At 36.1% G+C, this 60,948-nt stretch overlaps 6 protein-coding genes, 3 non-coding genes and 1 pseudogene across 9 annotated transcripts; 5 read left to right on the top strand and 5 right to left on the bottom strand.

Moving 5' to 3' along the window:
* The first annotated feature begins 11,168 nt into the window (after nucleotides 1–11,168).
* Nucleotides 11,169–13,608, top strand: LOC116133850 (annotated as a pseudogene).
* A 2,022-nt stretch (nucleotides 13,609–15,630) lies between these two features.
* LOC116133849 (clathrin coat assembly protein AP180-like) lies at nucleotides 15,631–17,349 on the bottom strand. Its single transcript, XM_031419529.1, has one exon. The coding sequence runs from the start codon at nucleotides 17,347–17,349 to the stop codon at nucleotides 15,631–15,633; it is 1,719 nt and encodes a 572-aa protein (XP_031275389.1).
* A 5,470-nt stretch (nucleotides 17,350–22,819) lies between these two features.
* On the bottom strand, nucleotides 22,820–25,040 carry LOC116133795 (glucan endo-1,3-beta-glucosidase 12-like). Its single transcript, XM_031419480.1, has 3 exons — nucleotides 24,897–25,040; nucleotides 23,483–24,802; nucleotides 22,820–23,075 (listed from the first exon to the last, which is right to left on the bottom strand). Exons 1-3 carry the CDS (start codon nucleotides 24,979–24,981, stop codon nucleotides 23,041–23,043), a joined length of 1,440 nt encoding a protein of 479 aa, XP_031275340.1. The 5' UTR covers nucleotides 24,982–25,040; the 3' UTR covers nucleotides 22,820–23,040.
* Nucleotides 25,041–27,867: 2,827 nt separating this feature from the next.
* On the top strand, nucleotides 27,868–29,947 carry LOC116133796 (small ubiquitin-related modifier 1-like). The gene is made up of 3 exons (XM_031419481.1): nucleotides 27,868–27,989; nucleotides 29,345–29,494; nucleotides 29,640–29,947. The coding sequence occupies exons 1-3, from the start codon at nucleotides 27,903–27,905 to the stop codon at nucleotides 29,712–29,714; spliced, it is 312 nt and encodes a 103-aa protein (XP_031275341.1). The 5' UTR covers nucleotides 27,868–27,902; the 3' UTR covers nucleotides 29,715–29,947.
* Nucleotides 29,948–30,240: 293 nt separating this feature from the next.
* LOC116133797 lies at nucleotides 30,241–35,775 on the bottom strand. The gene is given in 11 exon segments (XM_031419482.1): nucleotides 30,241–30,575; nucleotides 30,700–30,812; nucleotides 31,298–31,340; nucleotides 31,342–31,361; nucleotides 31,450–31,688; nucleotides 31,969–32,901; nucleotides 33,526–33,673; nucleotides 33,755–34,036; nucleotides 34,117–34,258; nucleotides 34,993–35,084; nucleotides 35,241–35,775. Coding segments are annotated over 9 exon segments (1,944 nt in total). The 5' UTR covers nucleotides 35,049–35,084; nucleotides 35,241–35,775; the 3' UTR covers nucleotides 30,241–30,575; nucleotides 30,700–30,731.
* A 4,826-nt stretch (nucleotides 35,776–40,601) lies between these two features.
* Nucleotides 40,602–44,126, bottom strand: LOC116133821 (AUGMIN subunit 2). The gene is made up of 6 exons (XM_031419504.1): nucleotides 43,873–44,126; nucleotides 43,552–43,677; nucleotides 43,339–43,443; nucleotides 42,772–42,840; nucleotides 42,015–42,128; nucleotides 40,602–41,284 (listed from the first exon to the last, which is right to left on the bottom strand). Exons 1-6 carry the CDS (start codon nucleotides 43,999–44,001, stop codon nucleotides 40,913–40,915), a joined length of 915 nt encoding a protein of 304 aa, XP_031275364.1. The 5' UTR covers nucleotides 44,002–44,126; the 3' UTR covers nucleotides 40,602–40,912.
* Nucleotides 44,127–44,820: 694 nt separating this feature from the next.
* On the top strand, nucleotides 44,821–44,887 carry LOC116133878. Its single transcript, XR_004128616.1, has one exon. It is a non-coding gene; the product is annotated as a small nucleolar RNA U49 (small nucleolar RNA).
* Nucleotides 44,888–45,076: 189 nt separating this feature from the next.
* LOC116133876 lies at nucleotides 45,077–45,222 on the top strand. Its single transcript, XR_004128615.1, has one exon. It is a non-coding gene; the product is annotated as a small nucleolar RNA snoR2/U65 (small nucleolar RNA).
* Nucleotides 45,223–45,268: 46 nt separating this feature from the next.
* Nucleotides 45,269–45,355, top strand: LOC116133875. The gene has a single exon (XR_004128614.1). It is a non-coding gene; the product is annotated as a small nucleolar RNA snoR77Y (small nucleolar RNA).
* Nucleotides 45,356–45,641: 286 nt separating this feature from the next.
* Nucleotides 45,642–50,835, bottom strand: LOC116133806 (nucleobase-ascorbate transporter 1). The gene is made up of 14 exons (XM_031419488.1): nucleotides 50,730–50,835; nucleotides 49,193–49,290; nucleotides 48,648–48,824; nucleotides 48,444–48,544; nucleotides 48,285–48,360; nucleotides 47,739–47,798; nucleotides 47,462–47,649; nucleotides 47,280–47,376; nucleotides 46,988–47,074; nucleotides 46,789–46,847; nucleotides 46,610–46,701; nucleotides 46,386–46,463; nucleotides 46,140–46,300; nucleotides 45,642–46,059 (listed from the first exon to the last, which is right to left on the bottom strand). The coding sequence occupies exons 1-14, from the start codon at nucleotides 50,803–50,805 to the stop codon at nucleotides 45,847–45,849; spliced, it is 1,563 nt and encodes a 520-aa protein (XP_031275348.1). The 5' UTR covers nucleotides 50,806–50,835; the 3' UTR covers nucleotides 45,642–45,846.
* Nucleotides 50,836–60,948: the final 10,113 nt, after the last annotated feature.

The raw sequence follows: 60,948 nt of genomic DNA, 5'->3' as shown, positions 1-60,948 counted from the left end.
TAGATTTTCTAGCGTCTACATTTCCAGCATAATCAGCATCCACACACCCTACAATAAGATTCACCTGATTTTGCCCTCCGCTGCAAACAATACCAGTGGACAGTGTACCCCTTACATAATTGAGCACCCATTTTACAGCTTTCCAATGACTCTTTCCAGGGTTACTCATAAACCTACTTACAGAACTGACTACAAAGCCAGATCTGGTCTGGTACAGACCATTAGATACATCAAGCTCTCTATTGCATTTGCATATGGAATGCAGGCCATTTCCCTCTTTTCTTCTTCTGTTTCTGGGCACTGAATTGTACTAAATTTAAAATGCTGACCTAAAGGTGTTTTGACAGGTTTACAATCATACATGTTAAACTTCTTTATGATTTTTTTAGCATATTCTTTCTGTGACAACACAAGTCTTCCAGTTTTCCCATCCCTTTCAATATTCATACCTAGTATCTTTCTAGCTTGCCCTAAATCTTTCATTTCAAATCGTCTACTCATTTCTTCTTTGAATCTAGCAATTTCAGAAAGATCTTTACAAGCTAGAAGCATATCATCCACATACAAAGTCAGGTAGATGTAGCATTAACCATACAAAAACACTTAAAATAAAAACAACCATAAAAGCTATTTCGAATAAAACCAGCCTTCACCATAAAGCTATCAAATTTCCTATACCACTACCTAGGTGATTGCTTTAACCCATACAAGGATTTTTTTCAAGAGACAAACTTGGTTTTTAGACCCCATTTCAAACAACTCAGGCTGCTCCATCAAAATTTTTTCTTCTAAATCCCCATTTAAGAAAGCTTCTTTTGATATCTAATTGCTTTAGTTCTAAACCAAACTGAGCTACCAAAGATAAAAGGATTCTAATAGTGGTGTGTCTCACAACTGTTGAGAATATCTCTTTATAGTCTACGCCTTCAACCTATGTGAAGCCTTTTGCCACTAACCTTGCTTTAAACGTAGGTTCTTCTACCCCTGGTATACCCTCCTTCCTTTTGAAAACCCATTTTCATTTAACAACCCTACTGCATTTAGGTTTGTTAATAAGAATCCAGGTCTGATTTTTAATTAAGGAATCATACTCTTCCTAGGCCAATTTCCACTGCCTAGAATCTCTACTATTTATGGCTTCCTTAACTGTTCTAGGTTCCTCATCAATTTCTTCAGCAACTTGAAGGGCAAAAGCTACCATATCAGCATGTGAATATCTACTAGGTAGTCTAGTTTGCCTTCTTTCTCTATCTCTAGCTAATTGATAATTTTGCAAGTCATTTTCATCACCATTGTTATCGTCTAGGCTAGGTTCATCCACTTGAGGGTTTTCTTGTGGAAACTCTGAGTGAGAATTGTTGAGGTTTGAAACTTCTCCACCTAGGTCTAGGTTAAACACCTTTGTCCTATCTGTATTGACACTCACTTCCTAACTCAAACCACCTAGCTCACCCTCATTAAACCTAACATCTCTGCTGACAATGCACCTTTTCCCTACAATATCCCAACATTTGTACCCTTTTATGCCATTAGGATACCCTAAGAAAATGCATCTAATAGCCCTTGGTTGTAACTTATCAGATTTCTCATGAACAAACATAGTGCAGCCAAAAACTCTAAGGTTACTATAATTTGTAGGATGTCCAGACCATTTCTCTATGGGTGTTTTGAAATTAATGGCTGAGGAAGGTATTCTGTTTATTAGATAAACAGCAGTGTGGGCAGCCTCTGCCCAAAACCTGGTGGGTAATTTAGAACAGGATAATAGGCTTTTAACGTTTTCTAGAATGGTCCTATTCATCATTTCTGCCAAACCATTTTACTGGGGTGTGTATCTTACTATTCTATGCCTCAGAATTCCACTTTCCCTGCACAAAGTATTAAACTCTTCATTAACAAATTCTAACCTATTATCAGGTCTAAGTTTCCTGATTTTCTTCCCAGATTGATTTTCTATCTTAACCTTCCATTCTTTGAATTTCCTAAAGGTCTCTCCCTTAGTTTTCAAGAAGTAAATCCAGACTTTCCTAGAAAATCATCTATTATATTGATGAAAAATCTGCAGCCTCCCAAAGAGGGATACTTGGTAGGTCCCCACACATCAGAGTGAATATAATCCATAATAGAATTTGAACAATGTTTTCCAACATCAAATTTAATTATACTCATTTTTCCATAAATGTAGTGTCACAAAAAGACAGTTTCTCTACTGTATCCCCTCTTAAAGCATTTTGCTTACTTAGCTCTATCAATCCTCTCTCACTAATGTGTCCCAATCTTTTGTGTCATATAGAAGTCTTATTAGGTTTCTGTGAGGTCACTGTTGCTGTTCCAGTAACAGTTGACCCATTTAGAACATATAAGCCATTTTTTTTTTTCTCTCATTTCATTACTACTAAAGAACATTTAGTAACTTAAGGCCTCCACATGGAGCCTTGTAGCTAAAACCATTTGAGTCTAAGCTGCCTAAGGAGATTAAGTTCCTTTTCAACTCAGGTATGTAGCTAACTTTTGTAAGGACTTTAGAACTGCCATCATGAAGACTTAACTTGACATCTCCAATGCCTAAGACATTATACACTGCATTATTCCCATTAGAACCTTGCGTGATTCTATCTTCTTAAAATTCATCAAAAAACTCCTATTTGGAGTCATGTGGAAAGTACATCCAGAATCTAAAATCCACTCAGATTCAGATTCTCTATCAGAAACTACTAGGACATCAGAACTTTCATATCCATCAGAGGTTATATCTACACTGTCATTAGCCTCTTTCTCTCTTAATATTTTCTTTCTATTTGGGCAATCTCTCTTAAAATGCCCTTCCTTATGACAGTGAAAACACTTCCTCACAAACTTGGATTTGGACTTAGATCTACCCCTAAAATGACCTTTCTTTGACATCTTTTTCTCAGACCTACCTGTGATATTAAGCCCTTCTCCATCTAGCTTACCCTCCTTTTTAAATTCAGCATCCTTAGCAGTAATGGTTACTACTACTTCATCTAGTTTAAGGGTTTGTCTACCATACTTAAGGGTGTCAACAAAATTTGAAAACATTTTGGGAAGAGAATTAATAAGTATCATAGCTTGATCTTCATCCTCAACTTTAACACTAAGACCTTCTAAATCCTGTACTAATTTTATGAAGTCATTCATATTTTCTCCTAATATTGTTTTCATCCATTTTAAAACTGAAAAATTTCTGTTTTAAGACTAATCTATTAAGAGAAGACTTTGACAGATATAAAGAGTCTAGTTTTTCCCAAACCCCTACTGGTGTGGTCATTTTCTTAAACCCTCTTAAGACTTTATCCCCCAAACCTAGGATTAAAGTACTGTAAGTTTTATCTAACAGATCTTTCTTCTTCTTCTTCTTAGATAGAGACTTTGGTAAGCTATCCTTACCCTCTAAAGTAGCAGACAATCCATCTTTAACTAAAACAGCCCTCATCTTCATCTTCCATAACCCGTAATCATTATCCCCTGTGAATTTTTCTACCTCAAACTTAGACATTTCTAGGTTTCTAACCTTCACAGTTACTCAAAGTGCAAAAGCCCCAATTTACCCGAGACTAAGAGAAATCCTAAGTTAAAGAAAATTGCAACTGTGAAAAACAGATCTGACCATAGACTACTGCAGATTCGAAAAAGATCTCACAACCTAGAATAAAACCTAGGTGCTCGAATGAAACCTAGCTCTAATACCACTTGTTAAACATGAGACCAATTTCCAAAACAAGAGTGCAGTATTCAATCCAAGTAAACAGAATCACAAGTAATAACAATAAAGTAAAAGCAGTAAAGAAAATAAAGAACACCAGAATTTATAGTGGTTCGGTAATCTATTAGATTACATACATCCACTTTTCAGGACAGTAAGAAAGATTCACTATGAGAAATAAGAAAAACCTTACAGAGATTTCAGCTCACTCTTTTACACATATCAAAACCGCGAAAGGACCCTCTGTAATACACCTGAAACCCAGATGTTTCCTCTCCTCTCATGCATCCCAAGAACAACCAGAAATCAATGACAAATTTATACACAAAGAGAAGGCAAAACAGAAAATACAGCCAAGACCTACCACCATCGTTTGATTCCATCAACGATCTTCAAGTTTCCAGCACATTCAGATTCATAACAAACTTTCTCTCTCTGTAACCAAGAGAGAAAGATCGAGAATGAGAACTGATTGAGCAAGACCTAATTTACATTACGTTTATTGAAGAATGGAAAAGCCAGAATTGCCTCTAGCCTTTAACAAATAACTTTGACCACCCAAGTTATAAGCTGACTTCCACGTGTGCATAGGTCAATTGCCACATCACAACAGTCCCAAACAACTTTAGATAAATATTTTATTTCATCTTAAACGTTTAATGTAATATAACATATATTTTTTGGTAATACACAGATAATTATTACTATGTGGAGGCAACTTTCCTTAAGACAGGAATTAGAAAAATTATAACTTATTACAATGTGTAGTTTATTCTTATTTATAACTGTCTTAAATTGAGACTATAATTTTTTATGACTATGTAGAGTTTATTCTTATATAGAGTATCACTATAGAGAGGTTTTACTGTATATGGTATTGTATATATTTCGCAATATATTGTTAATTGTTAACATTGATTCTTTGACTATGGATGTTGGTTTGAGTTGGTATTATAGATTTGATATTCCTTATGAGTTATCTTTTTTCCACTATCAAATCAGTTTTGATTGGCTTTGAAGTCATGACATTGATGAGAAGAACACCTAAGGCTATTACAACAACCCATCAAAGAGAAAAGGTGAATTGGATGATTAGGACTCTTTGTAGTTATAAGTTTGAACCACATGGATGTGAACCCGAGTTAGTCCAATTAGTGTATCATTTTATTCATGTGAATGAAAAGATACATGATATTGTCTGGGAAGGAGGATTGATTAAACATGAGTTGAAGATCGATGTCCTTAAGGAGACTCTTAATTACCATTGTCTCATTGGTTTGCTTGATTTTTTTAGGAAAAAGCTGAAAGATCAAAGCTCTAAAGTCGTTAATAATGTTTAGTTATCCAATTCATCAAGAAGTACATAAATTGGGGTGCCAAGAAGACGGCTGGTGTATCTATTGGAGTCTCAACTCATAAAGGTCATCACAAGAGTTTTGGTGTTCTCTTGCCTATGATAGATTACAAATTAGATAATGACCTTAGAATAAGACTTATTAGATCCTTACCAATTCATGGGAAGTGGCATTTCGATTGATGATATCTATGATAGTGGGATATTAGAATTTTTGGATAGTGTTATAAAACTACGAATTTTTTTTTTTTTTTTTTTTTTTTTTGGTTAGTAGCCTTGTTCTTTTAGTTTTATAGATTCAATTTACTGTAAGCTGAATAAGGATAATTTGTTGAAATTGAAATCCTTGAATAAAATGGTGTATTTTTGTTTGAAGGAAGGTTATTTGCAGTGTCTAATTTATTATCTCTTCCTTGATGCAAATATATAGTTGAATATCCTCCTTGACTACCTTGTATTTGTTCAAGAAAATATGAATTTTCCTCTCCTTTTTTTTTTTTTTTCTTGGCTTGGTCATTGAAAGATGAAGATTTTCTTCATGCTTGTTTTAGTAATTTTGAAACCATGTTTTAATGAAGTTAAAAATTGTCAAGATTGAAAAGTTTCTGCATATAAAAGTTTTCTTTTTCTAAAACTTTAGTTTATTCTTGACAATTATTTATCTCATTTAAGGGGAAAGTATTTGCTATATATATATAAGTCTTGAAAAGTTTCAAAAGATTTGTTTAAAGCATTAATTGAAGATTTTAAAATTTGTAAAGAAATTTTTAGGTAACAAGTATTGTGACGTACATGGAACTCTTTTTTATATAGTTGGTTGCAAAAGGTTTTGTTATGCCTTATACACCTAAACAGAATGGGATGGCTGAGAGTCATAGTTGCACTATTAAAGGTATGATGAAATATTGTTGATATGTATTCTATGAAATGTAATTATTCGTGATAGCTTGTGTTTTCTCTTATTAAAGTTATACTCATTGGTTATAGATGAGTGTTTAAGCTAAAAGAGATTAAAAAACATATTAAATTGTTTTATAGCTAGGTTACTAGCTATGAGCTTCACATAAGGAGTATATATTTCTCGTAGAAATGTTTGTCCTCTAATGAATTATGCTCTCATATTTTTTTAGGTCATTGGGAGTATTTTTAATTTCTTTTGGATGACTATATTGGATAGATTTTCTTTAATCTAGATATAAATCAATGAATGGTATTAAATAAAATTATGAGTTATTATTATTATTATTATTATTATTATTATTAAAGACCATTTGTTTTATGCTCACATGTGGTATTTCTAATCTCTTGAGAGATAAATAGAAATGGTGAGCTCACTGAATCAAATGTCTTATTGTTTAATGAGTTTTGGTATATGTTTTAAATGGCTTATAGGGCTGTTTCAGATAAATTCTTGAAGTGTTGTATATATTTTATGTCCTTAAAAAAAAAATATATATGGTCAAGATTTATGATTATGGTTGAATACATGCTACAGTGGTTGTTGTGGATGGTAAAATCTATGGTCACAAATACGGGGTCGAATCTAGTGATGCGGGCCACTGACAGCCTGATGGACCTGCGAGGAAAATAGCGAAGGTTGTGGAGACTTGGGACGGAATAATGCTAGGGTTTTACAGTGGAATGCTAGGGCTTAAGGGACCCCTTATGAGAGAGTTTGCCACTGTTTATATAGTGAACCTCGAGGGTTCCCATCCCAAAAAGATCCCGAGTCATGTTTTTGAAGGAGTTCTCTTTCAGGAAGAGATATGATTCCTCACCTTTATTGGATTAGGCTCACCAATTTCAACATGAATCTAGGTCTTACTAGAAGAGGAAGCAGAATTGGATTCTGATTCTCTGTTTATCGGACTGTTGTGGGCTGATGGACCGAAACCCAGTCAAGCTTAATTTGCAAGGTAACCCAACTCGTGGAGAGGGTAGTTCGCAAAGTAGATTTAAGCGTGGGCCCAACCAGAATTGGGCTAAGGCCTTGGGTCATAACATGTTTATTTTGTTATTGGGCCTTGTCAGGTACAATACGATTTTTGGCCCATACAGTTGTTATGGCTGATTCATTAACCAAAGTGTTAAACTTGTTAAGTACTATATACATGTGATAACATGTGTTTTGAGTTTTGATGCATTTGGTTAGTGGGAGTTTTTATTCAGTCTATTAGATGATATCATTTGTATTTGTAATAAACTGGATATGATATTTGTTTTTGTTTTTGTATTGTTATTATATAATGTCACATGCATGTGAAAGATATTTTACATTGTGACAAGTTGAACTAAAGATTGTTGACCTCATTGTTTATATGAGTAGTTAGCTTGTTTTCCTATATGGAAGTGTTTTGTTGTCACTTTAGATACATATGGTTTTGTTTTCATAATAAGTGACCATGACAGTTTAATATTAACATTTGAGGATTGTTGTAGAGTACACTAGTACTGGATTTATGTTGACTGGTCCCTTAACTAGAGGACTAAGACTTGTTTTTCTTTTAAACATTATGTATTGAACATGGTTGCTATAGAGTCTTTTGATGTGCCAGGTTAGTGGGACTTTGTTGTAAAGTAGTTAACTAATGACATTTATTTTCAATTAAGTTATAGTATTATGATCATGATCATTGTGTCTAGTATACTTATTTGTATATATACATATGTACATATGGTATGGTGGACAACATAATATAGCATTGTGTCTCAAGAATAAGGTTTTACTTGAGAATGACAATTGTATGAGTATGTTTCATATTTATATCTGGAGATAATTGTTGAAACATACTAGCTTCATTGGAAGTTGTGAGGCTTCGTTGGAAGCTGTAGATCTAGCTTTTTTAAGAAGCATAAAGATTGTAGAGAGATCATAAAGAGTACTAACAGGGGAATAGCACATGTTTTGTTCTAATCACTTGTTGAGTGCTATCCCTGCCACACTCCCAGATTACTAATCCATGTGATCTGGTTATTAGTAATTGTAATCATGGATTGATTTTATGTCGATATAAAATGTAAAGATTGTCTTGTTTCATTATTGATAATCATATTGACAAGATTATTGGTCGAAGTGTTATCTCTAGACTATTTGTTTTCTTAAAATAGTGACCACTTTAAAATAAAATGTTTGTTTGCCCAGGAGTCAAAAATCATTTTCTTTTATTAAAACAAACCAAAAATAATTCATGTTGCCCAAGTGGGAGAATGTTAGAAAATTTCCTAATTATGGGCTAACATGAATTATATTTTGATTTAATCAAACCAGACAAATATATAGTCCAATGAGATGTCCTAATGGGCTTATGTGATCATTCCAGAATTTGCCCAAAACACTTGATTTTGAATAATTAGGGTTTTACAATTAGTGTGAGCTTGAGGCTGTAATGAGCTTCAAGGTTTAGTAGGCTTTTAATGGGCGGGCCTACTAGACTAATATAAATTGGCTAGGTCCTCTTTCCAAACGTAATTTGCACAGCTTAACCCATTTATTAGTCATCATTAAGCGTGCGTTATGGGGAAGGAAGACCTACACTCTCTGTGCCAAAAGGAAAAACTGCCGCTTCTTAAGATTCAGAGACAATAATCAAATCAGGTTTGTTTTAGACTCTTTATGATTAATTGAGTATTATATAATCTATGTGTTGATCTTTTGGGATATCGATAATAAATATTGATTTCTGTCTTAAGTCTTAAGGTTGATTTATTATTGATTAACTGATTTTCTTACAATTAAGGCATAATATGTGTTAGGGCCAAAAAATGTCCTCGGCCCAAAGACGAAGACACCTTCAACCAAGCTAGAGCTCAGGCCCAATTCCGATGGGCCCAAATCAGAGTTCTGTAGATGAGGCCTATTCAGTGTGCTTTCCCAACTCCTCACCATCTGGACCCAGGCCTCCTAACCCTGGCACACCTTCTAGTCTTACAGTCAACTCGAAACCCATAGTCGCCTACGAACTACACTCCTACTTGAACTCTGCTAAGGAAGTTAATTGCTATCCCAACTCCTCCAAGGTCTGTATCCGAGACATGTTCAAACTCCCTTTCCTGCTGAGATAAGGGATCCAAAGGCTACACCCTTTGAGAGGACTACCACTACAAGGACTCCTAGTCCCACCAGGATTCGAAAATCGTACAGTCACTATTTAAACAGAGGTCAGCCCTCTCATAAGGGACAGAGACATTACACCCTCAGACCCTAAAGTCCCTACTCTAGAGAACTTCGCATTACAGTTGTAGTCACAGTCCCTGACTTGACTCCTGGTAACTTTTCTTCTCCCTAGCCCTCACTAAATTAGCCTCATTCAGCCTTGCTAACTTGAGTGTCGGAGTGCCTACGGCAAACACCATCTTGGTGTTTTCCGTCGCTTCACGTTTGTTTCCTTACGTGTGTAGGTGTAGCAGATCGCTAGTAGTCTCAACCTCATGGGATCAGTCCCTCTTTCTGTACAAGTAGATTTTTACGTCTACAATATGTGATTGCCTTTGAGATATTACATTTGTATAAATAGCCCCTCTTCTTCTTTAGCTTTTGACATTATCTTCCATGCTTTCTTCACCATTTGTTTTGGTTTGAAGATAGTTGTAATGAATGGGAATCGTGAATGTCAGTGTTGTTGCACTTTCTTGCGCGCGTGCGCGCTCGAGGGGGGGTTGGGTTGTCGGTTGTTTTGGAGAGTGGACATCCAAATTATAGGGGTTTAGGGTGAACCAATGACGATGGTTTTTTGTGAGGGAGAGAGGTTGGGTTCATTTATTTTATTTACAAGCCAACTTACTTAGATAAGTAGCCAATTAAATTCAAGACTCAATTTGTTAAACAGTGTCTTTTAGGAATGTATCTTTTTTAACTCTTCCGTGTTTCAACATCATAACTGTAGTGTTTGTTAAGTTATTTAAGAGACAAAATCTACTCTATTTCATAATGGGACCATAAATGTCGCCTTAAATTCCAAAGGCTATTAACTGTGCATTCAAGCTGTAATGACTTGAAAATTTAACTCAAAAAAATTAATAATAATAAATAAAATTGTGAAATGAAGAATCAGGTCCATTTCTTATCTGCCTTTGGGCCTCTGTGACGGAAACGGCCCAGTGAAGTCCAATCCAACAAAGTATAAACTGGGTTTGTTTTTGTAGTCGAACTTAAGGCCCATGACAAGTTTATCTTTTATCTGGACTAATATAATTAATATTTTGTCATAAATAAAATATTTCTTTACAATAATTATAAATCATAAGTACAAAGGATCAAGATTAATAATATTCAGAACCCACATAATTTTTTTTTTTTTTTGGGAGGGGGGAGGGTATGGTAATTGGTGGTCAACCCTTACACTTACTACAACTTAAACTCAAGATCTTTTTGTCTCTTAACTCTTCGATTCATCCTTCGCTTCTCAGGTTATAAGGTGTTTAATCCACGTAATATTTGGCACAATAAAGTAAAAATAAAGATACTAAATAACAGTGATGTTAAAGAGCTGGCAGCATTTTGTTTGTGTCGTGACCTGACCTAAAACTTTAATTAGTACACATTAATATTGAAGGAAGGCACCTCCAAATTTAAGTTGATCACTTTGATTGATTTTGAATCAAACATTGAATTATGAAGGGGCAAACTAGGTTCGAGCAACTCCCACATACGGCCACCAATTTTATTTATTATTTGTAGTAAGTTGGATCCTATCCTCCAATATTAATTATGATGTTAAGTGACAATCATGAGCTTTGACAACATTTTCAGCAAAAAAATAATATATAATTCCTTAATTTTATTCTGATATATACTATACTTATACATTATTAATCCATATAAGCCCGTTTTAAAACAAACTAAAAAACTGTATAGAATTGCAATAATTTAATATATATATATTTTTTTAAAATGACGTGGCAGAAAGTCCGTGAAAAGTGGATGAAGCTGACTAGGTGCGGTGGGGGTTTGAGCCACACTTTGACATTTCCCTGAGTATTTCATACCAATTCATTCCAACTGTCACGACTCTTCTCATTGCTCTCGTTTTTCCTTCCCTCGATACCTCGCTTTTCTTTCATTCCTTTCTCTCTAAGCAACTCTTCTCTCACATGCTTCTCATTCTATTCTTAACATTGAAATCATTACTTACCTCCGTCCTAGCTCAGCCCGCCCGGTCCGAGCTCATCAATGCATACACTCACCACCCCTACTATTGCCACACAAGCCGACGCCGCCGCAGTCCTCCGCTTCAGTCCCTTCTTGACATAATCACAAACCTTGTCTCTCCCTCCTCCTGTCATCTCTCAGCGTCCATCGTTCGTCGGACGTGGCAGATCCTCCGTACCAAACTCATTTCTCTCAGTCTTCTCTCTCCTCCATTTCCGACTCCCCTCACTGGATGTGAGAACCCGCTCCTTCACACTCTCCTCCCTTCACTTCTCTCAACTCTCCAGCGCCTCAAGCCCTCTCCGACCAATGTACTCTCAGTTCCTTCACCGCGGGAAGCTATTAATGCAGAGCGACCTCGACATCGCTTCCACTTCACTCTCTAAACATCTCGTGATATTGATTGTTACTCAGATCTGGAGTCCTCTACCAATCAAATGCTATTGTTCTCTCGCAGCCAGGTCCCGCCTCTGATAAAGAAGACTTAGTGCTGTTTATCAAAAGATCTTTTCACAGATTGCAAATCGGTGGTGTCGATTTCAAAAGAAAGCTCTAGAATCACTGTTGCAGCTACTAATTGATGATGAGAAATCAGCGTGTTTGGTTTGCTAAAGAAGGGAACATCGGATACTTGATTACTTTACTTGATTTTCACCATCAGGGTTCGATTCGAGAACAGGCGGTTTTTGGGTCTATCAATTGTGGTCTCAGCGAGTGATGGTCCAGAAAGATGTGTTTTGAGGAAGGAGGACTCGGTCCTTTGTTAAGAGTTCTTGAAACAGGGTCTATGATCCTGAAAGAAAAAGCTGCGATTGCTATTGAGCTATAACCATCGATCCTGAAAACGCCTGGCTGTTTTCAGCATACGGCGGCGTTTCGGTCTTGATGGAACGTGCCGATCTGGATCGGTCGCTACTCAGACATGCAGTGGGGCGATTAGGATATTTGTGGCCGTGGAAGATATTCAAACTACTCTAGCTGAAGAAGGCGCTGTACCGGTACTGGTCGAGTTAATGGCTTCAATTCTAATAGTGCAAAAGAAAATGCCGCTCATTGTTATGCAACACTCGCTTCTTCAGGTGAGTACTTCCGCGTTTTGATTATTCGAGAACGAGGGTTACAAAGACTGATGCATTTGATTCAAGATTCTTCGTCAAGTTTAGCTACAGCCGAAAACTCTTTGCGTGCAATCAGTTCACTTTCTTTATCGATTTCCGCGGCAAGAATCTTGTCATCTTCAACCTCATTTATAATCCAACTGGGGGAATTGTCAAGAAGGGGAACATTTTATTACAGCAAATTTCGTCTTCATTGATTGGTAACTTATCTATCAGTGATGGTAACAAGCGAGCTATTGCAAACTGTATGGGGTCTTTAGTGAACTAATGGAGTGTCCAACCCCGTGGGGTTACAAGAGGCGGCAACACAAGCGATTGTGTCATGTTGACCTTGAGGTCGAATCGGAAAGAGCTGGTAGGGAGAAAAGCGTGATGAGATTGGTGCAGATTTGGATCCGAATATGAGGCTGTCAATAAAACGTTCCCAGTGACGGTGGTTGCGGCGGTGTTGAGTGGAGGAAGTAACGGGTGTAGAAAGAGATTGTGGGCTGCTGGAGCTTATCAGCACTTGCAGAAGTTGGCGGAGATGGAGGTCGCCGGAGCCAAAAGGTTTTGCAGAGACTCGCCGGAATCGGCAAGAGTATTTTCAGCCGGACTTGGAGGGAATATTGAAAGAAAAAAACTAACCCCGCCAACTCAGTTACGTTTTTTTCTAAAGGTTATAAGTGGAATTTTAGGTTTTTTTTTTTTTTTTTTTTTTTTTTTTAGGTGAAGCTTCCTAGGAGTAGAATAGGAGTGTAGCCGCTGTAGCAGGCGCGCTTCGCTTAACTTTCTTCAATTTTAGCGCCTTTAACTGTCAAAAGACAATGCTGTCCTTAGGTTAGAATGGTGAGAAGACTTAACCAATAGCCTATTGCCAATTTTGTGCCTTTTTACTGTTAAAAGATAAAGCTGTCATTAGGTTAAAAATCATGAGAAGACTTAACCTATGGCTTTTGCCATGTTTGTTGACCATTAATCCTGATATATTTGTAATCACAAAAATTTATATTTATATATAATATATGAATAACCCACCGTCCGTCGACATTATAATGTCAAAGTTCAACTATAGACTCATGAGCTTATCTTTGAAAGGAAAATGTGGACCGACCCCAAGGCTGGTCAACACGTGATACACGTTATACTTGCACTGATTTGAATATTTTAACATTTTATTTTTTCTGAAGTGTGAATTTGATCTTATATACAGGAGGAAGAGTCCGTTCGGATTTTGTAACCGTCGAACAATACAGCAACTACCTATTGGGCAAGCGACAAACAACACAGACCTCGAATACTTACTTTTTTTTTTTTCACCTTATTATATTTATAAAGTAATTTTTATACAGTTTAAAAAAAGATTAATTATTTTAATTAAATGACAAAAGCATGGATGCGGTTTTTTAGGGATTCCTCGTTTTTTTTTTTTTTTTTTTTAAATGAAAATTGATTCACTCATGAAGCTGAGCTGTAAGTGAGAGCAAGAAGTTATGATTGTTATTATATGTTTTTTAATTTTTGATGAATCTTGTTTGATAATGTACATGGTTAGTGGCAACTGTTATTGTATTTGTTTTTACTTGAAATAGTGTGGTATGATGATTTATCAGAAACATTGATTCTCCTTTTGTCTGGTTTTGCTTGGTTTCTTGTATGATGATAATAATGATGATGGTGAATGTGATTGTATTGACAGACGTTGCTGATTTACAAATTGTACCTGATGCTACATCTATACCACCCCAATGCTTTAGAGCTTATTGCTTCCTGGGTACGGTCATGGAAATCAATGGTAATTAGTTAGCTTTAGTTTCGCTTCATCAGATTTTGGTAGGGACCCCCCCCCCTTTCCTCATGCTTAGTTTTGATTTGTATGATCACTGCATCACAAGTCGTAATTCATGATCAAACGGTACTGATGTCATTGAATCTGAAGAGAAAAAGAAGAGGAAGGCTCGGCGCAGATATAGGGAAGTGAGGAATTGGGGGTCCCAGGCCAGGGATGTCACATGGGAAAGAATTTACAACTACATATATATAAATAAGATGGAAGATGTGTGGACCATTTCATTGTCACATGCTCGTTTTTGTAAACGAAGGAATGGGTACCCGTGCCCTACTCTACTCTGCATCTGAACGACTAAAGAAATGAATAACTTTTTCTTGTTATATTTCTCGTGATATTGATGCTCTCTTTAAAGCTGCGCATAAACCAAGCTGTAAAGCTTCACACTTCGTTTACGGTTTTTCTTTTTTTCCCGCCATTTTTCTCATGGTTGCGTTTCTATGCTTCCTTCTACTTTCATTGATGCTTTCAACCATGTAATTCCGATTCCTCCAGCTATCTTAGCTATGCCATTTCAAGTGTTATCTTGTTTACAAGTAGTTTCTATAATATTGCTGTTTCAACTTTGCAGCAGTGTTGGAATAATTAACCATTTTTGCTTTTCTTGGGCATCCACTGATATTAGTTGGTGTTTATTTGGCAAACATAAAATGAATCTAGGATATGTTTAGCTTTATACTTTCTTTCTTTTTCTTTATTAATTCTAGTTTAGTGGGTAGAGACTGGACAATATCTTGTTTATATAAGGTTGGTCCTTGTCCCTTACCTTTATCGATATGCTGATTTAACACATCCATTCACCCTTCCCTGGTTGACTAATTAACTCAAACAGTTGCTGTTGGATTTTAATCTGCCAACGCATATCTGGTAATATAAAGGTCTTAGATTGAGTTGTTTACCAAGTGATTTTTGAATGATGTCCCAGCAATACATGGTTTTAACGTTTTCATTGTTTCTTTTCCTCACTTTCACAAATGCAATTAGCATGAAGATTGGCGCCAGGTCAAACTGAAACATTACGAACAACTTACTCGCTTTCATTGTTTAACATATGCAATTACCATGAAGATATCATCAGTACTTATTCGTAGACAGTCTGTCTGTTAAAATTTTAAATAACTCATCTTTGGATTACAAAATTAATCATACATTTCATCTGTCTACAATATTTTCAAAGTATATTAAAGGCAATGTTCATTTGTATACCACATCTACCGTCCTCTTCCTATATATATCTGGAGCCTATTGATAATGGCTGTAAGTATGTTTGAGTTCCGTTGTTAGCAATTAAATAAAAAAAGAAAACAAGAAAATTCACAATAGCGTTCATGAGGCTAAAGCGAGTGTTCTATTTCAATCCGCATGCATGTATTTATTAAATTTGGCCTACCAGAACTAAGCAACTCTGTTAACTAAGTATAAACAAGCATACACAACCCTCTGCTTTGTTTTCCTAAATTAAGCCATACGCTTTGCTATAATCTTGTTTTGATTCTTTAACCACAGTTGTTGTTCATGCAACACAATTTGGTTATTTGGAGACCCATTATTTATATGCATATGGTTGTCACCCATGCACGACTCAAAAGGATCATCTTCACTCTGCATTGCCATTGTAAATGGGTCAACATTATGTTCAAATGTTGGCATTGCCCGAAATGTTGGAGCGGCTGAAAAAGTATCTGTAGTGATTTGAAATTCTTCTTGTTCACTATTGACAGTGGTTGATACATCCATTGCATCTTGTAGAAATGGATTATATGGTTGCTGATCAGGCGAAGAATTAGTTTGATGAATGAAATTGTCCGAAATTGATGCATTGGTTAAAGTTTCTGATTGTTGTTGTGTGGCAGTTTCAGCAAGCATAAGCTCCCACTCATCTCTTTCATGTTTTTGTTGTTGTTGTTGATTATGCTCTGCCGCCGTGCAGTCGTCTAAAAATAAAATATCCAAAGTCATGTCTTTGCATTGATCGAGGGACATAGAATGGTTTGATATAGTATCTATGGTACAAATGTTGTCATATTCTTGTTGATCAGATCGTGAAGATGAACAATATTGCTCAAAAGATGCACTCGAGCTTGTTCCTAGCGAACCAAATTCAGATTCTCTTTCTGTTGGTCCTGATGATTGATCATAAATATATTCATCACCAGGTTCAGAACTTGATGAACAAGGGTCCTTATTATTAGGTACTGGTGGCGCTGGAAGAAGCATTACTGGTGATCTGCTCCCATTTCTAGGGAAAGAAGCTTGGTCTTTCAAGAATTCTTTCAATGTTTCAACAAGCTCATCTGATACCTTTTGTACACTTGGGTATTCGGAGGTTCTTCCAATCCCAATACTCTTACACAATGCATAAAATGAACAAAGCTCTTCAAATTGTTTTGAAGCCTTGACACAAGCCTGGAACGCACTCGCACATGATTCATATTGTAGATGGAAGAAATTATCTAAAAGAAGCGCCAATGCATCAGATATATCCCTGTATAAATCAAAACTTTCTTGTACAATTGCATACAGAGAAATCTGAACCAGTTTGTTGCTTTTGGCTGCACCAGTTGGTCTTGTACCAATGGCTCTATCAAGCAATCTTTGCCAACTTGATATTCTGTCAATTAAAAGTGTTGGTTTCATGTCAGTAACAGGTTTGTGGCATCTCCCAGCTCCACCATTCTCCTTTTCTCGATTTGTATATCTTCTTTGAAGCTTCCCTGAAAGAAAACAATCTAAACGTTCATCAAGATAGATGGCAAAAGTCCTAACAAAAGCAGTATAATCCCAGGGGCTTGACTTGGAGTCATCTCTAAAATTTGTAAGGTTGAGAATCTTGTGACCACGTTTCATTGCATTAACAATTTCTCTAGGGAAAAAAGGGTCACCATCATGAAATATTTTAAGAATAAGCACGAGGGACTTAAGAGCAACAATCCAATTTCGAGTCCTGCCTATTCTCTTGGCAATGACTTGTGCACAAGCCACAACATGAACTTTGTTGGAAGAAATCAATTGAAGCAATTCGTTAAGGTAGCGATCATCAACCGGAATTTCATCATGTCTGGTGGCCTTAAGGATTATAACTTCAACGTTTGATGGTGTTGATTTAGAAACCTTGGCTAATCCAATGCTTGTTTGATCTTTAACTGCCCCAATTGCCTTCTTCAGCTTGCTTGGCATATTTTGTTCAATTCTTTCCTCAAAGCTGTAGTGGGTTTTTTCTTGTGAAAAATGATCAATAACGAGGAGGTGATTTTGAAGGATTTTTTACAGGAAATTTTTTAATATGGTAGAGGGAAGGTGATTATTTTTTATTTGGATGGTGAAAACTATTGAGACAGCCTTAAACTTTTAGCTAAATCGGTTTTATTAATTATGAAGAATCGTAAATTTCGTTGACCAAGTCAACAAATCAGTTAAATGAATGATAACACTTAACGCGTGTATTCCAAATATCTAGATGAACCATTGATTGCAGCCGTATAATTCTGTTGAACATTTTCACATTTTTAACTTCCAACCTACATGGCCCAATGGTTCGTCATGAGGCTATATGGGCTGGGCTGAGCTGAGCCTATTGGTTGCTACACAATTCACACAAGCTTTTCGCCAAATCCTCAAAACCCATAAATACACATTAACAATTGAGATAACGCCCTATTATTGGATAAGAGTAGTGCTAAGTTTATCGTAAACCTAACATAAACTTATCTTCCCTAATTGTGAATGAAAGATTAAGGCATTTTTAGCTCTAGTTTTTGCTAAAAAAGTTTGTTCATGATGTCAGATGATTGTTTATAGCCAGAAAATGAGTACTCTAAGGGTCTGCTGGGAGTTTTATGGTAACGGTTATAAAGGTAAACCATCGTAGCGGTTTTAAGGGTAAACCACCGTAACAATTTTGAGGGGTTTTTAATAGCGGTTTTTAAAACATCCAACCTGTGCTTAGGAGTTTATTTTCCAGCGGTTCTGACAGTTTTTTAAAATGATAAATTTACATATATGTCCATAAAAATACCACAACTTCAACCAGTACTTGAGAGTTTTTTTTTTCAATTACCAATACTTAGTATCAAAGTTCCTTCCAAGTTTAATTGGTGCTTTGGCTTTTTGTTCTTGTCTTAATTGGAAGAATATTACATTATAGAAAATGGTAGAGGGCTTAGGGGTTTCTTTCCATAAACGTTTAGCCATCATCAACTTGGATTAGCATCTGGTGTAGTATTTTAAATAAAAATGTGATTAATTGGCAACTTATATCAGCCAGAGCCAGCACAAGCATGCAAAAAAGAGAACTCAAATAATAAAACGGTTTTAGTCTCACACATGCTCACACAAAACAAACTGAAAAAATTAAAAAAAAAGAAGCCTAATTTATGATTTGACTCTAACGTATTATTCTATAAATGAAAGATTCAAAAGCATTGTAACAGTCATCTAAATGTTGAAGATTGAATGAAGTAATACGAGTTAAAAAGAAGTATAACCTTTCAAACAAGCGGCAATTCATCTCAAATGTGATTAATAGAATAACCTATTGCAAATCTAAGGCAAATCAATTATGAAGAACAAAGGATCCTTCCCTCATTTAAGCATGGCATGGTAAACCCAAACAAAAAATGAGAGAGAAAGAGAGAAACAAATCTTGTTGAGAGAATTGAAGAAGCTGGAGAAGGAAGAATCAAACAAAGAGGTTGACTGGCTCCTCTGTTCTATGACTTTTTTTTTAGCAGCAAAGGGATTATTAACAGTGAAAAGAGGTTTTTTTGGGATAAAATTTTTAAACCAGCCAAAACACCCTGATTTTGGGTGTTTTATAAACCCCTCAAAAATACACTACATTGGTTTTGGGGGGGGTTTTAAACCAGTCAAAACTAGTCCATAAAAAATCTGGCAAGCAATGGTTTTTAAACACCTTAAAACTAGTCTAATTAAAAGCCCCCAAAAACTAGTGAAAACCCCTAAAAATACTAAAAACTTAACCTCAGATGATATGGATCTACCTTAGTTTAACATCTCTAATTTTGTAAAATACAGAGAGAGGGTTGGACTTTAGGGGTGGAAAAAAAACCCGTAAACAGAACCGAATTGAAAAACCGAACTGAAAATCCGGTTTTTTTCGATTTCGGTTTGATTATTAAAAAAACCGAAAATCCGGTTAGGTTTCGGTTTTTAGCAAAATAAATTCCAGTTACCCGAAATCGATTTTCTGAACCGAATATTAAAAAAAATTATGTGTTTTTACGTTTTTTTACTCTTGTCACTCTGGTCTAACACTAACACAAGGAACTAAGTAACACCACACTCATTCTCTGATTCTCAGACTTCTCACTGCCGCATGCCGCAGCCGCAGTCGCACGATAAGTCTCGCATTCTCTCTCAGTCTCTGTCTCTCACTCTCACTCTCACGCTCAGTCTCTGTCTCTCACTCTCACTCTCACGCTCAGTCTCATTCTCTGTCTCTCACTCTTTGTCAGAATCTCATTGTCTCTCCGTTTTAAGATCTGTGTTCTCACGTCGTCGTCGCTTAGCTGCAGTCGTCATTGTCGCAGTTGCCGTCGTCGTCTGTTTCCGATGGGTTTTAGATCTGGGTTTTCAAATCTGTGTTCTCACATCGTCGTCACTCAGCTGCAGTCATCGTTGTCACAATCGTCGTCGTCGTCGTCTGTTGTCGGTGGGTTTTATTTTAGATCTGGGTTTTCAGAACTGTGTTGTCACGTTTTCAGATATGGGTTTTGACATTGAAGATTTTGGTTTTAATTTGTATATGTACTGATGGTGATGGCTGGGTTTTGACATTGAAGCATCAACACATTTTGTATATCAAATTTTGTGCAGCAAACACAACACCACTAATCTCATCTGCCACGGCCAGACATAAATGATGCATGGAAAATATATGTATTGGGACCATCAGTCTTTCTCTTCTTCAAGTTCCATTCTCTTCTGCTCTGCTTTTAAGCTTCCGTTTCTTCATCTGCAAATGCAAAACCTCCCAATAGAATATGTAGATATAGAAATTCTCCCTGTTAATATCAAATTTGTGTAGCAAACAGAACAAAAAGGAAATTGCAAAACAAGATTAAACGATAGACAAATTACTTGATTAGTACAATATTTAGCAAAAAGAAACAGCTATTCTTATTGTTTTTGGGCAGAACAAGGCCGTTTAGTTTGTTTGATTAGCAGTTAAAAAGATAAAACAAATAAAAAGAAAAAACCGAATTGAGCCGAAAAATGCAGCCCATAATTCATAATTGGGCCAAAAAAAATCAGCCAAATATTAATTCTAATTAACCGGTTTAAAATCAATTAACTAAACCGTTTTTAACCGAAACCAGACTGATTTTGATTTAATTATTTTTTTAAACTAAAAACCGGATCGATTCAAGATTCCGGTTAACCGGTTTTTTCACCCCTAGTGTCTGTCTGTCTGTGAAGTGAGTGTGACTTTGCAGAAGGAAACAAAAAATGGTAAATAGGAGAGTGAATAATAGAGTGAGAACATGTGAAAATGTAGGGCAGCGGAATCTCTGATCAAAGATTTGACACTTGTATCTTGTAACCCGACATATCAGGTGCTGTACGTACTATCTGTCTACATTCAATATATATATATATATTTAACTAAAAGGTTGAAAGTTGAACATAAAAAAGAGGAGGCGGTTCTTATATTTTAATGATGGTGAGTAACGCATACAGCATCGTTGTGGGTCGGTTGAGTATTTGCAGTGGCAGTTTGTAATGCACATGGGAACAACTCTCTCAATAAACTAAAGAAAATGACTCCCACTTTTTTATTTGTCAAAGACCATTGCCGTTTCGGAATGTGATAAAGTTTAAAACTTTGAACAACTTTTCCAATTTCTACTACTACATTCATCATCATGCTCCTTGTCTATCTCTCATTGTAACTATAGATTCGGCTGCCCTCACACTTCAAATTTAATGGATTAATTTGAATTGTATGTATATTCTTAAATTAACTGTACAAACAAAATGCATAATTATTCAATCAGGATCCAAGGTAACTTTATGTTGATAGCTAGTAGTTGGACCTAACAAATTAACCCTCTTTCCAATTTTCCAAGTAGGACCAGCTGCAAAGTATTTTTCATTCTTTATTGTCATTTTATGAGTTATCTCTATTCATACTAGCAATAAGTTCAGTAGAGGTCAAAACTGGTGGCTTCTGGCTTTGGTATATCTCTCTTACAACTGGAATCCAATGGGAACTTACCTCATGTTTGCGTCAACAAATAGTTTCTGCCTCTGCCGGACCCAGTTGCTAAGTAAGAAGAAGCTAATATTATTCGTGGGTTACAACATTATAGTAAATTCCCCTAATGCGTATAGCATAACCATGGCAACTGATGCACATATCAATCAAAAATAAACGTTTATACCTTAAGAAAATGAGTAAACGACATTTTCCCATCCAAGGTTTGGTGAATCTGCAAATTCTCACCTGGTTTCATAAATTACAGATTTTTACCCTTAAATTAACACTGTTACTTTTCTCTCAAAATAATCTTTACGTCTCAAATATCTCTCAAAAAAACCCCAGAGGATCTCGGCCAAGCCAAAATTCCAGTGTAATTCTGGCACCATTGGACCTCCCTGACACCACCATCAACATCCCCTTCCTCCTCACCAAAACTTCTAACATTTCCACCCAACTGCACCATGATGAGGTGCCGAAATTTGGCTGGAAAGGTGCGACAAAACGCAAAAACCTAGAGGAGAGGCGACGGGGATTAGCCGGCAATTGCGGTTGGCGCGGTTGGGGGTTTTGATGGGAGGAAGACGGTGATGCTATTGGTGGTGCTAGGGGTGGTTTCCAGTGTCGAGACTTGTCAAAATTTGGATGAAACGCCGATTGAATCTAAGAGCAGCGGTCGGCGATTGGAGGGTTCAATTAGACGGGGAGGTTAGGGGTTTTGATGTGGGGATTGAAGAGATTGTAATGGTGGTGTTGGGAGAGGTCGATTATGCCAGGAACAGGCTGGAATGACCTAAAATCGTAAGTGCAGTGAATTTGAGAAGTCAAAAGTTATTTTGAAATTTTTTGGTGGGATGAATTTGAGAAGTGAAGGATTATTTTGAAATTTTTATCTTTAAAATGATCATTTTACCCTTTTAATTGTTAGATTAAACAGTATTTTCTGTTAATTTAAGAGTGAAATCTGCATATTATGAAACCAAGGTGAGAACTTATAGTTTCGCCAAACCTTGGATGGGAAAACGTCGCTGCACAACGATTTAAAACTTGTTTTACATCCAGAGTAACCATCTCGTTTTAAATGGTTTTCTTATCAAATACATCACAGCCCTATATTCCAACTCATTTATAATTATTGAGGTGATGACGGTTCAATTCTTACGACAAATAAATACACATTCATTCATAGCGCTATTTACATGCTGATTTTATATACCCATAGATCATATAGCAACTAAATATGGAGTTTATATAAAAACTGAAATATAATAAGCCATATACTATTTCCTGAATATGCAGTTATCAGAAATTGAAATATTATAAGCTCCACGTAATGCGGTTATCAGAATCTATTGTCAAAAGCGTGAATGTTTAGATCAGCAAAGACCAATTCATAAACAACCAAGTCAACTATAAAGATTACAGAGATTAAGAGTAAACATTAAGCAATATATATAGATTAAATAATTACAGAAAAGGATGTCAGAATAAATGTTCAACAAACCCCAACCACTCAATAGAACAAATACATCAGATTAGCGACACCCCAAAAATATGTGAAGTAAAACCAAAACCAGCTACAATAAAATTAGTACTAATCCCTCTCAGGATAACAACACTTCACCCTTCTGCATATCTCTCTTCCCTTCTCAATATCCAGTTGGAAGCTCGCAAGCTCCATACTCTGCAAACACATAACACACCGGCTTTAGCAAAATGCAAAATATCAAAAAGAAGGGAAATGTACTCGTATAATTAAAATATTGATACCGTCAAAGCTCTACTATACCCTTAGTAATTTCCCATTTGATTAACAAAGAGAACCCAATGAAGCCCACTTATCAAGAAAAACATGGGTCCACAGGTCAATACATGCCAAGTAAAAGCTTGTTGAGAAGAAAAAGTTTCACCATTACAGCCCACTCAAGTGGTGTCCTTTTTTTAGGCTTTTCACTCTTCCTTGCTTTCAAATTGGTCATGGAGTCCACCGGTGCATTTCATCAAATTTACGAATACACACTCTAACATGAACAAGCTAAAAACTAAAGAATGAAAAGAAAAAGCTTAAAAATTAAGGAAAAAAACACGTACTAGGTGGCTGAGTAACAACGTGGGCAGCACCGCCAAAATAACAGGAACCACCCGCACGCGACATCTTCTGATAGTAACTGTTGAACGCAAACGATGCATGGGCTTCCAAGGTGTTCGGATCATAACAAGATGAACCCGGCTGGATCGGACGACAATCAGCTTTTCCCTCACCGCAGGCAAAATCTAAAGCTGCCTGCAGTTTCTCTTTTCCCACTTCACCATTTGCCACACACCAAGTGTTCCCTGTAGTACTCTTCGACACACCTCCGCGGTTGCCAGGCGTCGCCACTGGTTGGCCACCGGTAACTGGAGACTGATGGCCGTGGTAATTCTTCAACCCTTCCAAAGTGAATGGAATGTCATAAACCTTTTGCTTACTTGGATAAAAGAGCCCGTAATTTCTCTCCGAGGTGGGACCGTTTTTCTTGTTCTCGTTAAAAAGAGCAAAGAGATAAACGGTCAGATCCGCCTTTGGTCTCAAAGGGGTCCCACCACCCGTCAAGATTCTACGGACAAGATTACCGTTGTACGCGGCGGCGTTCTCAACACTTGCACCCAATTCATTTTCATCTCCTTTTGAAGGCCAACCCGTTTCAGTAACAACCATTCTGAGATCGTCGTACTTAAGAGCCGACATTGCAGCAAAAACGGCGTCGATTTGAGCATCAAAGAGGCTAAAATAACGTAACCCATTACCTGCATCCACAACACCGGGGTTCTCCCGAAACAAAGCGTAATCTAAAGGGATGACGTCAGAGTTTGACTCATAGGCGAAAAATGGGTACGCATTGACCATGAGGAATGACCCAGTTTCGCGAAGGAAATCAAACATGGGCTTAAAAACGGGTTGTATTAATTCGGTTCGGAAAGATCCAGCTGAAGAGGGGTAAGAAGACTGTAAAGCACTTAAAGCTATTGGTGAAGAGACTTTAATGGCAGAGTGAAAATTATACTTGACAAGAGCTTGGTGGATATTCTTCATTGCAGGTACAAGAAACTTGGTGGTGTTGTGAGGGTCAACGAAGACTTCGTTGCCCACGGCAATGGCTTCGATTTGGGTACCTGGATAGTAAGCAGCGATGTTTTTCTGTACCCAAGAGTTGGCGAAAGACACGCGGTTGGCGGCGGCGAAGAGAAGCTCATTGGGTAAGTCGACGGTGACTTTGATTCCGGAACCGGATAAAGCTCTGAGAACAGCTGGATCTGCGTCGAATACTTTGATCCGTTCAATGCCCTGAGACTTCACAAGCTGCACCACTTTGGTTGCTGAAGGTAGGTCGTTCGCAATACGTCCATAGTTCACTCCTATTGAACCCGCCTCTGCAAAAAAAAAATGCACAACAAGATTAATGAACAATGCCTTTGTCCAATCTGACGTTGCCTGAGAAATTATAGAAAAAGGTTTAAGCTTTACCTGCGAAAACGAAAATGGAGAAGAGTAAGAAGCAGCCAGCAACAATGTAACGCTCCATGCTCTGGTTCTTGGATGAGCAGAGCATGAAAGAGAGTGAGAGAGGAAGAGGGAGTCTGAGTGGGTTAATTGAGTGAGGAAGAGTGTGTAGGGTTTAGGGGTATACAAAGAAAGAGGGAAGAGATTCCAGAGATCAAGAAGATGATGAAGGGACCCACGTGTCAGAATATGACAAAAGAGAAAGGTTGAGAGAGTAGCTGCAGACTGCACGAACCACGATCCCCACTTGGACTACAACCACGTGGGACCACTGTTCACGTGGCCCACAAACTCGACCGTTTTAATTTTTATTCTAGTGCCGTAGTAGTTTTATTTTTCCGAGGGAGCATGAATTTCGATGCAGGTTATTGTCTGTTTGTGACGCGTGTCGTATGATGTGATGGAAGTCAATGATTTTAGGTGGATTCTAGTGCAGGTTCATTGATGGTGGTGGTAGTGTGTGGCAGTGTATAAAATTAATTGATGAGTTAAATAAATAGTGCAGGTAGACGTTTATTTTACTTAATAAATAGTAATAATAATATGAACGTTGGCGTGGGACAGGAATTGGGTGCGATTAAAGCGTAGGGCGAAAAAAAGTACGGCAGCTCAATAATTGATGTGATTCTTTGCAGTTGGAAAATAGAGTTACGGTCATTACACCCTGATTAATTTTAATTTATAATAAATTAACTATCAAAATTATATCACGACGTCATTCGATTCACAAAACTTAATCGATAACTGTAACATTACACTTTACAGTTAAATGGAAGAGGATTTACCTGGCGTGTTTTCTGTGCATTCCATGGTTAAAAGTTTTTAGGATTAAATGTTTTTTTTATCTAGTGATAAGATTACAGGAAATATGGTTTATTTGATAGGTTATTGGGTTTAACTAAGTACTGATTCAATTGAAATGTATTAATAATTAAGATATTTGTTTGATAATACTAATAACATATGACTTTAAATAACTTTTTATTAGAATGTCTTTTGGAAGATTTATTGTATCACTAATTAATCTGTTTAATTGGTTGTAAGAATAGATGTCTTGATTACATTTTATTAAAATACATTTTAGATGATTATTAGGTATAAATAATTAATGTTTTTAGTTAATAAAACAAATTATCAGTTAACAAAATTATTTTTTCTTATATTTTAGCTAAGTATTTTATTGACAAATTTACACACTATTGAAACTTTGAAAAAAAGCTATTGCATCTTCTATTGGGTATACATTTAACACCTCATCTTGTTATTGCAACTAATATAGTTTCCATCTCCCAATTAAAACTTAGATTTGTGTACTGCCCCAAATTATAGTTCCTACATGTTGATTTCTACTTTAGTCCAATTGAAGCCTCTTTTTTTTTTTTTTCTTTTTTTTTTTTCAAGGCAAAAGAAAAATTGTATTTTTTTGGTTTACACCATGGCTGGAATTGAGATGCAAGTTTCCAAATTTGAGGAATTTTGTTAACTTTTCCCACTTACCCTAGACCGAAATTATGTGTGAAAAGTGTGAGAATTGTTGGTACATTTGTAGTGCTGTCCGGAAATGGCGATTAGAGTGCTATCCGGATCAAACAAATGGAGACAAAAACCCAAGGTGTTGTGGCAAAGATGGTCGACCAACAACAAAGGCAAGAGCGAGATCTTAGACTAACGAACGTAAAACAAACCCAAAATGAAAAATACAATGGAAAGAGGGCATTTGACTTACCGGAAAATGGCGATCGAAGTAATAAAGTCAAGAACAAGATCGAGAAGAAGAAGACCAGCAACGACGATGGAGGTTTAAGGCAGAGTCTCGGTCAAAATGTGTATTAAGGCTGAGATTTTTTTTTTCTTTTTATATTGTAGTTTTAGTGAAATAAAAGGGCATATTGGTCACAATATGCAAATATGTGAGGATAATATGGGCACAACAATACGTATTTCGTGGCATTTTTGAAAATATTGATAATAAGCAAGACAATTTTGTCCGAAAAATAAAAAAGCTGAGGACAAATCTGTTTTCTTGTGTAAATTTGGTGTTTTGTAATTATTAACAAAGCTAAGGCTATTTTCGTTCACATTGTCCACTGTTTGGGGGCAAAATTGGATAGAATTTTGGATTACCGGAATAATATTTTAATAACTCCTTCCTCCAGGTAATATTATTCTTGGAGATTTACCCCCAATTTGGTACTGTTTGATATATATATATTTTTTTACAAAACAACCAAACATTGTTATCTATCCAATTTAAAATATATTATCTCCGTTATATAATATCAACCCAATCCAAACGACCCTAAGAAATAATAATACTAATTAAAAACTCTACCCATTTTATATTTTGTTTTAAGAACACGTATTAATCCATTGACCCATCTAATAATATTGCTTTCTTATTATATACTTACATATTTATTTGAATAAAGAGTAATACTACACTTACAAAAAAATTTTACAAAGATCTTCATACAAAGTGATGTGACAAAAAAATGAATGAAAGAGTGAGTTTAATGAATTTGACTTTTTGTTTCACTCTTCTATTCATTTTTTGTCATCTCATTTTGTTTGTAAATTTTTGTAAGATTTCTTTGTAAGTATAGTATTATTGTTGAATAAAACTCAGTTAAAAGGTAAGCGGTAAGCTTTTGGTCTAATAATATGCGATGAGAAAAATAAAAATATGTTTTCTGTAAGGAAATAGGATAATTTTAGCCCATTGGGCTTTTTGGACTCTTAATCCAAGCCTTTTGCCCATCTGGGAAAGCGAATTCAGATTTCGTAACCCTAGATTAGTTTGTCAAGTAAAACTCCAAGCCAATAATATGCCAACACGTATACAGTCAAACAGAGACCCAACTCCGTCTACTCGTCTGTATCGCATAAATATAAATTTAAAAAAGAAGAAAACAATCGCCACTGAGGCTTTTAAGGAATCCCGAAATTGTTGAAAACACAGAAGAAGAGAAGATGTCAGGCGTTACGAATCCAGCGCAAGAGGAAGACAAGAAGCCCAACGATCAATCTGCTCACATCAACCTCAAAGTCAAAGGCCAGGTTTCCTTCTTTTATTTTCTTTTTATTTTTTTTTTTAAATTTGGCTTTTTTTTTTTTCCAAAACAAACTGTTATTTTTAGGGTTTTGTTTTTATTTGTGTTTTTTGGTCTATCAGTTTATTATTGTATATTATTGCTTCAGGATTTCTCATAATAACGGTTATTATATAAGGATTTGTTGTATTTGGTTTAAAGTTTGGATTTTTACTGTTGTGAACCGTAAGGGTCTGGTTTTTCTGGGTTAATATGTGTAGAATTTGTATATCTCAGTTTGATTTTTGTTTTGGCTTCAAGTAAATGTTTGTTTGGGGCTTATATTTGAATGATCGTGTAGTTTTATTTGTATAGTGGATTTTTTTTTTTTTTTTTTTTTTTGGGGAGAAAATTGAGTACAAAGACGAGTCGAAATTGTTTTAGTTTTTTATACTGAGTTTTGGTTATAGGAAAAGGAAAAAGAACATGGGTAAGACAGGGGAGAAATTATTTTTATATTTCATTATTTCATATTTTAATCTTTGGCTTTAGTAAAATTTATACACATAACTAAATGTAAAAAAATTTTAACTTTATACATAGGTATATGATTGACTATATGGTAATATATATGATCTTCTGGTTCATTACGATTTCACTTTCCTTCCTTTTTTAGAAGATAATAGAAGTGGAGAGGGACAAATCACTGCTTTTTCTTCCTATCAACCAAATGAGGTTGAAATTGAAGGAAGGATGTGTCTTCTTCCTTCCACTATTCATTTCCTCTACTTAATAGTTTTCTTCTACTTGCCTCCTCACTAGCAAAGAGTTAATACCTAATTTTTGGCTTAAAGATACCTGGGGGTTTAACAACTAACTAATAGAAACTTAAAGTACCAGCAAACTCAGAACCTGTGAACAAAATTTGTGTAAACTATTTAGCTTAGGAAGGAAACTTTTTTCCTAACTATTTGTGAGTTCAAACAGTTTCTGTTGTTCTTTTATTTGATCTACTTTTAAGTATGACATTGATGAGAAAGCTTGTAAAAATTTTAAAGTTCTAATCTCTCGTGGGAGGTTAAGTTCCTTTGTTTGAGAGACTCATGGGTAGTCTTTTAGATGGAATAATTATTCCTTACTACCAGTTTTGGGGTTTTAACAGTATCGGGATTAATTGCCAGTGCCAAACTAATTCTGGAAACCTGATCATTGTAAATGTCTTTTTATTGTTTAATTAATTGCAGATACATATCTCCTTTATTGAACTTCATGCAATGCAGTAATACATGCTCTTATGCCTCTTTGAGGAAAAATTCTGTTTATTGTCTGTTAGGTTGGCTTTCAATTAAAGTTACATGTGAGTTTTATTTATTTTGATTGTAGGATGGGAATGAGGTTTTCTTCAGGATCAAAAGAAGCACCCAACTGAAGAAGCTTATGAATGCATATTGTGATAGACAATCTGTGGAGCTTAATTCGATTGCCTTCTTGTTTGATGGCCGTCGTCTCAGAGCAGAGCAAACCCCTGATGAGGTATCCTGCACGCTTCTATACATAAGAAATGCTTACACTCTCTTTTGTTTTGAACTAACAACCCCCCCTCCTGTCTTTTTTTGGTGGAAATTCGTTAAATCTTTGGTGACCATGACTGATTTTACTTTCTTTGTTTTTGTTTCAGCTTGAAATGGAAGATGGTGATGAGATTGATGCCATGCTGCATCAAACCGGTGGGGCAAATGCTTTGAAGATGTAATGCTCATCTGTTAGAGCAAGTAATCTATGTGTACTGCGAAACTATTATGTGGATGTATGTTAAGGAGATTTAAGTACCTAGAGGCGTGTAACAAACTTATTTATGCTGGTGACTTGGTGTTGCTTTTTAAGTATTTAGAATGGTTGCTTTAAGTGTTTAGCTTTCTATTTGAGGGCTCTGACTGTAACTATTATTAAATAGAATCCGTAATAAACATATGTCGTTTTATGTTCTGTTGGCCTCTCTCTCTTCTTTTTACGCCCTGCTCTGTTCAAATTTCGTTTATCATGTATTATGCGAGTTCTATATTTATATCATGTTATTTGGAATGTAACACTAAAAATATCAAATTTCTATGTGGAATAGTTTTTAATCAGTCATGATCCTCTGTGCAGACTGAAATATCCAGTTGGACGTAAATGCGACCCCTCTAATGTATTGTCTTCTCATTCTGATGTTAGTTGTCTTGAGTGTGTAGAATTTTCCTTCTGTACTTATCAATTAAAGACCGCCCATAAAAAAAGAAAATGAAAATTGAATAAATTGCTTCCTGTACATGTTATTTACATCAAAAATAAAAAGGATGGGAACCAGGTAAAGAAATGGAAACGATAAACTCGAAGGAGCAAGAGAATGATAAAACTCTTCCGATGGTAGTTTTGAAGAAAATGTTAAGAATCCGCAGGTGTATGCCCTCTCCTTCCATTTGTTGCCTAAGTTAATTTACCCTTTTCTCTTTTATTTGTCGAAGGTACATGTACCGAAACACAATTCTCTGTTGAACTAGAGACATAAATTCGCCTCTGTTAAAGCCTCAAAAAGAATGGGACCTCACTTCGTGTAGAGTTTCGTTCCTTCTGACTGAAAAAGCTTTAGCATCACACAATTAGCTCAAGAAATAATCTGTGCATCTGGAAGAAATAACTCATCAGATCTCTATGTGCTACAACACAGTGCATATGCACTCACATCCACAGTGACTTACCGAACTTTGATCTTTACGTGTTACTTTTTATGTTATGATCTGAGGGTTGATCTCTGGGTTCGACCGAGCAGTCTTTGGATGAAATCCTGCATATGATTATAAATGCTGCACGCCTTCCATAAAAAAAAGTATTAGTAGCAGCTTAAGCTTGGATCAAAAGAACTGTAAACTTTAAAAACAGTATCCCTTGCGGAAGATAAAAACCACAGAATGATTCCTGCTTGACAAAATTTTTATTCTATCTTATTAACAGCAAGATATGGAAGAGAGTTTGTAAGAATAAAGTAAGTTTTTAAGAAAACCTAGAGTAATTAAAGTTCTGATTACGTTTGAATAAAGACATCAAGCATAATTATCTTTCAACTCAATTCAAATTGACACTAAATCCCTAACACATGACCAACCTCTTTGTATTTGCGGAATCCTTCTGCAATTAATCTTAGCAAATAAATTCAAGTAAATCACTCTGTTGCCAAGTATGAACTCATACCAAAAAATAAATGCTAGATGAACAAAAAGATATTCAAGCAGTGTTGCACCCAACAAAAACAACTTCGAAGCAGAATGACATAAGCAAAGTAAACACAATACCTGAGACATGTCTATTGCAGGCCATGAAGAATGCAACAAAACCATTTATATGCTCTGACAGCACGAAAAACCTGGAAAGATTTTGGTGAAGTTTGAGAACCATTCGCATAACAAAGTCATACTAATCACCATAAGCAATTATAAAAAAAATCTTCAAACCTGGGAGAATAGGTCATTCCAAAGTGAACGCCACATGGAAACTTCATATGCATTCACCGTAGCCTCCGAAGCTGAAGCAAACTGGAATATGCTACTTACAGCCCCCCATATATTTCCAAGCAATTCAGATATGCCAGCAAAAATGAAAGCCACAAAACTAGCTAGTGCAAGGACCAGGCGAATAGGGGCATAGAGTAATTCCCAAAGCATCCAAAATATTGGATATAGAACAGAATTTGCTGAAACACAGAGCAATCCAAATTTGACACAGTTAATACAAGGTCTCAAAGATCACTACATCAAATAAAGCGAATGCTCATAAAATGAACGACCAAAGCAACCCAATCTATTGTGAGCATCATCTAGTGCAGCTGATAAAGGCTCAAGTAGTTGTACAAAGGGTCTTGATTTTTAGTTCCACTTCCACAAAGATTGGAGATTGGATTAGAGTTCTGATTTTTGATGTAAGGGTAAAAGAAACCAGAAAAGCATAAAGAAAGCAAAGTAGTTGATACCTACCGAGTTTCCAAACAAATGAGATGATTAACCAAATAGGCAACAATACAATCTCCATCAGGTCCCCAATTAGACTGCAAGAAGAGCCTATTAAAACCCAAAGAACCGAACAAGAACTCTCCACCACTTGAACAAGTGTATTCCACACTGGGAGAAGGAAGCTTAAAACCTCCATAAGAGGTTCCGCCATTGGTAATGTAACAACTGAAAAAAAAGACCGAATGGTACGTGTAATTGCCAAAAACCATTGAACAGCCTTCTGAAAGTTGTGCAAAAATAGCATTGTCCCTAAGTATTTAATTCTTGATACCATCTCCCAAGTTTCTATCCAATCCAAAAGAGGGCCACACAAACGCGAAGCAGTAGCTTTCAGAACAGGGACATTTTTGTATAAATCATAAAAACCTATTAGAACAGTGACAACTGAGATCAGCACATATAAAGCTCGAACAAGAGGGCACATCCAGGGGCGATAGAGATGGCAAAATCCTGGATATGATTGGAGGAATATTACCCAAGATGGAAGTCCAGCCTCTAGTAGAGTAAGTAAACGGAGATCAGACATTATGATTTTCCTTAATTTAAATGGGAGGTCACAGTCATTGAACCTAAATAAAATCAGAACATCACGGTACTCGGTAGCTTTGGCTGCAATATCAGAATCAATACAAGTCCCAGAGTTGCATAACAAGTCTTCAATTTCAAATCCATCACCATTGCACTTCATTACTTTTCTTCTCTTAAAAGGTCCAGTTTGGGGAGGAGTGTGTGGCGCATTTGTTCTACTTTCTGTAGTCCCAGCGTATGCACTAAACCTGCTAGCAATGCACTGGAGAGAAGTATTTTCACCACACTGGTTATTACGGCAAATGTTTTCATCATCACCTTTTGGGGTAGCCCTCGAGAATTCTTCTTCAGCATCATAGAAGATCTCTCCTAACAAAGTTAAAAAAAAAAAATGAGATATTGTTAGTAAAGCTCCTTTATATGTAAGCTAATGTTTTCATGACAACATCAAATGTTCACACCATATTTACTTCTTTAGTGTGGAAGAAAATGTACAACAATGATTTTTAAGGCAAAAATGCACAAACTTTGATGAAGGAAAAATCTTGCTCTATGGTTGGTAAAATTTATAATGCAATATAAATATCATAGAGAATGCAAGACCAGCTGTAAGAATACACCTATAATAAGATAATCATTATACTATCAGAGGAACAGGCAGGTATTGCCGGACAGACCATGAGTGGCAGTAAGCAGAGGAATTTTTATGAGAAATACAGATGCAAGACAGACTTCTATTCAACATAGATGCTGCAACTGACCTAGTTTTGACCATCCTAGAGGTTTGAGTAACACAGCTTACAAAACATGGAAGTTTCAGCAACACAACTATGGTACTTAAAAAAGCAAACTTATGGCGGTAAACCTAAGTCTAGAAAATATCCACATCCATACTAATAATATATCAACATTGAAGCACAAACTCTTTTATGGATGCTAAATCCTCAACACAATTTTTCATTCTGTTCAGATAAGGAAAGGGCAAAAGAATACCTATGGTGGATTCTAGATAGTCTCTCAATTGCAGCAGTTCATGGTGTTTTCCTGAGAACCACGAAGATATACAGCTTACAGCTTGGGCTATGCTATCAAATTCCCATCTTCGCATAAATTTAGCTTCTATGGCCAAAGAGGTATCAGTCTGCACATGACACAAAAACCATTAAACAGAGATACTTATTTCACTTCAACCAATATATGGAGAACAAAGCAGCGATGGTACCTGAAGTTCATTTAAATAGTTAATTCCTCTAACATCAGTCCATGAAACTTCAAATACAATAAAACCATACAAGGTCCTATGTAACTCACTGCTTAAAAGCAAATGGCTTCTAAGCGTCTTAACAGGTAGCAAAGCCCGCTTTCGAGACAAAGTTGCAGCATCAATTAAAGAAAACCACCTCTTAAACTTTTCTGATTTACTAACACCAGGTGTGGAACAACTGTCCTTTCCCTCCTCCCTCTGCCTCCGTGATTTAGTGTTTGCAAAAGGAGATAGCCTGGACTGTACACAAAAGCAACCTCATTATTCAATCATAAAAAAATAAAGAAAATATCTTGCCATGAAGAGCCACTTTTACCAACCTTGGTAACCATCAGTTGCCACAGGTGTGTTGGCCGTGAATCTAGATCCACCAGCCATGGTCGGTTGTCCACCAAAATGTAGATTTTATTACTTTCAAATGCCAGAAAGAGGCTAAGATCTGAAAGATAAGACTGCAAATCTCTGCAAACAAGTAGCAGAGAACACATGATTTTTCAGACATGTCAACAATACAATATCATAGATAAGACTAGCCACACCTAAGCTTCACTAATACAAGACAATCACAAGTTTCACATATCTCAAAAACATCTTCAGAGTGGCTTATAAGGGTGTAAGATAAATGCTTGTGCATAAATAAACTAGCCAGAGATAAGCCAAAAAGAAGTGCTTAAATCATTAGAGTATTAGCATGACAATCATTTAAAATTTCATCTTAATCTAAACTAGTCATCATATATTTGACAAGGACGATGCGGATAACACTTTCCATGGACACCAATAAGCAAACATCATCCGAGATACAGATAATATCATCAGCTCTCTCTTATCCTAGTCTTCCCAAAAACACTCGCCCTTGGACACATAAGCAAAAATTACCAGCTAACAAAATACATTAAACTGAGAGTCAGAAATGGCACATTTTAAGCTTACAACTCATCTAAAAAGCTTAAACAACCCAGTTCATTTCACTGAAACAACAAAATCCTAATAAATTACATGATCACAGTTTTGTCAACATTCAACATAAATGCACAAATCAACTTCTTATTTGATATTCCACTCAAATTAGATAACCAATTCCAAATTTAACTTGATAAGGACCAATTCAAAAAGAACAAATTCCACAATATAATTTTCATTTGAATTAAACAAGAAACTTTGGTAATCAAGCACAAAACAAGTTAAAATCTTACCCAATTTGGAGACTTGTTAAAGGAAATACACATTTAGTATCATTATCTTTCCCCATTAGAGTTTCTCTTCGACCTCAAATCGCTACAAGCCACTGCTTCGTAATCCCAAAAACACACAAACACATAAAAACTTGTATTAGTCTCCATTTTATAACAACAAACGGAAATTAAATCGTTTACATGCATATTTTATATGTATATGTATGCATTTCATTAATATATATACATCCCTGTATTGTAAAACGTACATATAGAGAGGGAGAGGAGACCATGATAAAGAGAATTCCATTGAAGTGGAAGAGAAGAGAAGAGAAATTCACCGCCAAACTTCATAACAGAAGAGGAGTGTCCACGATGGACAAATCAACGGCTTGAATTGGAGGCCGGCAGGGGGGAGATCAACGGACAAGAACCGAACACAGGTATCGAAACAAAAAAAGACAAAAACTAATAATAAGGCTAACTAACTTCTATGCAAGGTCAAACTCAACAAATAAAGATAAGAATAATCCTCTCTCATATTTTCTCTTCCACTTTCTTGAGAATACGGGAAGAAATGGAAAATTGAAAGGTTGCTTGGCTTGAAAGGCGTATGGTGTGACGAAGGTGACGCGTTTAAACTTTAAATCTTTAGTAAGGGATAGAATGGTAAATCAGGTATCTCGGGATCTGATGCGTCTGTTCCCGCCAGGAAGAAGATCATTGGTTCGTTGTTGTCTTCGTCACAGAGAGTTTACAGGGAATTCAAGAAAGAAGAGAGAGAAAGAGAGAGAGAGAGAGCGAGAGCGCTAGGTGTATGTGAACTTGTGAAGAGGCAATGGGCGTGAGAAGTAACCGAGAAGCCTGTATTTCGAAAAATCAATTGTGTTATTGATGTGCGAATTGATCTAGAACGTAGCTGTTTATTAAGCCAATTTTAACCATCTGATTAAGAAGAATCAAGAAATTCAGCGGTGATGTGATATGTTGGAGGTGTGTGATCCCAGCGCGTAGTTAATACAAGATTTATATTATTTTTTCAAGTATGGAACGTCACCTGTGCAAAGCAAATATTTGTTTTTGCATTAAAGTAATGTGATAGCTAGAAACTCCATGTTACATCTACATATAATCATATACCCTGTGCTCATTTTTAATTACAACCTTTTCATTTAAAAGTTATAGATCATTTTTCTATTTAGAGTAAACGACATTTTCCCACCTAAGGTTTGGCGAATCTACAAGTTTTTACCTCTGGTTTCATAAATTATAGATTCCCACTCTTAAATTAATGTTGTTACTTTTTCTCAAAATAACTCTTACATCTCAAATTTCTCTCAAATAATTGTCAGAGGATCTCGGCCAAGCCAAAAATCCGACCTAATTTCGGCACCATTGGACCTCCTGGATATCATCATCAGCATCCCCTTATTCTCCTCACCAAAACCTCTACCTTTTCCAACCGATTGCACCTGGACGAGGTGCTGAAATCTGGCTGGAAAGGGGTGAAAAAATGCAAAAACCTAAGGGAGAGGCGACGGTGATCGGTGGGCAATTGCAATCGGAAATGTTGGGGGTTTTGGTGGGGGGAAGCAGGCAATGCTATTGGTGGTCTTAGGGGTGGTTTTCGATGTCAGGACTTGTCGAAATTTGGATGAAATGCTGATTGACAATAAAAGTGACGGCCAACAATTGCGGGGTTCAATCAGGCGGGGAGGTTAGAGGTTTTGATGTGGGGGTTGAGGGGATTGTAATGGTGGTGTCAGGAGGGGTTGATTGTGTCGAAAATATGCCGGAATAGCCTGAAATCGCCGGTGGGGTGGGTTAGAGAAGTGAAGGGTTATTTTGAAATTTTGATATTTGAAATGACTATTTTACCCTTTTAACTGTTACATTAAAAGGTTACCTGTTAATTTAAGGGTGGGAATCTGCAATTTATGAAATTAGGGGTGGGAACGGTAGATTTGCCAAACCATAGGGTGGGAAATGTCGTTTTCTCTTCTGTTTACATGAAAATTTAAATAAAATTTTGAGAAAATATTTGAAAAATAAAATTAGGTAAGCTGATAGAGAGATGTTGTTACAGTGATTTAATGTTGTTATGGGGAGTTGCGCGTGGTCCTATAGAACCCTTGTGGTATGCATATGCCTACAGCCTACGAAGCAGAGAGAGAGAAGGAATATTAAAAGGGTTCGTAGCATATGCCGCTATTTTGTGCAGCTTCTGTTACGGACGCCGCCGTCTACACCAGACCTCTTTCATATTTGATCTCATCACTTGTGTCTTTATTATGGAAGCTGCTATTAGTCAATCTGTCAATGTTCCCAATCCCATATATATTAAAATTTGAATCTATTGATTCAGAAACTTTACTGTCAAATCTCCCGAGCTATTAATGTTGAGATCAGCACAAGTTGCTGAAGCATTAACTCAATTAGTGATTCTGGCCCTTTAAATTGAGTCATCCTACAATTTTAAATTTTAACCTTGAAATTTAAAAACATTTGGGGGCAAAGAATTTTTTACACAAAAACCCCTACTGGTTGGCCTGCGGTAAATGAACCAAACGAGGTTTTATGAATTTTTGAGTTTCAAATCCTATTAGACATTAATAAGTGTGACCACTGTACTAAGACTTACAGTTACAAAATCTCAAAAGATTATATTTGGAGAGCGTTTAGATCATATAATATTTGATTACAGGAAATATTATATTAACGACATAAAAAATCATCTTAAGATTACTGAAAATGTTTAAAAAATGTGTTTGGTTGGTTCGAATAAATTAGTGAATAATATATTTGGTTGGGAGGATAAATTAGTGGGTATGTTACATAGATTACTAAATTGCTCACATTTTTAAATATTAATATAATAGTATTTATTATTATTATTTTTTGAATAATTTCTTTTAACTCCCAACTTTTCAGATTTAGCAAAAACATCCTAGCAACCAAAAATGTTTTAAACTTAATAAAAACACCCTTACCCACCCTAAGCCACTGTTGGCAACCAGCCACCACCGTCAGCGGCCTCCAATAGTGCCACAGATCTAGCAATGGCCGTGAAACAGCCAAATATGTGGCTGTGAAACGTAGATTTGTGACCGTTTCACAGCCACATCTTTGGTCTTGAAACAGCCATAGATTTGGTTGTCCTCACTGGCGCACAGCTGGCCATATACGGCCAATATGTCGACTTTTGGCAACCTTCAGCGACGGTCCACGGTGGCTGGTGATGGTGGCTAGTTCTGGGTATAATGATATTTCTATAAATAATGACAATAACAAGGGCAATGTCGTTTGAAAAATTTAAAAATGTGAAAACAAAAGGGTTTGCATGAATGAATTGAGTGTTCTGTAAATCTTAACAAATATAAGGCTAATTTGGACTAAATGCTCAATTGTTTAGAGGCAATATGGGAAATAAAATTATATTACCTTAGGTAAGTCTTAAAACAGCCCCCCAAAGTATTAAGATTCCTGATAATTTACCCCCAAAATATCACTGTTTGTCATAAAATATTTCAAGAATAATTTTTTACAAACCAATTAAACATCATCTTCTACTTAATTTAAAAAATATTATCTCAATTATCTAATATTAATCCATCCAACCGGCCTTACAGTAATTTAAAAAGAAAAATGTGGCACAAAGCTATGGACACAGGAAACTGCCGGCAAGCCTCCTAAAGTGGGAACAAGATTCCCTCGCTTCAAAAACTCTTATCACGGAAAATGGATAATTACAAATATATTTATAAATCTATACTTTTATCTCAAATAATACCATTAATTTAATATATGCGTTTTTAAACAAATTTGGAGCGTGTACACTGTAGAGTTTGATGAATAAGAATAAAGAGATAGGGTGTAAGTGTAAAGCGCACCCACTTTGCCCATGATGGTCACCTGATCACACAATTCTAAATCATAAGAAAAGAGGACCCACTGTTGTTTTTGGACGTATATGATTCAATGAATCCCTGATATCGTGGTAGGCCCGCTGCAAAGTGCGTTTGTCCTGTAGTGCCGTGGTGGTAACCAAAACAATCATACCGGATTTGCAACATGGGCATCAACTTTAAATTTATTAATTCAGGATTGTAAATTGTAATACATACATCTATAAGGCTACATTACCATATAGGATAATAATTTAATATTAAAATTTGTAAGAAAGGGTAACATCATGATGGGGGGCAAGTGGCGCGTGTCAGAGGAAAAGAGAGACAAAGAGCCATGCATGCAAAGGGGTTATGTCATATGTATGTATGTATGTAGATTTATAGTTTTGTCCTTTGTGGGGTCTAATTTGAATGGAATGATTTTGGGATTTGATTTGTTTATCAGAAAAGTAAACTTACTAATTAAGCAAAACGAATGTTAGGAGTAAAACGATTACCAAGATATTAATGTGGATTAACATTTAAATAAATACTTTACTCTTCTTTTATGACACTGACTCCATACATCAATTATTCAATCCTGACGGCACCTTGCCTTTTTAATTCTTTTACCAAAAATTCTGACCTTAAATATGTTTATCCATTTGTAACTCACACATAGGTAAACCATATCCAGATTGCATATACAAACTGTATAATGACAATCTCTTGTAACTCATTTCTTTTATGATTATAATAAAAAAAAAAAAAATTTCCTAATCTATTTCTCCTGTATACTGTTAATGACAGAAGCATAGATAACTTGTTCACTAAGAATGTTTATGGTTTCAACTTTCGAAGCTGCTTATCCATTGACAGCTTCTCCAACACTTAAAGAAGCATTGACCTTTAAGCTATAAATAGAGAATAAATGCTTAATTATGTTCACATATACTTTACCTGCAATCCTGTGCTCCTTTTAAGGCTAGTAATGCTTGATAATAACATGACGAGATAGATGCTTTGAAATGCAGCAATGTTTCCTCGTTTGTGTTTCACGTACCCAACTATAGCAACTGATGATGCGATCCTCCACCCTTCTGAATCAACAAAAAAAAAAAAAACAGCAATACTACACTTACCGATCAAGCTACCGATTTTTACATACCGATCCACCTGCCAAATTACCCAAATCTTAAAATTTAACTCAATTCACATGAATCAGTATGTCAAATCAGTAGTTTAATTGGTAACTTAAGCATTATTGAAAGAAAAAAAATGCCTGTATTGCTTAGTGTGAAGCTGTATACTATTTCCCATAACAAAAAAGGATATTTAAATCATCATTAAAATTTAGAAAATGTTGAAATACGTGTGGCACACTCGCCATAGATAATTAGATCGCCTTTATTGCATTCAAAGCAAAGTTTTTATTACCTAACTTCCACTTATCGTTCAGGAATCAAGATTCGTTTTCAAGAAGGTGGTGAGCAGTGAGAACAGGAGATGTACAAAGGAGTCTGGATCAAGTAGCCATAGTCATAACCCATTACAAGGCCCATACACAACTAATAGCAGAATAAACATTCAAACACTTTGCTGTTACTCAAGACTTTATTCTGTCAAAAATATGAAGATTATACGTTGGTTGTAGACTATATTACCGTGGAATTGATCTTTATAACTAATACTGTAATGGAGTTGAAATACATTATTTGCAAACATAATCAGCAATTGCAAAGCGTAAATGGAGCTTATCCATCCAGTTTATGATTTAATGATTATGTTGAATTCCTAACCTGGTTAAAACAATCAATCGCCAAAGACATATTGGAGATAATGTGTCTCCATTAATCAAAATAGTATGCACAAGATAAGGACATTAACACGAATGAACGCGAAATACGCACTCCTGCACAAAAGAATTTGAGGTTTTTTTTTTTTTTTTTTTCCCCTTCTTTTTCAAAGTCATTTAACACTGCTATCCATCGCAGTGGAAATATTACACACTAAAATTTTGAGGAAACCAGTACATGGGTGACACACGAAATTTACTAACTACCACTCTTTTTAACTGAAAAAGGCCAAGACAATCTTCTATTGCCTGTTCCATCAAACTGATTTGAGTCCCTTGCTTCACTATTTTCAACCTCGGCGGCTTCTTGCTGTGCAAGTTCTTGTCTTCTTAGGCTTCTGATAGCCAAGTCATCAAAGCTCGATTCATTTCTCCAAGGAGGTGGGGTTACACAATCAGACTCACCTGGTACTCTTTGCGAGGAATCCTTAGCTGGTGTTGTAGGCAATGGTGAGGCAGAATGGCCCACCCTTAGATTTTGAAGTGTTGCAAATGATTCTCTCATAGCAGACATGGCTTCAAAGAATCGGGTGCATGATGCTAAAGCAACAGGAATTGGGCGGAGCATCTCCTGTATCAAGAAAAATAAACAGAAGATCACATTCTGCAGTAACATCTCCCTCTTTCCGACATAAAATACTTGATGCAGTTTCAATTTTCAAACATCATAGATAAATCTCATCTGGTGCTATTATAAAATGAAGAGACATTTGGTACCACATGGACAATAAACATTGAATTTAAATCAATAATATAAGAATATATTTGCTTTGCCTTATGGTGTTAATAGGATCATCATGGATAATTCAAGAAACAGTTTCACTAATTATTGTTTCAGAGAAAGTGAACTACTTCAAGAAAGATCATTGATATCGAGGGCATTGTGCACATATGATTTTTTTAATCAGATTATCAGACTCACACTATTTAAGATGCTACAATACTAAATCATCACCGTTTTCAGAGGCATTTGAAACAAAAATGCATGAGCATCCAAGCCAAACTAACAAAATTAGAAGGGGCATCTGGATCACATTCATTTTCCCTTCAAAATTCAACAATCTGCCATGGTTACAACCAATTCACATGATATGGTCTGCTCCATATCAGATTTAATTTAGTTGTTACTGAAAAGCAGTCAACATTGAAATACTTAATAAACACAACCTAGATGCAATGGAATCACAATATGCTAAACGCTTAAAACAAACACAAAAAGTGTGAATGTACAGATTAATGATGCTCAATATAGCAGTCTGGACTTAAAATGCAGGAAACAACCCAATACTTAATAAACATACCCCCCAAACTGAAGGAGGTTCCTTAAAATTCTGACTCCATTGGAAATCTGCAACAGATGCCGTCAAGGCTCCATAGTCACTAGCAGCTTTCATCAGTAACTCTGAAAATTGTTTCTGTGCATATCCAAGCAAAAGATGCCATTAGTAATACATAAAGCAATTACAGCCAATGCCTACTCTGTTTCACAAGGAAAGTATAAAATATGCAGAAGAGAAGATGCCTTTTGAGTTAAAATTTCCAATTAATTGCTGAAATCTCTATGTTAAGATACTGAAAACTTATACTTTAGTCCCACTATTTGATGTTCGAATCCTTGTTAAAAGTTAACATAGTGTAACACAGTGCAAGATATGACTGAGATTTAGCAGCCATCAGCTCATCTATCCAAGGTCTGAGAACAAGACAAATATCTACAGCAGAACAAATGCATAAATAGGCCTAATATTTTCAAATTTTGTATTTAAGAAAAAACAAGAGCATCTAAATCAATAAGTACTCTGAACAAACAAACATTATATTTATGCCAGAGAACTGAAACCTAAAACTCTCATTCACTTCTAACCAGGATTGAAGTCCCAATTCCTAAAAGCCAAACTTTAAGTCATGCCTTGAAGACAACCGACCAATTAGTTATTTTACTCCAATACCAAACTGCGTTACCATCAGTTAAAATATTCATGCAAGGTGAATTAATACTATATATATATAAAGATTCCACACTGGCTAAAAGAACTGTGATTAACCAGGTAAACGAACCTGAAATTCTGCTTCCACTGGAATGCAATCCAGTGAATATGGTTGTTGAAGACGAGCTATAATGCGATCCTGACATCATTTATAAATTACAGGAAAACAAGAAGTTATATAAGATAAATAGAAGTCATTACACATAAGTCATCAAATGTAATAAGCAGGTAAGAAAAATATTACATTTCTGCACAAGGCAAAATCAGTTCTAATGGCCACCATAGTTCAGTTTGCAGCCTTAAGTATTGACACTTTTTCAGTAGCATACAGTGGACTTAGATCTATTTTAAACAGACTCAAGCAGTTTCTCAAATGGCATACAGCAATCGCTCACACAGATACAAAAACTCAAATTGAGTGCTATTTAGCAATGACAATTTCTTGTGCAGCTATCCTGATATCATAGCAATTTTGTTAACCAGTAGAATCAGCAGTGTCTTCTCTGTGTGTGCATATTCATTTTGTGTATTACGCAGTCGCATATAGAACTCTACAAGGAAGCGGCCATGTTTATTAAAAAAATAGTTAATCATATTCAACTCAAGAGGTGCATATAACAAGAACTAAAGAACATACCTTATTCTGAATAACATCTTTTAGTATAGTAGTAATCCTTGATAAAGTCTCAATCTTCTTTTCCATTTCACTCACATGTGTCAAATGCGCAACGTTTTTATCATCCTAAAAGTTCACACATCAAAATCAAGGAACAACTCAGTTACAGAAACACAATAAGCATCATTTTTCCAGTTTTTATTTTAATTTTTGCCAATAGAATAACTAGTTCACCTTTCGACCTTGGAGTTCGACTTGCAGATCTGCTATTTTCCTCTGTACAGCAGTTAATTCTCTTAAAACTCTTATCAATTCATCACCCTTCTCACCACCATTCGCGCATAAGTTTTGAAGTTCTTCCTATTGAAATTTTAAGCCATTAATTTCAAAATTTCACCAATTACTATCAAAATCTAACAAACGAACAAAAATGAAAACGCGTGTATGACGTTGTTTATGAGATTTTGAGAAATGAACTTAAATCTAAACAAGTGTCTCGAATTACGAACAGAATGTACAGAAAAATGAATTGCGATTAATTGAGAAAGTGAGAACCTGGGAAGGAGGAGGAGCGACGGAGAAGCCGAGATCGGCGGCAATGGATAGGGCATCGGACATGCCACCGATGCGTCTAAGAGGTTTCTTACCAACCCATGTGGAGCCCGTATCACTTCCCATTGACATTTTTTGCACCAACCAAACACGGCCTTGGTGTTCTTTTTTTTTTTTTTGGTTTCTTTTGAAGCCTGTCCGTCTTATTTTACGCGGACGGCAATTTGAAAATTTCCAGAAATGATCCACGGCAAAAGCTGTTGATAGAATTGCAAATTTTAAATAATTAATATATTATTATTATTTGGATATTACGATATGATTTGATATATATTTGTTTGTTTGAGCTACAATAAGATTATATTATCAACCAAATCAATTTCTTTATTAACTTAATGGTTTATTATTTAGAGAAAATAATGAAAATAAAATTATTAACAGATGTATTTTAATTTTATCCCTAATTTTGCATCTTAATTGATATTAATTGATATAATTACATGACATTACTTTAGTGAACAGATTACGTGATGCTAAATGAATGTCCATCATTTTCCATATAAAACTTTAAGTTAAATTATATGGTAAATATTTAAAAACAAAATAATGCCATTTATTTTAAATCAAAAATTGAAAATGAAAAATCATGACAGTTTACCCTAATTTTAGAACCAAACTGGGACAAACCAACTACCAGAGCCCAAAGCCATTGAGAAGAGCCCAACAGTTTTAAGGCCCATGACCCCCGTTTCAACTTGATACAAATTTATGCGTCGTATTACGAATAGCTAACAGCTAGGGTTTACTCTCTTCTCCTCTATATAAACTCCCTTCTCGCCCACCTTCATCACCAATTGTAATTCAATCTCTCTGTCTAGGGTTTTAGTGTTTTCATCAACTTTCAATTAAAAATGCTTCTTGTTTGTTAAAGGTTCTAATTTCCATCCATATACCCGATGAGGAAGCAAACCCAAATTGATAGGAAGTGCCGTATGACACTTTAAACAGCAGCGGTGACTTCCGGAGGACCCGATAGCGTCCCATCCACCAGCCACGAGCCCTCTGATTTCGTCTCCTCCACCGGATTCGTCTTCCTTGGGTTCGTTGATTGGTCGGGACCACGTGGCCTTCCGTGTTCCGCTGTGTGTGTGATTTGAAACGGGACCCTGAGGGCTTTTTTATTTTAATCTTTTTATTTATTTTGACTGGTTCAATGCCACGTCGCCGGTAGCTTACGAGCGTTGACTGGTGATGCTATGATTGGACCTAAAGTAACTAATGTTTCGCTTACTGATAGGAACCTGGGGGTTTGATTTTAGTTGGCCCACGGAGCCGTTTTCGGCGATTACATTTTATTTATGAACCTTCATTACGATCTTTATTTCTTTTTTTGAAAGAGAAGCCAATGAGGATTATTGAACTTATAGTTGGAATTACCGGCTGAATTTACTTTGATGTTAAACAGACTGGCTGTCTGAGGCTTCAGATTTGAAAATTTTTCAGTTTTTGGCTTTGATTCTATACCAAGTATGATATAAAAAAATAAAATGTTACAAATTTGGATTCAAATCCTTTATTAAAATATAATTAAGTGAAGTAACAGTTATATTTTAAATGGTGAATTATTTGGAACCCAAACCAAACCAATTATTTTCCCAGTGGAATTGGAACAAATGCTGCAAATTTCAGGCTAAATAAACTAATCTGCACTTGGGAAGTTTAAATAATTGAACAGTGCGAGATAACAGAATAAGCTGATTCGTTTTATAATTGCATTGCATCTACAAAAGGGTATAGATCAAATGTTCTACAATCCTAGCTGGACCCAATTTGACATGGCTTACAAAAAATTTGAGCTGTTGAAGGAAGGATTCGCATCGCTTGTCTGCATCAATATTAACTGAATTCGATTTCACAAGGAATTAGCTCTCTTTAGCCTTTCGCTTCAGCTTTCTTTTCAGTTTTATTTTAAACTGGCTATGTTGGTGGAAAGAACCTATTGAGATTGAATGGTAAAGTGTAGAATTCTTCATTTCTGTTGTCTCCCTTAAATGTTCTGAACTTTACCCACCATGGCATTCCTCTATCTTTCTTTGATTTTTCCACCTCTAATGTGTTGTCGAGAAATACTGCAACTATTAAACCAACCATTGCAGGCGACGAGAATATGGTATTCAAGAAAGCGTTAAACTGCAAAGAGACACCTATATTAAACTGCTAATACCAAGAAACACCTAATTAGTTTTTTTTTTAATCAGAACAATACTTACCCATCCAGCATTGGTATGAACAAGTCCTTGATGTTCAGGGTTCCAGTATTCACTGAAAAATTGGGGGACAGATATCCCGAGAAAAAGTGAGAGCCCGGTTATGATAAGGTTTCTCATGCAGTTCATGTTTGTGAATTGCAGGAATGATAGTCCAACTGCAGCTGAAAGCATGTAGGAACTCTTTCAAGCAGGATAATGAGAAAGGAGAAAGTAATAATTATATCTTTGCTTACAGTTATTCCATACCAACAAGACCGAAGAGAACACAGTATAATGCAGCAAATATTGGGAAGGGTATAGATGCGAACACAGCTCCAAATTTTCCTGCAAAACACGGGGAATTAAGCCCTTGATATTTACGTTACTAAAACAATCCATTATCAGTATAATATTCACAAAAACAAGTTCATAAAAACGGAAGTGCTCTCCTTGACCATGCTTGAATTTACACATGTATGAGAAGTACAAACCTAAGGTAGAGAAGAATATCATGAAGCCAGCAGATATTTGAACAACTCGACGACTCCCAACTCGGGTCAGCCCAAGGAGTCCCACATTCTCCCTGAAATACATTGCCATCATTTCTGGTAAGTTCATAATATATGGAGAAACAACATAGCGTAAGCTGCATACTATTATTGCATCTTACACAGAAATAGTGGAACCAGTGCCTGTCCCAAATAGACCATCAAGCAAGATGCCAATCCCCTGCCACGGTGACAATTAAAAAATAGCCATTTTGTCAAATGATAGATAAAGATGATACATTCAATCCATATGTTAAAATCAACAACAAATGAATTATAAACACTAGGATGGTGCTATTTCAGGTGCACCAAATCACAGACCTGCCAACCAATGCCACGGCTCAATACATAAGCAGGTGGTGGAGTGGCAATTGCCAAGCGAGATGCTGCTTTGAATGCTCCTGTTGACTGTAGAACAAGTTTTGAGAGTGAGGTGAAATTTTGTCAATCCCAGAAGTAAGCCATTAAGAATTTAATAGCGTTATACTTTGTATAGAACTACATAACAAATGTGGAACAACCAAAGAGTTATTCATATGAAAAGCATTTTGAAGAATACGCTGAACACTGGGAAATATAAAAATGAAGTGTCTTAAGGCGATAAAAGATATACCTCAACCATAGACACAAGAACTGCAGACATCATAGCAAATGAATGACCTGCTGAAAATGTGGGGGGCCCCCACTGGAGAGGGTATGGGAACTTGAACCTAAAAGAACGTAACACATGAAATTCTGCAACCAGTGAAAAGATAACGCTAATGAATATAGACATGAATTAATTCTTTGTTATACCATGGAGCAGTAGATACAAGATTTGCTCTGTCGGTACGACAATGGGCTTGAGTCAGGCTTGGCCGGTCTCGATAAGCCCCACTAGCAGTTAAGATAACAGAATAGATCCAAATGATTGTAACACAGATTAGCACCGGAAATCGTTCAAATATTGGTAACTCTCTAAACAGCCTCACATGCTTTAGATACTGCAATGTCCAAAACCCATACACAAGTTAAGGAAAGAAAGAACTATTATGGTACTACAATTTGTCGAACAAATATACAAACCACTCACTTGTGACAATCCAATGACCAACAATAGCATTGGGATCCCAATTTCCACGCAATTCCCCAACTGGAAAAAGAAAAAATATCACAATGGTAATCAGTGCTAGTTTTGAAGAGAATGATCTGCAATTAATGGCAAAAGAATAAGTTAAGTATTTGAGGTAGTCAGTAGAATGAATCAGTGGTGCACTGATGCTTATTAAGTATAAAATGTTTGATACTGTTTATTGATCTTAACCAGTTTTGAGAATTTTTTTTGACATCTATGACCAGCTTGTAACTCAATCGTTGCCACCAAAACATGAAAAAGTTTCTAGAAAGCTTCATCAATAGAGACTAGTACCACAAGGTTGAATCAAAGAATGTCAAAATCTTGTGTTTTGTTAAAATCAACTAAAAGAAAACATTTCAAATTCTTGTTCCAAGTCTCCTCGGAGATAATATGTTAGCTGTAAGGAACAATAATGTGATGCCTTCTGGTGATGTTTGTGATAGTTAAGTATTAAATAACCAGCCCTTAAGTAGCTGTATATAAAGTCACAGCAGTACCAACCAGAGGAAATCCCCGTTGAAACAATCCCAAGCCAACCAATCCAACCACAGGGGCCATACCAAGAGGACTGAAAAATCTGCAAGGAAGACAAATACAATAGTAAACAATATAATATTATACAGCAGTTTAATCCTTCTATCCAATCTTGCACCAATGTACCGTGAAAAGAGACCCCAAACTTGACTGTAACCCAGGATGATCTGTATGCTTGAGGCAACAATGAGAGCTCCTTGGATAGCTCGCATTGTTTGTATAAATCTCTGCAAATCATTTACCAGTCAAAATTTCCATCTTTAAAAGATTATTTCACTGTTTTCGTAAACCACGCACAAAAAGGAAAGTGGGGACAATTGGTGAACTTACTTCATGATTATCAGTAATCCGTTGCAATGAGGAGTCATTTATTATATAAGCTATTGGAATCACATAAGCAAAAGAGCCCCCAACAACAGCTGGCAACCTGGTTCCAAAAAGTGCTTGGAGAAGAGTATTAATTCCAGCTACAAAAAGAAGAGTCTGTATTACACGTGCTTTCTCGCCCTGGTTATAAGAGGAAGAAATTAATCAAGGAAACAAAGTGAAGACCAATAACTGACCTACCATAGTCACAAGCCCCACCAAGATCTTCTAGGCCAAAATTCAAGGATAAACAAAAAACAGAATAGTCTAATCTGTAATTGCTTTTGAATGAAGAAAGAAAATCAAGTTGTCAGGAAATCTAGCTTGTAAACAATGGAATTTAGACCTAGAGTTTCATTGGTTGGACGCAGCAGTTTCCTGCATACTTGCTCTATATAGGTAAGAATGAAGACATACTTAGGATGCTAACTTTTAAACCAGGAGTAGATTTACCCATACAAAACATGAAACTTGAATTTAAAGGGAGAAGTTTAACAGAGGTTGCTTACATCACTTCCACCCATTGCTGGGACGAGCAAGGAAGGGATCATTACACTTGTCCCCAGCATCAGGATGTAGTTTTGAAATGCTAATAAGATAGTTTCCGCTGCAAGACAACACTTTGATCTTGAACAAAGATGTGAAAATAGAGAATTTAGATCAAAATGCAAACATCTGATCTTGCCAACACCAAGATAATGAAATTTTGCATTCTATTTCACATCCATTTCAAGCTTCACAAAAATTGAACACCTTTGTCATATGTGGGATTAGTGAAAATCGATAACATAAACATATTCGCACACATAAAGACGGTTCATGAGTGCCCCACTAGAATAGGTTGTACTCAGTAACAGGTATAGATAATAGTGGTGACAATACACACAATCACAGGTTTCAAGGATTATATAGGATGGAAACTATCAAAATTTTCCAAGTCAATATAAACACAATTAAAAAACGTCAAACAATATACAAGGTCTTATAAAGAATTTCTTCGTCTATTCAGTTGCAAAGCCACTTCTCCCAAGTGCTGATTATACTTAGTTTTATAGTCGTAATCCTTAGGGCTGTCACAAATCGTGCAATTCTAAAGATTATACCAATATTAGTACTATGATATTCAACATGGAACCACACCAATCAATTATGTATTATACAAAAAACAAGGATGATCAAATCACTCTTCGCAAAAAAGGACAAACAAAGATCATTCCATTATATTTGAAAAGGAAAATGCAATGAGATCAATTCATAACAACAACGTGGACCTTAAAATGAGCCTCCGTAAACCAAATTTCCAAATTCCATTGTAATCGATAATCCGTATTACTAACATTGAAAGTGAATAATATTTGAATGAGGCGATAGACCGCGACTATTAGAACCTCTACCAAGTACTTTAGTAGCAGCAGTTGGAAGGGCAAGAGACTAAGCTTGGCTAAAAGGGCAAAAAGGTAATTAGGAAAACCGCTTTGCCAAACCCCATGGAAGAGGAACATAAAGAAACCTGGAATGTTGCAATATCCACCTGAACCCAACTTACTTCAAAATCCGATTTGCAATCACTCAGCAATCAAACAAACCAAAAAGGGCCAAAACTAAAACATAATAAAACAACAAATGTACGATTCCACAAACACTTCCACTCGGTTTCAAAACAAATAAGTTAAAACTAACGAATTAAATAAATTTCTCATCGATCTAAACAAAAGATGTTGCAGCATAACATATTCTTGCATCCAAGTAAATAAAATAAACCAAACAATGCAGTTCACAAATAAAAGAACATATCTTTTCACCCTGAGTGGGACCAATCTTATAATGTCACCATTAATAAGGCCTCAAGTTGAAGTTACATTAACATAAAAAGAGAAACATTAAAGACTCCATTCTCTCAGTAGTGCCAATAACTATTGAAGTTACTCACTGAACAACAACCTCGATATCGACAACCCCATTTGGCCATTCCCATTAAACACCATGATGAACTAAATCATTCATTAAAAACATCAACCAAATCAGAAGAACAGACGTGACACGTACCCCAAGGAGGGTTAGAGTCTATGCAGTACTCAAGGTCTTGAAGCTGTTCCATGGGAGGGTGGCTGTATTCTGCCATTGGTAAAACTACTTGAAAGAAGAAAGATGAACACTAGAGAAATGAAGAAGAAGAAGTAGAAGGAGAAGAGGAACTGAGACAAAGTAAAGTACAGATATAAAGGGAAGTAAAGTTGGCGAAAAAATAAATACAAAACCAAAAGAGAATAATATGCAAAGCAAAGTCTACTCTGTTGTGTTCTGTCGTCGATAAGCATGTTTTTTTGAATCCAGTGTCATTATTACATCATTACCCCTCTTTTTGTATTTATTTACGATTATACCATCCGGCTCCACCTTTTATGCAACAGTAACATCCTGATTACAATCTCGGGTCAAATTGATAATTAATTAATTTATTCTAAAGTGATAATTTGGGAAGACTAATTCAACAGGAAATTAAATCTTCAGAAATGATGCAAAATGACAAATATAATCCTTACTCGCCAGAGGCTGGTGATGCAGCCACACCATAGCGTGAATGATTGTAACCGTTGATAAATGACTGCTTTGATCAGAAACATGGTTGGGTAGGTCTGCAAATGAAATGTAATTGTATTTGGTTGAGGTTGTTTGGAAATAAATAAAAGAAGAGGGGCAGCAGTTGCAATAATTGTATTTTTGTTGTTTTGCAAGAAAAGTGAAAGAATATGTGCTGCACAGGTTTTAAAAGCAAGTGGGGTTGCTTTTCTATGCATTAAAGAAGGGTAAGACGGTGAATTCGTGGAAAGAGAGGGTTGGTTCAATACACGGTGCCGTTTCATGTTCCGGATAAAGCTTTCGGTTGGCAGTCGCACGCCACGATCACCCAAAATCCGATTCCCATGCATCAGCAACGGGATTTTAAAGGTTAAGTTACGTTATATAGATCCATTTCAAATTGATAAGCAGATCTTAATTAACGTTTAATGCTAAGATTGATTTACTATTTTAATAGAAAATAAATTAAATTTATTAGTTAGATCTTGGGATAGTCGACCATATTAACTTTTGAAAGTGATTATTATATTTTGTATAAAGAAGATATATTCAAGTAAAATGATTCATGCTGAAATGCCTTTCCTAATGTCTTAGGTTATTGCATGGTTAACTTGATTTCTAAGTTACAATAAATAAATATTATAATTACTAATTTTTTTTTTTAAATTAGGATGTTCAAACCAATTTACTCACACTTTAACTAATCTTTGAGGTTCATTGAACACCTTATAAATCCAATGATTTAAGTACGTCACAAATGTGATAGGTGACTTCAAGATGGTTTGAACTTAATAAGTCAATGAAATGAACAAATATTCTTGACTACCATACCAAACCTTTGAGATTATAGGGTCTGTTTGTTTTATTATTTTGGATAGGATTTTGGGAATAATACTGAGTAGTTGAATAGGGGAGTATTACGAGGTAAAATTTATAAATTTATAAAAAAAACCCCTAGGTTTGCTAATTTAATAAACACCCCAATATATTAAAAAAAATTGTAAAATGACAAAAACACCCCGATCACCCGCAGTGCAAGATTCTGGCCACCATCGTCGGAATCTGACCAGAAAATTGCGTAACGACATATACCGGTCGGATCTGGCTGGTATGGGGTCGATATGGCTTTTTTCGGCCAGATCCATATCGAGTCCAAAGATATAGCCGTCGCTGATGGGTAGATCTGGCCTTTTCTGGCCAGATCAGTGAACTATCGACCAGTTTTGGTCGTGGTGTAAGCCGTTGTATAGATTCTGACTATTATCGATGGTGGTTGTATGAATCTGGCAAGTATGGGTCGATGGGAGTGTTTTTGTTAATTTTTAAATTTTTTTCTAGGGTTATTTAATGAAATTAATAAACTTAAGGGATAAAAAAATAATAAAAAATATAGTAATTTTTCTGAAATAATATGTTAAATAATATTTAAAAAATAGTATTAAAAATATAGATAGAAATAATGAGCCCAACGCATCTATAATTACTAGTTTATTTGAAAGAGAGAAAGTTATTGAGAATTTATAAACAAACTTAAAAGCCATCTTTGCGGTGCAGTTGAATAAAACCTTCAATTTATATAAAGGATGAATCAAGTAAACATCCTAAGGNACTGCTGCGCTGCAATTCCTTCAACTAGGAATAACGATGACAGTTGACCACTACTCTAGCTTCCATTGCCGTTTAGATCTTCAATCCTCAACTACTCGCCTGCTCCACAACTAATGAAAAATGAAAACTAGTTAACCAAGTCTTCAAGTATAGATCTTTAATTTAGGGACTTAAATGTAAAAAAATGAAGAATTTAGGGGTGAATTTGAAAACTGGTTTGAAAATCGGATAACCAACTAAATATTCAATTCAGTTTAAATTCGGTTTATTCTATAAACTGGTTCGATTTCAGTTTTCATTTTTGCCTAAATTGAATAACTGTTTGGTTTCTAGTTTACCTTATTCGGTTTGGTTAATCGGATTATCCCACCCCTAGTCATGGCACCAAATGGGCTGGATATCTTGGACAAAGGCGCACTCGAGCACTATTGGAGGCTGCCTACCATTGGCCACATATGAGAGATGATGTAGAGCAATTTGTAAAAACTTGTCTAGTGTGCCAACAAGATATGGTGGAGCCGCTACCCATACCAAACAGACCATGAGAAAGTATCTCGATGGAATTCATCGTATGGCTATCGAAATTTGAGGGATTTAGCACCATCATTATTGTGGTGGACAGGCTATCAACTTTTATCCCTGCACCAAAGGGGTGCACCACGGAAGACACGACCATCATTAGCGATTGGGACAGCCGATTCACGGGGAGATTTTGGATTGAATTGTTCTAGCTTATAAGGTCAGCGTTGCACTTTTCTACAAGCTTTCACCCTCAAACTGACGGATAAATTGAGAGAGTGAATGCCTTATTAAAGATGTATTTCTGGCATTTTCTAAGCACCAACCAACATGATTGGGTGAAGTTGCTTGATGTAGCCCAATTCTCATACAATTTGCAAAGAAGCGAAGCCACCAATAAGAGTCCTTTGGAAATGGTGATGGGTCGGCAACCACTCATGCCACACACCCTTGGAACATGTAATACAAGGAGCAGCCTCGTGACATTCAAAGTTACTAAGTCATGGCATGAGCAAGCTGACATTGCACAGGCGTATCTTGACAGAGCAAGAAGCTGAAGAAGTGGATGAAAGAGGCGGAGGCATGTAAAATACTATGTGGGGGATTTAGTACTTGTCAAGATCTTTCCCTCACAACATAAGTCCACCTGTTCACTACACAAGGGCCTTGTTCGAAGATATGAGGGACTTTTTTCCATTATCAAGAGGGCAAGTAATGTACCATACAAGCTTAAATTTTCCTCTTGGTTAAGACTCCACCCAGTCTTCTATGTCACTTGCTTGAAGCCATATCACAGAGATACGAAAGATCCAAAATTGAGAGAATAAAAAAGGGAACCATTGGGCAACACTAATTTTTATGACAAGGAGGCAGATTGTGTGTTAGCAGGCTGCATCGTTCAACAAAAAGGACATCCTCCAAGTTAATAATACTTTGTCAAGTGGAAGGAGTTACTAAAGAGTGAAGCTAGTTGGAAACCCAAGGGCACATTGTGGCAATTCGAAGACAAGGTTCGAGAATTCCACGATGATTTGACGAGGACGTCTTTGGATTAGGTAGGGGAGAATGTGACGCGTCACAAACATTCCATCAAACACTTGGTGGGAGTCACCCTAACATTCTAGAACTCTCTTGAGTTCTCTGCACAGTTGTATTTATTGTGGTAGTTGGTAAATAGTAGTTGGTAGGTGGTAGTTTGTAGTTAGCTAATCTCCACTATTGAAAGTGGAAGGCTTATGTAAATGTAGATCGTCCATTGTAAGCCAAAACTACTATAAAAGGGGGAGGACTTATTTGGCCAAACCATCCAAGAATTGTAAAAATCTCTTGAGTAATAAAGAATGTTCACTTCTTAGCATCTCTTGTGAGTTTGAGTGAGTGAGTGTTCTCTTTTTCTAAAAGCTAGAAAGCTTGAGTGAGCAAGGCTAACTTAGGGCCATCGACGAGGAATTGGCACCTAAGGCCACACAATTTTGAGGAGAAATAATCAGGTCGTGACACTAGGGAGTCTTTTTCAAATACTTTGAGATTATCAGAGGCCACGGAAAAAGAAAACCAAGTTGAACAATCATCAAAATATACAACAAGAAATTTACCTATTGCATCTTTGCCTAGTATGAAGAAGAGCCATGTAGGAAGTGTATTCACTCCAAAAAAAGGTCCAAATAGTTGAGTCTTTGAGGGACTGTTCTAAGCAAAAGAGGGTAGCTAAGGCATTTCCCAGTAGGAAATCCTATTATTCAGATTCAAAGAAACATAAGATGCTTACGGTTTCGATCATCACTGGTAGCAAATATGATGATAATCCTAAACCTGAGCTACCTGATAAACATAACGGTAAAACTAAGCAATTATCCAAAGATGAAATGGTGAATATCAAGCTTGCCTCAGAAAAGGATCCGATGATGAATGAGGCTATGGAACTCAACTTAACGAAAGATGATGGGGAAAAAGGTCTTGAAATGGGAGTCAGTTGAAGATAATTCAGAAGCTTGCAGGGTTTTTGCTAGTGGAATTTGGGCTCAGCTGATGAAATGTTGTTGAATCATTCAACCTCTTGTTTCTCGTCCGAGGCTTCTGTTAAAATTATGTAGGTATGAAAGTTGCGTGTTTCGTTGATCGTTATTGCGTTGCTTTTCTTTTTATTATCACAAGAGCCTATAAGTACACTCTGGCATGTCTGATCAACGTGCAGGGACTTTATTCTACTATTGGGCTTTGTAAGAAGTTGGATGCTTAAGAAATGATGATTAAGAAACTTGACTTCGATTTTGCGAAGGCCAAGGCTAAGAATTAAGAAGCCTATAGAGAAAGATATGAAGCTAAGATGAAATGTTCTCAGTTACAAAATGAAGTGGAAGAGATTAATAGAAAAGAGGTGGCACAAATTGAGAATTTCCAAAAGAGAATCAAACATCTGGAGAAAGAGAGAGGCTGGTTTTTGAAGGAACTGAAGAAAAGTTATGAGATCTCTAAACAAGTTTTGAAGGAGTCAGCTAAATTTATCAAGTCACGGTTTGAGGCTTTGAAAGATTATGCAAACTAAAATTTTACTAGTCTTGATGCTTTTGACATGGCTTGTGGTCTCACTCTAGGCCAACACTTGGAAGATGATGATTAAAAGTCATTAGATTCCAAATTGTCAATGATAAACTTAAAATGGAAGTTTGTTATTCCAAATCAGGCTTTAAACCCCAACCCTGTATATCCTTCTGAACTTTTTATTTTCTCTATTCCTAGCTATTGGTTTTCAAGCTGGAGAATACAAAGGAAAGAAATGTAAAAACGAAAGTTTTTCAGAGATGAGTTTGCTGGAATTGTTCTCACGCTTAAATTTCATTAGCATAAACAAAGATTATAGACATGCACTTGACATCATCATTTACATCACTGATACACCTACTCTTGTAGAGAACTAAATGCTTACCTAATCTATAGAGATATTTCTGAAATATTACAACAGAGCCAAATAAACTTAACCAACACAAAATATGCTGTCAAATTTTACAATCCTAAAAAATCAGTTAAATGGCTTGATGTAGTTAACCAAAACTCTGACACAATAGCTTCTAATCCTTTTTAGGTCGCATGTACTTTTGCATGCATTCCTGCTTGTGTCACTTTCTTGATTGTATCTGATCACATCTATCTACAGCTCACATCCATTTTAGCTTGAACACTTCAGATCACGTACATTCAAGTCGTATGTAATCAGGTTGTATCAACATGCTTTTAGCAAGATATCACTTGCATTAACACTAGCCATCCTGAAACTATTTTTGGAAATTTCAGATTGATTGGAAGATTGCCTGGTGAATGTTTTATTTATTTATTTTTAACTCTGGGTTCTTTGTCATATTAAGAATTGAAGATGAACTAAATATACAGCAAAGTTATAGGGAAAGCAGTTCCAATTTTAAATTATCTCGTGGGTAAACAACATGTTGCTGAACCAATTTAAGGTGTGTGCTGTTTGAATCGATTTCTTAATATCATTAACAAAATAATGCATTTATAACTTTTTAATCTTGAACTTCATTGAATAAGTTGGTACATTTGTTAATTCTAGACGGGATATCTTGCATGTACTCGAGCAAATATGCCTTATACAAGGGCACATTTTGAGCTAGAACTCTGAGTGATTAGGAATTCAGGACTTGTTCAATCACTATTCAACAAGTCTTGAATTCCCAACCACTTCATCAACAAGTCCTGTTGCCAGCAAACCAAAATTTCTTTTTGGGTTCAAATGTTGAAAATTTTGTTTTCCAACAATCTAGAGATGTGAAACTTTGGATAGTGATGAAATTTAGGTGCAATCTGTACAGGAAATTTAGGACATCGATTTTGGTGTAGGAAGAACAAGTTTTTTATTATTGGAATGAACGTGGGTTTATTGAAAACCGAAGATTGAAGAGCAAAATCCATGAAATATGAACAAAAATGAATTAAAAATGAAGATTGAGATATGTACAAGAATTTATGGGTTTTGGGATTGAGTTTATTAGTGAAAGTGAAAATAGTAAAGCTACTCATACAAACAGCGATGGTGGCTATGGTGATTGAGCTCCGGTGGTATGTGGCGACAGTAGGAACCGTTGAGAGTTGTGGTCACATGGTAGGAATTGTAAAATTTGGGATGGACTTTGATTTTGGTTTATCGACAAAGAGAATTTGATTTAGGATGAAAATGAAATTAGGGAGGGAATTTGATTTAGGTAGAACAATGTGGGAATTTTGGGTTTGAAATCAATTTTTTTTTTTGAGTGATGTGGCCCACATGCCACATGACGTGCCACATCAGTTTGTACAAACTATTTTACAAAGAGAGTTTGTATGCGTAGTCTTATTGGGGTTAGGTAATGCTACGTTGACAAACCCTTCTCACTAATTTTCTCTCATAAATGCAGCGTGGTAGCTTGCAATGGGTCCCATCTGCCTAACAATAGATCCTACTTGACTAAATGTAAATTGACCAATTGCAAGCTGCCATATCGCGTTTGTGAAAAAAAGTTAGTGAGAAGGATTTGTCAGCCTATTTTTATTGTATTTGGGTTTAAGCAAAATAACCAAGTTTTGATGATTTTTTTTGCATGAAAAGGAACAATTTTCTAAGCAGTCAGACACTATTCTATGAAGACATAAAACTTGTATAAACGGTTGAACACCATATCTATGATGCGATATATGCCTTTTAAAAAAGTAAGGCAGATTTGGTATATGTCTATATAAGAGTTTGGCACATTTAAGGATAAAGATCTCATGGCAAGTGTTTATAAAAGGAATTTGAGCAATTAATGACTATAAAGTTTCTTGTCTCTTTCCTTTTTAATAATAATATGCAGAGTAAACAACATTTTCCCACCCAATGTTTGGTGAATCTGCAAGTTCCCACCCTTGGTTTCAAAAATTACAGATTTCCTCCCTTAAATTAACAGAAATTGTTTAATCTAACAGTTAAAAGGGTAAAATGGTCATTTCAAAGATGAAAATTTTAAAATAACCCTTCACTTCTCAAATTCACCTCACCGGCGATTTCAGGCCATTGTGGCCTGTTTTTGGCGTAGTCGACCCCTCTCGACACCACTATTACAATCCCCTCACCCTCCACATCAAAACCCCTAACCTCCCCGCCTGATTGAACCCCCCAATCGTCGGTCACCACTCTTAGTGTGAGTCGGCATTTCATCCAAATTTTGACAAGTCTCAGCACTGAAAACCACCCCCAACATCACCAACAACATCATCGGCTTCCCCCTTCCAAAACCCCTAATATCATTAATCGTAATTGCCCGCTGATTGTCGCTGCCTTTTCCTTAGGTTTTCGCGTTTTGTCACCCCTTTCCAGCCGAATTTTAGCACCTCGTCGAGGTGCGATCGGGTGGAAAAATTAGGGGTTTGGGTGAGGAGGATAAGGGGATGTTGATGGTGGTGTCAAGGAGGTCCATTGGTGCCAGAATCATGCCATATTTTTGGCTTAGCCAAGATCTCCTCTGGGTGTTATTTGAGAGAAATTTGAGATGTGGGGGTTATTTTAAGAGAATAGTAATGGTGTTAATTTAAGGGTGGGAATCTGCAATTTATGAAACCAGTGGTGGGAACTTGTAGATTCGCCAAACCTTGGGTGGGAAAATGTCGTTTGCTCTAATATGTAAGATGTGTGATTTTGCAGTAAAATCTTTAGTTGCAATTTTTACTAAAAATCCCTATGATTTTTGTTGTTATCTTCATACTGTAGCTAAAATATATATACAATAAAAGACCGAGAAAATGAATCAAATTTCTAGCGTAGATTTAACATAAACGATGACTTTATTACAATACTGAGATAAGAATTCTTATTACTATAGTGGAGAGAAAATCGAAATATTCACATAAAATATCATAATCAAAATAAGGAATGCAAGACTACTTAACATGTTTGGGGCAGTAGACATGCATGTCATCTTCCATAAGATCAAGTTGGAGTAGTTCAGATTCCACTCCATGTAAATTGGTAGGCATTTGATGTGATGGTAAGCATCCAGTGGTTTCTTTTAATCTCATCGTTTATACAATTTCTTGTCTGCTTGGACCTAAAATTGGTCACCTTAGACACTTGCAGATAGTAGATTTCAGTAAAAGTAATTTCTTTGGTAATATACCACAGGAACTAGGCGATTGTAGCGCACTTGAGTTCTTGGATTGATCTTGTAATGTATTCATTGGAGAAAAAGCTTATCACTTGAAGCACTTGCAAAATCTGAGGTTCTTGAATTTTTTATAATAATTTGTTAGATGGTGAAATATCAGAATGGTTTTTTATGAGAAGTGTACTTGAATAACAACTATTTTAATTGTTCAATTCCTGGTGTCAAATTTTCAACACAGTAGAGAGAGAAAAAGGCGAGAAAAGTGTGAGAAGAGGAAGAAGAAAACTTAGCACTATTATATTTTTATTTTCTCATACTATAAACAGGAAATATCACAGAATTTATACTGTAGACTATTCTTCTCCACCGTTTGATCACTAACTAACTAAGTATATAAAGAGCTTTGGTTCGTTTGATCTGCAACTTGCGTTTCCACTTGCATGCCAACTTGTGTCTGTTTTTGCACCTTGTAGTGCAAGTTGTTTTCCCACTTGCATGCCTTTAGAAGATGATAAAGGTGTGAACAAAGTTGGCGCCAATTTGGCTTTGAGCTTGCACTGCATATAGTTTCTGCAGTTCGGATTTTTTTGCTTAAGTGAAGCTTGACCTTTTTTGGTTAACATCATCCCTCAAGCTGAACTTAAGTGTATAAAAAAAAAAAAAAAAAAAAAAAAAAAAAAAAATTGATACTCCAGAGATAGGTTGGGTTGATTCAAATAGATTGGACTAATTCTCCTGCTGCTGCTGCTGAGAATTGTTTATTTTTGCTACTGAATTTGTAGAATTTGAGGCTTGACATGCTAAGGATCGTCCCTCAAGCTCAAATGGAGAGGAGGTAGCAATAATGTGCAAATCATCATGGCGAGTTTTAAAACAAGAACCAGACAACAGCTTGGTCAAAATATCAGCAACCTGAAACTGAGAGGCAACATACCATCAAGCTTTTGACTGAATCATTTCCCGAACAAAATGAACATCAATTTCAATGTATTTGGTGCGTGTGTGGAACATGGGATTGGTGGCAAGACCACCTGCATTGGTGTTATCACACCAGAGAACAAGAACACTAGGGATGGTAATATGAAGCTCATAAAAAGGATTTTGAAGCCAAGCCACTTCAGTGGAAGCTTGAGCCAATGCATGGTACTCAGCTTCAGTGGAAGAGAAGGCTACCACCTGTTGCTTTTTGGAGTTCCATTGGATTAAATTTGACCCAAGAAAGAGATAATAGCTGCTGGTAGATTTTCGATCATACAAATTACTTTCCCAATCGGCACCCGCATAGCCTTCAAGGTGCAAGGTAGAACTTTTTCGAAAGGTAAGGCCATGACTCAAAGTGCCTTGAAGATAACGAAAAACATGCTTACAGGCTTGCCAATGATTAGTTGTGGGGGCTTTAAGGAATTGGCTTTACTTATTAATGGCAA

The sequence above is a fragment of the Pistacia vera genome, unplaced genomic scaffold, assembly GCF_008641045.1.
Source record: "Pistacia vera cultivar Batoury unplaced genomic scaffold, PisVer_v2 Contig276, whole genome shotgun sequence".
Classification (NCBI taxonomy): Eukaryota; Viridiplantae; Streptophyta; class Magnoliopsida; order Sapindales; family Anacardiaceae; genus Pistacia; species Pistacia vera.
This window is presented reverse-complemented; position numbering and strand designations above follow the sequence as displayed.

Excerpts from the sequence above, each read along its gene's own strand:
- LOC116133849 (XM_031419529.1), bottom strand. The coding sequence starts at position 17,349 with ATGCCAAGCAAGCTGAAGAAGGCAATTGGGGCAGTTAAAGATCAAACA.
- LOC116133795 (XM_031419480.1), bottom strand. The coding sequence starts at position 24,981 with ATGCTCTGCTCATCCAAGAACCAGAGCATGGAGCGTTACATTGTTGCT. Across the intron at positions 24,803-24,896 it reads CTCCATTTTCGTTTTCGCAG|AGGCGGGTTCAATAGGAGTG; the intron begins GTAAAGCTTAAA and ends TTTTTTTTGCAG. Across the intron at positions 23,076-23,482 it reads CGTTGTTACTCAGCCACCTA|AGTATGGAGCTTGCGAGCTT; the intron begins GTACGTGTTTTT and ends ATGTGTTTGCAG.
- LOC116133806 (XM_031419488.1), bottom strand. The coding sequence starts at position 50,805 with ATGGCAGAATACAGCCACCCTCCCATGGAACAGCTTCAAGACCTTGAG. Across the intron at positions 47,799-48,284 it reads TTCAACGGGGATTTCCTCTG|TTGGGGAATTGCGTGGAAAT; the intron begins GTTGGTACTGCT and ends TTCTTTTTCCAG. Across the intron at positions 47,075-47,279 it reads TTCTTGTGTCTATGGTTGAG|TCAACAGGAGCATTCAAAGC; the intron begins GTATATCTTTTA and ends CTTGTTCTACAG.
- LOC116133796 (XM_031419481.1), top strand. The coding sequence starts at position 27,903 with ATGTCAGGCGTTACGAATCCAGCGCAAGAGGAAGACAAGAAGCCCAAC. Across the intron at positions 27,990-29,344 it reads ACCTCAAAGTCAAAGGCCAG|GATGGGAATGAGGTTTTCTT; the intron begins GTTTCCTTCTTT and ends TTTTGATTGTAG. Across the intron at positions 29,495-29,639 it reads CAGAGCAAACCCCTGATGAG|CTTGAAATGGAAGATGGTGA; the intron begins GTATCCTGCACG and ends TTTTTGTTTCAG.
- LOC116133821 (XM_031419504.1), bottom strand. The coding sequence starts at position 44,001 with ATGTCAATGGGAAGTGATACGGGCTCCACATGGGTTGGTAAGAAACCT. Across the intron at positions 43,444-43,551 it reads TCGAACTCCAAGGTCGAAAG|GATGATAAAAACGTTGCGCA; the intron begins GTGAACTAGTTA and ends GTGAACTTTTAG. Across the intron at positions 41,285-42,014 it reads AACCTCCTTCAGTTTGGGGG|GAGATGCTCCGCCCAATTCC; the intron begins GTATGTTTATTA and ends TTCTTGATACAG.